Below are 72089 nucleotides of genomic sequence, written 5' to 3'. Positions count from 1 at the left end.
TTGTAAAAGTGATCATGCAGCATGCCTGGAAGGCCCTGGACAATGTAGAACCTGTCCCCCAGAGGCCATACAAAATTTTATCCACCCCTGAAGACCAGCCCAACTGGTCCAAGCAGTTGATAGTTGATTCCATGGTCATGGCATTGGCCATCAAGAGGGAACTAGCAGAAGATAATTCCAATGTTCATCCCCCGAACAGGGAGTCTCGGGCTATGGACAGATTGGGGAAGTGGACCTATGCTTCAGCGACCTTTGCCATTCAATCGCTGAACTATCTGGCACACTTCACTCGCCTTCAAAGAGACCTAATTTCTGAAATGTCTACCTCTTTGGCAGGGGTACTGCCTGATGAGGTGCATGACACTGTCACCTCACAGCTGGCTACCCTGGAATCTAGCTCAAACTCCTCAATGCGCTTGATATTTCACACCACCGAGGGGGCAGCTTGAGCATCCGCATCAGGCATCATCATGAGGTGGCATGCATTTGTGTGATTTTGTAGACCCCTTTAAATCTTCCTTCGTCAATGCACCTGTTGACGAATCTTGCCTCTTTGGTCCCAAAGTAAGAGACATGCTATCACAAAGTGAGAAAGATGGAAAGACCTTGTCTGCTGTAGGCATATGTTTTTCCACCCCTTAGAGATCCTATTCCAGGAACCAGAGGGGAGGAAAATTGTGGTTCAAAAAGTCCCAAGGATCTTTTTGTGACACTCGTGGTGAGCAATCCCCCTGGGGCAGAGGGGGCAACTCATCCAGAAGACACCCCTTTCAGGGAAGAGGGGGTCCGTGTAAGCAGGGCGCTAGAGATTTCTTCTCTGGCCGACCCTACCAGCACTCCTGAACAGTGGCCTGATTGCTCTGAAAGCAATCAGGGGTCGATTTTCTCTGCACCTGCAAGCCTTGCAACTTATCACTACCAATGCATGGGTGCAGAGAATAATATCCAGAGGCTACCATATTCCATTTGATCTTACTCCCAGACCTGTCAAATGAATCCCTGATGTTTCACCCAGTCAGAGGGAGGTAGCAGCCTTAGAGATCGAAAAGCTGCTAAGAAAAAGAGTCATCCAGCCAGTCCCATCAAACCAGGGAGGTTCTGTTTTTTACTCGAGATTCTTTTTAGTGCCAAAAAACACAGGGGACTAGAGGCCAATCCTGGATCTCAGCTTACTGAGCAAATTCATAAAACCTCAAAAATTCCGGATGGTGTCAGTACAGTCCATCCTCCCCTTTCTAGGGAAGGACAACTGGATGTGCTCTATAGATCTCCAGGATGCGTATTATCACATAAAGATGGACCAGCGCTCCCGGAGATTTCTCCGCTTCTGGCTGGGAGCCAATCACTACCAGTTCAGGGTACTGTTATTTGGTCTCTCAACAGCCCTCCCGAGTGTTCACCAAATGTATGGCAGTTGTAGTAGCTCACCTTCGACTACAAGGATTCCAGGTGTTTCTGTATCTAGATGATTGGCTCCTGACCGCCATGACCAGGAATCTTCTCATTCACAGCCTCTCTTACACTCAAGGCCTTGCTCTTCACTTAGGGATTATGATCAACAAGGAAAAATCTCAAATGTCCCCAACAAAAACACTAGAATTTATCGGAGCAATCTTCGACACAACATCCTGTCAGGCTTCCCTTCCTCCTCACAGGCTCTCAAAAATAAGAAGCGAGGTTCAAGTCCTCCTCCAACAGACCTTTGTACCAGCACACCTTGTACTACAACTTCTGGGTTCTATGCCAGCAACCATTATCTTAGTTCCACTGGCGAGGTTGCACATGAGATTAGTACAGTGGCTCTTTTCATCACAATGGTCGATCTTAACCCATCCTCTCGACCACTTGATATGCCTTACAAATCTTTGCAAAAAAGAAATGCTTTGGTGGATGAAGCCAGATTCAAATCTTTGGTGTCAACCATTGTGCCTTCCCCAGCTCAAGGCCACAGTGACCAGGGATGCTTCCCTGCTAGGGTGGGGTGGGCATTTCCAGGGAAAGACAGTCCAAGGCACCTGGTCCCCCTTGGAGGCCAATTTGCACATACATTTCCTGGAATTGAGGGCAGTTCTCTTAGCATTGCAAGCGTTCCATACATCCCTCCCTTCTGGGACCATTGCAATTCAATCGGACAACATGTCAGTCATATGGTATATAAAAAAACAAGGTAGAACCGGGTCTAATCCCCTGTGTCAGGAAGCCATGAGAATTTGGCATTGGGTGATAGCTTCCAACTGCTTTCTTATAGCAACGCACATTCCCGGGAGTTCCAACCCTATTGCAGACAATCTGTGTAGGAACATCCTGATGCCTTACCTGTGGTCTCTCAGTCCTATAATAGCGAATCAGATCTTCCACCATTGGGACAGGCCTTGCTGCGACCTGTTTGCTTCCCCTCTAAATAACAAATGCAGAAGTTACTTTGTCTTGATCCCCTCTCAGGGGGATTTACCGAGGGGTGCTCTGATGCACGATTGGCCCCCGGGTTTGCTGTAAGCCTTTCCCCCATTTCCCATCATCCCGAAATTCTTCCAGAAAGCTCAAAGGTTGAGAAGTAAAGTGATCCTCATTGCCCCTTATTGGCCCCATCAAGTCTGGTTTCCTTTCCTATGGCTTCATCTGATTCACAGCCCATGGATTCTGGATCAATCCCAAGGTCTGCTATCTCAGCCTCAGGGACTGATTCACCCCAATCTCCACAGCCTCAAGCTCACAGCTTGGTTTCTCCACTTCTGATGATTGCCAGGCTACCAGATATTTCATCTCCTAGCCATATTGCACACGGGTGAAAGCGTTCAACTAGTCCTGTGATTTACTTTTGTGTTTTGTATGTCATGTTTCTACATTAAATAAGTGGATTTTACACTTGCATTTTGCTGCTTGCACAATTTTTTTGGGAATACTTTCGGCTTCTCAAGTCTACATAGTGTGGCGTGAGCTAATTTATTTCTTTGAATGGTTCCTTGGTTTTACGATCGCCACATCAGGTTCTTTCATCTCCTATCCATGAGATTCTTCTGGCTTCACAAAAACCTTCCACCAGGAAAATGTATTCTAGTAAGTGGGCTAGGTTCTCTACATGGGCCAAAGATCATGACATAGACCCTTTCTCTATGCCTATTCAGAAGATCCTACAATACCTGACTATGCGTCTTCATGCAGGAGCTTCAGCATCAACAATTACTGTACATTTAGCAGCTATCGCAAATTTTCACAATGGATTTGGTAATTCTTCTGTTATGTCACACCATCTGTGCAAAACCTTCTTGAAAGGAGTGTTACATGTTAAACCCCTGTCAAGCCCCCCATAGAGCCTTGGGACTTGACTTTGGAGCTTCAGTTGTTAACAAGCCCTCCTTTTGAACCTTCTAATTCATGTGATATAAAATTTTTGTCTTGGAAGACTCTACTTCTTGTAGCCCTTACCTCAGCGAGAAGAGTATCTGAGTTATAGGCCTTGAGTGTCAAGAGACCTTACTTGATTTTCCACAGGGAAAGAGTGTCCCTACATACTGACCCATCCTTCTTTCCAAAGGTCATTTCTGGGATTTCAGTTAACCAATCTATTGACCTGCTGTTTTTCTTCCCCCAACATTCGAATAGAGGGTAATATCTTTTGCATACCCTTGATGTTCATAGGCAACTTCATTTTTACTTGGACAGAACTAAATCATTCAGAAAAATGGATCAGTTGTTTGTGGCCTTTGCAGGACCCAGACTGGGTAAACCTGTCTGCAAAGTGACTCTATCTTCCTAGCTTAGAAATGTTATTACTTTTATTTATCATCAGAATAAACTGTCTTTACCTTCCAGAGTAAAGGTTCATTCCACTAGGTTGATGGCTACTTCTGTGGCCTTTCATTCCAGAGTCTCTATGGATGATATCTGCACAGCAGCCACTTGGGCAAGACCTCATACCTTTATCACTCATTACAAATTGGATTTGGCCTTCAGGGGACGAGCATCTTTTGGTTCTATGGTGCTCAGGAATATTCTTCCTTAGGGCCATCCAGGACTCAAGCAGCTGGGGACTCGGTCGTATCAGTAAGGAATGAATAAAGATTTACATCAGATAAAGAAGTTATGTCTTACCATAATGTTACATCTGTGTTGCAGATCTTTATTCATTCATTCATTACTTCCTACCCTCCTTCCCCCTGCCTGGACTCCTGGTGGATTTTAGGATTTCCTAGATAAGGTATTTGCACAGACAGAGCCCCCTACTATCACTATTATTACTCTTATACTATAAAGGTGAGCAAACTTGATCTGAAGAGACTATGAGGGGGGCATTGTGGGTAGGTCTTAGCTGAGAGTTTTTGGCTGGCGCGAGCTTGGAAATGGCCGTGTCAGTTCCGAGGATGGAACCGAAGTCCTATCAGTAATGAATGAATAAAGATCTACTACACAGATGGAACATTATGGTAAGACATAACTTATTTTTTTCAGCACAATACAAAAATACTGTTTTATATCAGAAGTCTTTTTGTCAGTGAAGGTAACCCATCCCACATAGACTTTGAAAAGGGCCATATCCACTGTAATCCTATTTAATATAATCAACTCCAAGCTTACTGCACCTAAGATAAAACCTTTCAATGCCCTTTGGCAGAGTTGCACAAAAGTTCAGCACAATCACATGTATGGTTTAGTGATATCTAGATCATGGGAACATGGGAGACTTATTTATTTATTTATTTTTTTGCAAAATGTGATTTTGCAGAGTAACTGAGTTGTCAGTCTTCAAGATTTAACTGTACAGTAGACACACACATTATACAAGACAGGATCCTAAAGTGAACATGTTAACTATTAAACTTTGTTTGCAAAGCTTTTCCTTAATATTACTTCTGTATGTTCATGAGATTTAGAAATATGAACTCCCTATCTTACCTTTTATTATAAAAAGCTATATTTTCAGTGTGTTAATATTTTTGTAGGGAAATTAGTACATTATAAACTGTGTATTTAAAATGCAAGCAGACTTCAATACACCAAATCTGATTAGGACAAAATAAGCTTTCATCATAAGAGCAAGTTCTAATATAGCAAGGCTTAGCCTTAACATACATTAGAACCAGCTATTAAAAGCTGCTATCAATAACTTTTCTTTTTTAGTGAATCAAGACCCTTGTGATCCGAACATATCAGAAAGAAGACAAAGGCATTACGAAGAACATCAAATCATAAGAACGAGTTCTGATGTATACAGTGTACACAGTACTTGGTGCATTTTTGGTCTCTCTGTGTACTGCTAACAAACTTCCTCCTGCTATATTAAAAAAAAAAAAAAACTTTGATGATACAAACTGTCCTACTGTATTCACTGAAACAGTCAGGCTGTCTGTCTGAATGTTTAGGGAAAAGATACATTGAAACTATATCAGACACAGTATAACTGGATTTGTCTTGTGTGACCTGTGGTACTATATTAAGCTAACTGGTCTTATGACACCACATTATCTTGCAAATCTTTTGTGATTAACTCGTGAGTTTACAAAAGATCACAGTTATTGATAACTTACCATATAAGAAAACAATAGAAACAGTAAAAATAATATTTTGCACTGGATCATGCCCCCAAAACCCTCACAACTGAGAAAGCACACACCTATTCCTTTGCTACTTATATGTACTATAATTATCTGAACAATCTTGATTTTGAAATATAAAGCATTGGAAATGCATATTACCACACATAAAACTGTTGAACAGTAGTGAGTCAGTTTTAAGCCTTAAACCTAGATCTTATAGCCTCACTTTTGCTCTGCACTGCATTAATCTCTGAATCTGACACAACAGAAAATGCAGATCTGAACAAGTCTAAATGATTAAAAATATGAGGGTTAATGTTAGTTTTAAATCATGTTCCCAAGTGCATATGTTAATGGTACTGACAGAAATAACGTTAAACAGACTAATACCAGACAATAGATAATAGAAAAATAGCATCAGCAGCCTTTAGTAAATGAAATATTGCTTGAAATGGTATGCATTAAATGATACTGATTGAAATAATAAACTTAAAAATGACAAAATAACCCTGCACTGTTGAAAAATAACATTAGTAGTATGTAGATAAATAAAGCCATGTGCAAATTGGTGCACATTAAAAGGATCAAAAAATGTAACAATAACAGAATAAGACAGACTTTTCAGCAACAGTGACAAGCAGCCTTTAGTCGTATGGAAAGTAATCATTGATTTTACTCAGAGTCATTGTTAACTGCCAACATGCATTTTCAGTTTAATTGAACATTACGAGCAGCAGATGTGTATCAGACAGTGACAGAACGAAATACCATATAATCTGAATATCAGTGTGAAATTATGCAAAGGTTAATTTGGAATGCTCGTGATTACAATTAGCAAAGTCATCCACATTATCTGAAATAGTGTCAATTTCACTGTTTGTGGGTGTGACCGTTTCTAAGATGGCATCTTTGGATAGCATTGTAGTGGTGAGCAGGACAGTTTCTTCTGTTTCCATATCTAACATGTAAGCCTCAGATATCCCCAGACACATCAGTTCACAGATTCTACTGAAAGTAACAATGACCTCTGCTGCCTATGTATTGGTTACCGTGCATAGTACCAGGCCCTTTTGCTAAATGTTGTGGCTTTACTTGATTACATGCAGCCCTTTTCCTGGCATTGTCATATCCCAGACTAGTATTTCAGGTAAATAGACCACAGCTGACTCTTGTTAAAAATCATATTTTTAATATTAGAGAAAACCCAACGGAGACTGTTTTAAATATTAAGGAATATGAAACTGAAATGGGCAACTGCCTCATGCAAAAAACTTGAAAAGAGTTCAACAGTCAGTAGGTTTTGGGACAAATTGGAAAATTTGGAAGTAGTATTTGCTCATGTTCCTGAAAAAGAAGTGTCTTTGCTTCTTACTGATTTTTGTAAGGTTGCACACAACATATATTGGCAAATGCACACTGATAGAATTAACCATAACACCAGACCATCCAGTAAAGACTGCTTAAAATTACCCAGTTGCATGTATCCTTACAGCTCAAAGCTTTGTCAGCTCAGATCATGAGTGAGATACAGCAGTAGTGCTGGGTGTCTGGTCTTCCATAACAATTAAAAGTTCATTTTCATTCTTTCCAGGAGGGACATAATCCACAAGTAACAGCTTGGATTTATTGATCTTTGCTTTCCATGTTTTCTGAATATGGAAGCTGGGTAGTACCAGTGGAAGTTATCACAATATAGTATAACAACTCCACAAGCACCTTTGTGAATTCTGTATTTCCTGAAAATGCCGTACCCTAGAAATAAGAATATAGTATCCTTGTCAGCAGGTTTCTGAGACAAATATGTCAGGGTTGAATTTTGTTATGCGTGCTTGTGACATTACTGTAGGCCTTGTTTAGCCCATCTATTTTGGAAAATATATAATTTATGAGGTCAGGGTCAGGATATACATTATCAGAGGTAAAGACTATAAATGATCATAATATGAAGTCAGTTAAATTTCCTAAGAATCATCCTTTTTTTTTAGAGATAGCTAGTAAAGGGATACTTAGATATCCATTTATTATATAGTAAACAATCTACAGAGAGGAAAAGCTTACAAGTTCATAACACTCCACAAAGGTGGAGCCACAACAGTCCCTGGGAACTATTGCCCTACAAGCCTGACTAGCTTGGTCTGCAAAGTTATGGAGAACATCATCATGGAATTCATTAACAGAGACATTGGGAACCTCCAAACACTGGACCCTACCCAGTTCGGCTTTGTTAAGGGCAGATCATGCCTCCAAAACCTGGTGGACTTCTTTGAGACAGTTACCAAGGCTATAGATGAGGGAAAGATGGTACGCACAACCTACCTAGACCTCGCAAAGGCCTTTGACACCATTCCCTATTCTGGTATTATAGACAAGCTCACCAAACTGAACATAAACCCCTATGTCACAAGATGGGTTGCCAATTGGCTCACGGACAGAACCCACATGGTTAGAGTTGCGGGAGCTAGGTCTGACTCTAAACCGGTTACAAGTGGCATTCCCCAGGGCTCAGTCCTAGGACCCCTCCTGTTCAGCATATACTTCTCAGAAGTACAGACAAGCACAGGAGGACTATGGCTGACCAAGTTCGCAGACGACTGCAAACTAGGGGTATAATTGACTCACTGGCTGACACAAACATCCTCCAAAAGGGTCTCACTGAGACGGATACCTGGTGTCAAAATCATGGCCTCAAGCTAAATGCCAAAAAGTGCATAGTTATTCCCTTTGGAAATAACAAAATACCCACAAATTACCACATAGGTGGTAGTCCCCTAAATATGGAAAATGTAATAAGGGATCTGGGGACCCAAGTAGATAGTAATCTCTACTTTGATAATCACATTGCCAAAGTGGTTAGAAAATCCTTCTATGAGGCCCACCTAATCACAAAAGGGTTTGCATCCAGATCAAAAGAGGTCATTGTGCCTCTCTACTCATCAGACCCATCATAGAGTACAATGCCCCATTTGGGATATACCTTTCAAGACACCTGCAACAGCTGGAAGGACCACAGAAGTACCTCACCAAGAGGATCACTGACCTCAAACAGATGCCCTATGCAGCTCGACTGAAGAAACTCCAGCTGTACTCGGTTGCATACCACCTGCTCAGAGGTGATCTCTGCCTGACATACAAGGCCATGTCCAGCCCACAACTGATGAACATGCTCCACCTAAAGAAAACCTTATCCCCTCGAGCCACACACTCTACTGATCTAAACGTCATCACAACAATAAATAGGACATGCTGGAGGGATAGATTCCTTTCCCAGAGACTTCCCATGCTTTGGAACAAGATTCCAATCTACATTAGGCAAAGCTCCTCGCTAGCACTCTTCAAGAGAAAGCTTGACGAGTGGATGGGAAACAGAAAGTATACCCCAGGGAGCACTTCAGTGGCTCTGCTGGACAGAGGCACAGGGAACTAATCTAAGGGGGTGGCGAAAGCCAACACATTCTGGCTAAGCTTATAAATGTCATCGGGCAGATAGCCTAGTACCTACCTATAAACCTATAAACAGTATTTAGTGCTGTCTGAGGGATAGCTAAAACTATTAGGGTTTATATAGCTATCAGCCTGGACATGATTCACCTTGCAGGTAGCTGTCAAAAGAATTAAAGCCATCAGAGTAATTTTAGTCCAACATGTTGCCAGGTTAGGTCAGGCAGAATAGCAGATGGATGGGAGGGGCTTTGATACATATATATAAGGCTATATAGGGCTGTTAGGGCTGATATGACCAGGCAAGCCCACATCACATTTTCTAAGCCCCCACTAGGAGGTCTTAACTTCTCCAAATCTTTTATGATTCTAATACCATGAATGGGGATGGACCCCATTCCTAAGTCAAAGCACGGTTAATGTTTAGTGGAAATGAATTGTACAGTTATAGCTGGAAATACAATCAAAGCACAAATCAAAACATTGCTTAACACTCTATAGTAATGATCAACTAAAAATATGGGAGGCAAATACACTATTTCAAAGGGTAGCAACTGTGTGGGACTGTTGGACAAACAATACATATTTTAAAGTGTATCCACACACTGTTAGCCTTCTTAGGCTATGAACTTGTTCAAGCAGGCATCTGTACTATACATACCTGAAAAGGAAGCAAAGGAAAGCTTTCCTATAAACAGAATGCATACAAAAGAGGTCTGGACAGTGGGTTAACTAGTGGAGTGCCAGTGTTAATTAATGAGAGAGTACTTTCTTTTATAACTATGCTTGCATCTCATGCACTACAGATTTCTACTCTCTCCTATGCTATTTGTGCTTCTTATATTCTTGCAGTTAGACAGAAGACAGACTGTGATATCCCCCTCTGGGCCAGTGATAAAGGATCCTCAATCCTCACCACTAACACCGGTAGCAAACGTTCACATAAAAAAATACACACACACAATATTTTCAGATGGAGACCACTGCAACAAGTACAATTTCCCTTAAAAGCACACAGGGAATGTGCTCTCCAGTCTTCGGGCTGGGCTTTCTCTCTTCAGGCCCTAAATAAGATTCCCTTGTCTGTACTTCTGAGAAGTATATGCTGAACAGGACGGGTCCTAGGACTGAGCCCTGGGGAATGCCACTTAATACAATTCCTCACTTACCACTATAGAGCTGAGTCTTAGCCGAGTGTTTTAAGCCAACTCCTCCACTACCCTCCCTATGAAATCAGTGCTCACAGTGTCCCTGTTCAAAGTATCTGTCACACACACTCTCTTTGAGATTTGATTTACACACACACACACACACACACACACACACACACACACACACACACACACACGCACCTGGGAAAGGTTGTCATAGCTTACCTGGTCTGCCACCTCCACCCAGACTATAAGGTAGATTGGCTGCCACCAGAACACCCAAGCCAGCTACTTTAAGGCTTTTACCAGGGTACCGAATTGCCCTTAGTAAACTTAATACTTATACAAATGGTAGTGTATAACTAAGCAATAAGACTTTCAGGAACATGGAGTCAAAGTGCCACTAAGTAAATTAATAACCCTCAAAGATTAAATATTTTCCAAAAGATCATCCACAATAAAGGATTTAGATATATTTAATAATAAATAATAAAAAAATGAAGAAAAGAAAATACTGAATATCTGTTTACAATAAACCCCAGAGTTTGAATCACAGGAAATATATAAAAAAAAAACAACACAGGTGGAAAAACTCAAATGCATACATAAAAAAATACATTCAGATAATGTCACTATATTTTTCTAACTGACTGAAGCATTACTGTTACCCAGTAGTTCCTTACTAAAGCTAGGCAAGATGGATGTGGTTGAATGTCTTCTCAGGTCCAAAAAGAGAGTGCACACCTCACATCTCTCACTTGTATTCAAATACAATTTCAGTACTGGCTAAAGCATGACATCACATCTGGTCACCTGACTGTGGTTCACAAACTACCGTCTGACTAAGAACTAAGCCAGGATCTGGCACTGATGTGCCACAATACAGTAGTACCCAGTAGTTACTTACTAAAGCTAGGCAAGATTGATGTGGTTGAGTGTCTTCTCAGGTCCAAAAAGAGAGTGCACACCTCACATCTCTCACTTGCATTCAAATACAATTTCAGTACTGGCTACAGCATGACATCACATCTGGTCACCTGACTGTGGTTCCCAAACTACCCTCTCACTAAGAACTAAGCCAGGATCTGGCACTGATGTGCCACAATACAAACACAGAACTTTAGCTAAGGTGTATAACACCATCTGGAAACTGTAAAACAATTCCAACACTTCCATCTTCCTGCAGAAACTAACAAGCCATTCTCTGGCACCCCCAGGACACTGTCTCACATCATCACTCAGGCTAATAATTTAACAATGTGCTTTACTCTCTTTTATTGCAGGTGATGCACACAACTAGCTCATAACTCCCAACTTATGGACAGTGAAAACAGGAACAAAAGCCCTTGAAAAATAGGAACATCCAGCTAAAAATCTAGATATCTAATTTTCATAAAATTTGAATACCAAATAGGACACAACTCTTTCCACTTCCAGTAGGAATGTGGGAACTATTCAGAAATACATGTAAAAACAGAGAGTAACAAAACTGATGGGCAAATATAACCATGTTATCAAAGGGACACTGTAAAATCTGTAGACTTTAATGAACTATACCACGAAATTCTACCTACACAAGCTCATTTATTTTTGCTTTAGAAAAAGGGAGTTGTGAAATTGTAAGATGGCTATGGAAATGGGCTTCTGGAAGGGAGAGGAGAGGTTATGTTACTCCTGCAAAGATCGCAGGACATGCCCCACTAGGCTACTATGTTCACTTCTTGCTCACATAGTTAAATTACAGGGATAAGTATAGGGAACTAGTCAAGGAGCAAGAAAAAGGGCTTTCACCGGGATGTTAAATGGGAGAAGGACACGGTATTATATGCTACATCCTGTCTCAGTTGATGCTTGTTAAAAAAAGAGAGATAAGACATTGGTGAGCAGAACATATCCAGGACAGTGAGAAGTTAAAAAGAAAAGCTACAAGATGGATGATACTTGCCATATTAAGGGTACAAAGTTAAAGGAGGACTGCACCCATAGACTCAAAAACATGTTTATTTCATCATGGTTTGGTGTTTCCTACATTTTAACACCACTCTGGGGTATTTATAGGTTTTTAAATATTTGTATGCATAATTTTTGAGTCTGACCACATGGGGTCTAGCATCTTGATGTGATCCTTATTGTTAAGTCAGCATGTAGGTATCCCATAGTGCAGTGCTTGTTTGTAAAATATTACATCACTCGCCCCTTTCTTCCTGAAGCTCCTGTCATTGCATTGATTTTACATGGATACACTGCTGTCTTTCAGTCAGTTTTAAGTAACATTTCATGCCGTTCAATGACTGCTTGAAACACAAACAGTGCAAATGCCACAAAACAGACTTTCAAAGTGCTTTTTACTGCTGTTTCCTTTGTGAAGCCTGAATTGTACTACTTTAACTCATCTGCCATCCCCCTTCACACCTACCTTCCACAGCTGTCAAAGTGCCAAGAGTAATTTGAGCTGTTACCTGACAGCTCACAGCAGGAGACTCGACTCATTTCTTTATCTAGCCTTTACTTTCTGTATGGGTAGGGGAAAGACCAGGGAGCTGTGACATCACAGCATGGGTGGGTTTTTAGGACGGTCATGGTGATGTCAGTTTGGGGATGAAATTGGACAGAAAACTACCTGTATTCATTGGCCTTGATTACATCAATGAGTTGGAGACTGCAGCAAGCTTTCCCATGGTGGGATAAAAGATTTTTGAAAGTGAAACTAACACAGTACAGTAAGGTACTGTTCTAGTGGAGGGAAAGAGTTGATTTAAAATATTTTAAATGCTGTATAGTTGTTTGTTCATTGCAAGGACTGTAAATAAGTAGAAAAAGGTCAGAGAAGTTGAGCATTTAGTAATATTAATAACAGAATCCTGTTGTCCATTAAGTCTACACATTAGAAAGTACTTTTTTAAAGAAAGTATAGAGGATAAATGAACATGTTATCAGAACAGGCAGTGGACTATATGACCTCAGAGTCTTTCAAGAAGGCCAGGGATGAGTGTTGGACCAAGAGAAAGGACATAACAGAGCCAAGTGAAAGCACGAGCTGTACAAATAGGGCAAGGCTGAATGCATGACTTGTCTTTTTCTGTTGTCTTGCCTATATACTATAATTTATTTCTTTGTGGTAATATATAGTAGTATAGCAAAATAGTAAAATAAATTAAATGGAATCAGGAGATGATTGCTTTAGTCTGATACCCAGAATGTATTGTGATTCAGCATAATGCCATTTTAAAGTATACAATGGCAAGGCCTAAAATGGCTTTTTGAATATGATACATTTCCTTTTAAAGCGAACAAGTGTAAATCAATGATCAGTTTTACTACAGCCTTTACTGAAACTCACATGGGCTGCCATGCTTTTCTGACTATCCCTTTTCTAAATTTCGAATTGAAGTAATACTATCTTGGCAGAGCTCTTCACATTAAAGTTCACAGTAAGGCTCTGTGGATAGTCCGCTGAGCTCGCATGGATTTGTGTAGATAGTACCATTAAATGAGATAGGCCTTGAGTTTATTTTATAATTATCTGATATGATATATTCATTTACATGGTAGAGATGTACCTTGCTTAGACTTGAACAATTGCTGATAAATAAATGATGCAGCTATAGAAGATAGTATCAGGACAATGCACATTACCGTTCTCTCTTCTTAGAACTACTGTTTTTTCTTTTCATCTTTTAAGACATTAATAATACCTTCCTGTGGCATTTCTCTACATGGACAGAGACTGTATTACTGATAATGCTGGAAATGTATGCAGAGAGAGGTTTACCTGCTGTGAGAAGGAGGGTCAGTGATCTTGCAGAAACAACCAGGTAGATTTACAAGTAAAGGTGAAAATGTCAGCATTTGGACTAGAACTCTAAAAGACAAACAGAAAGAATTCTGAAAATGAAAAGCTGCTTTTGGTCACCTTTAAGGAACTTGTTCAGCTTTGCAAAATACTTTTGATTGAAACAATGCTAAATGTTATTACATTTTACTTAGATTCAAATGTCAGGATGAACATTTACACATAGAACTAGTCTTACACTGAAGCCTTCCTAAAATTTAGAAAAAAAAATAAAGAGGTATTAACAGATAGAAACCCTGGCTTTTATTTGTACAATAGAAGCTTATTTCAGGTATTATTATTATGACTGCAAAGACAGCTTTAATGTAGAAGTATAATTCAGTAGATGAAGGCTTTGAATTGCCAATGATCTTCATCCTTCAGTTCTGGGTTTGATACCCTCATCTTCAGTTTTTGACCTGTGTGACTGATGAAGACATTTAATTAGACAGTCCTTTGGCATTGCATCCTAAAAAGCGCTTGTGCCTAGGGTTTTACCCAGCGGACAACTTAACAATAAAAAATAAAGCTCCTTTAAAGCCTGGTATTTTTAGCATTTTTTTGGTTTATTATAAGGACTTGCATCAAAATACAGAAAAATTATAGGTCAGAATTAATACCATAACGAAATCTGCCTGTGTTGTCAGTGATGTTACTTTTTCAGTAAAAAGAAAGCTGCATGGCACTGCTAAGCTGTAGGTAAGTATTATAAAATAGGGACCATATATAAGAACTTTACATCAGACAAAGCGTATTATATCCATCCAGACATACACATACCATTCCCCATTTTTGCTTATGAGGTTGGGGTGTCACCTCAACAGTGACAATCATCTAGAGCCAGTGTTCACACTGCTGGATGGCTAGCAGATTATACAATAAAACATTAATTAGTGATAAATACACAAGTTCATCCTGATTCTAAATGACATCATGAGCATTAAAATATGACTCCTACTGCTAAAACAATGTTTTATCAGTTTTCATATTTTCACAACACAGACACCATTACAAATATAACTTGAATCTTTAGTCAGAATGAAAGCTCGATTTAGTGCCTAAAATTATAAATAAACAAACAGTAAATGAAATAAAATAAGCATTATATGTTCACAGGGGTTTACTGGTCTAATGACCAATGACCATAAGGGCCTTTTTAAGCCTAGCCATGTATCAGTCAGTTGGAGATGGTAGGAACGATGGGGCTGCTCATCTGAAGGAAGTCCTGGCACATGCCAGTGAAGGCACATCTCTTAGTGAGCCCTGAAAAAGTTTGAAACTTAAAATGATTGTCAGTCTGGTCATGTGGGTAAGCCAAAGATGCCTTACGGCTAAGGACAGGTAAGCTCTCATAGACCATTCCTTATTTACTGGTCATACCTCCAAGCAGAATGTCAGCACACTGGGATGTAGGGTTAAGGCTTAGAAAAATCTCACTGTGAGTCTCATTATGAAGCTTTCTCTGTAGTCCTATCCTACTATCTCACTTGTAGGTGCATGTTAGAACAAACCAGAAAATCTTACCCAAATGGGCAGTCAAATGCCTCCTGGTGACTAAAGCTGTCCTAAAAGGGAGATCCACCTCCCCATTTTGTAGGGCAATACTGTGGTGCTGTTTCATTGAGGGGGTGTCCAGCAATGCGTCTGTAAGGGCAATGGCCAGTGTCCAGTGATGTATCTGTAAGGGCAATGGCCATAGAGTCTGACTTCAGCAGTACTTGAGTGGACCCAAAAATAATAAGCATTGTTTTTGATTATTAAACTCTTTTTTCACATACAATATATTTGGATAACCAGACGTGGTTCATAGGTTTGTTTATAGCTGATTCATTGCTAATTGTAGGACGGCATCCTTAAAGCTTTAAATCATACTTAATCAAAAGTGTCTTGCCCTTCATGACATTTATATCAACCAAGTCTTATGCTGTTAGAAAGGCCTTTGTTGCTCTGTGTAGAAAATTCTGGGAGTTCATCTTTCCTTTCAGCAGAACCAAGCAAAATTTTAAAAATGTATGCTCCACGGCACATATTCCATAATCAGCATTTTGTTCCCTCAATAAAAAAGAGAAAACGAGTGAATGAAATACCCTGAAATGAAGTCCGAAGTTTACTACTGCTAGCATGAAGGCAGCTTAGCAATTCTGAACAGTTACCATTTGAAATGTCGGGACCCACTTAAGCAAATCCCAAAACATGGAAACCAAATGGCTGAAAAAAAAATGTTTCATATACCAAGTCTGAGATAGCCATTTCTCAGAATATTCCCTTTTCCCCAAAGTATGGTGATCTTGGAGTTGGTATATATTAGTTTCTGGGGTGTGCAGGGCTTGCCCCACTACAAGGGGGTGCTAGAAGGGAGGCGGGACTTGCCACCCTCCAAAACTTTTTAAAGGAGATGAATAATGTTTAAGAATTCCTCTTCTACATTTTCTGTCGTTTTTTATTTTTTTATTTATTTTGGTCTGTTAGCATTTCAACAAGGAGCTGCTCTAAACACTGAGCATATTTTCATTAAAAAAAAAGTTTAATGGAATTTGGATGCAAGTCATCTTTTCCATTTATAAAATGCAACACCCCTTTCAGATGTACCTCACTAGGGATATCAGATAGAAAGACTCTTAGCTGTTACTAATAAGGAAGTCCACAGGCTTAAGAAAAGACTAGAGGTGCTGTCTTATAGGCTCCACAGGGGAGACCTATGCATTGCTTATTGTGTAATCAAGGGAAGCAGTGTTCCAGGGTCTTTTGTATCTTCATAAATCATTCAGTCCTAAAAGTTCCAGAAATATTGCGATCCAAGCTTGTTTTAGTAGATCCATAATAGACATATTAATTTCTAAGTATCCCACCCACCTCTGGAATAGACTCTCCCTCCAGATCAAGCAATGTGATGCATTATCTTCCTTCAAATGGTTTCTAGATAATTGGATGGGTATTCATAAATTTACCTCGGGCTTGACTGCTCTAGCCCTCCTTGAGAGGGGAAGTGCAATCTAAGTTAACTAGTAAGATGTAATAGTCACATGACACAACAGCCTTGAGCTTCACGTTATCGCTATGATTCCTAATAAATTTAACCCTGTTTTCTGTAAAAATTGTTGTTTTAGTGCACCTATCATCTGGTTCTATACACTGTTTATTGTTATACATATGCACGTGACGTGTTATAGTGCTGGTGTATGAGAACAGAATCAACAGCCAAGAAAATATAATTCCATAGTAATGCTGCTAATGAACACTTTACTACAAAGTGAGTGACAATCGTTTGCTGAAATGGATCATGTATGCACAACTTTCCACTATCACAGCTTTTGCATTGTTTCTCAGTGCAATTTCTCCAAGCATGTAATAAAGTATGTATAAAGGGCTCCTTGGTTTATTTTTATTTTCTAACACTTATTTTGACCTTCATTTCTATAGAAGGCGTGTAACTGATGTGAAACTGATTCAAGTGTCAAATGCATTATTAGCATACATTACAGGGTAAGGCGACAGAGATGTTCATAATTTGCAGAAAATGCTGGTAAGTAGTGTATTGGTTTTCTGAGTACTGCAAGATAAAAAAACAATCACACCCAAACAAATACATTTCAAATTAAGCTTTGTATGTTTAAAAGAAAGGGTAAATCTGTATTGTTGTCCGCATGTCATTTGGCAAATGTTTTACACTAGATGCCCTTCCTGACGTAACCCTCCCCTCCCCATTTATCCAGGCTTGGGACTGGCACGAAGAAATGCACTGGCTTGTGCATCCCCAGTGGCCAGATTGTTTAATTAAATCTTGGAAAGTCAGAGGATGCCTGAGGAGTGGAGAAAAAGTGTTTTGGTATGGGTTTTTAAGAATAAGGGTGATATGCAGAGCTGTAGTAACTACAGAGGGATAAAATTGATCAGCCACAGCTTGAAGTTATGGGAAAGAGTAGTGGCAGCTAGGTTAAGAAGGGAGGTGATGATTAGTGATCAGCAGTATGGTGTCATGCCTGGAAAGAGCACCACAGATGCAATCTTTGCTCTGAGAGTCTTGATGAAGAAGTGCAGAGATGACAGGGTACCTATGACAGGGGGCCTAGAGAGGAGTTGTGGTATTGTATGAGGAAGTCAGGAATGGAAGAGAAGTATATAAGAGTGGTACATGATATGTACAAGGGTAGTGTGACAAAGATGAGGTCTGTGGTGGAAGTGTTTCAGATGGAGGTGGGATTACATCAAGAATCAGCTGTGAGCCCTTTCTTATTTGCAGTGGTGATGGACAGGTTGACAGACGAGATCAGACAGGAGGCCCCATGGACTATAATATTTTCAAATGACATTGTGATCTGTAGTGATAGTAGGGAACAGGTTGAGGAGACCCTGGAGAGGTGGAAATATGCTCTAGAGAGGAGATGAATGAAGGTCAGCAGGACTAAGACAGAATATATGTGTGTGAATGACAGGGAGGATAGAGGAATGGTGAGGATGCAGGGAGTAGAGTTGGCGAAGGTGGATGAGTTTAAATACTTGGATCAACAGTTCAGAGTAATAGCGAGTGTGGAAGAGAGGTGAAGAAGAGAGTACAGGCAGGATGGAGTGGGTCAAGAAGAGTGTTAGGAGTGATTTGTGACAGACAGGTGCCAGTAAGAGTGAAAGGGAAGGCCTACAAGAGGGTAGTGAGACTAGCTATGTTATATGGATTGGAGACAGTGGCATTGACAAAAAGGCAGGAGTCAGAGCCGGACATGTCAGAGTTAAAGATGTTAAGATTTGCACGGGGTATGATGAGGGTGGACAGGATCAGGAATAAGTATATTAGAGGGTCAGCCCAGGTTGGAAGGTTTGGAGACAAAGCCAGAGAGGCACGATTACGTTGGTTTGGACATCTGCTGAGGAGGGATGCTGAGTATATTGGGAAAAAGATGCTAAGGATGAAGCTACCAGGTAACAGGAAAAGGGGAAGGCCTAAGATAAGGTTTATGGATGTGGTGAGAGAGGACATGCAGGTGGATGGTGTGACAGAACAAGATGAAGAGAACAGGAAGAAATGGAAACAGATGATCCGCTGTGGTGACCCCTAATGGGAACAGCCGGAAGAAAAAGAAGAAGATGTTTAAAAGAAAGGGTGCTACCAAATGTTACTGTAAATTGCTTACATACTATTTTTAATACATACGTCAAAAATACTTTTTTTCTGTCTCCATACATTAATTTGCTTTTACATATATTTTTGGAAACACTAATGTAAAAAAATGCTGCAAAATATACTAATATATATATATATATATATATATATATATATATATATATATATACTTATAAGAATAATTCCATTTTATAAGCATGTTAAGACATACCAGAATAATACTAGTTGCTGTGTGTGTGTGTGTGTATATGTGTGTGTGGATAAGAAAATGTAAAGTGAGATAGAAGTTGTGTTAACTCTGTGCATTAACTGTTGAGAATCATGCATGTTAGCTGCCACGTAGTGAAAAAATAAAAAAATATCCTTAATGATCCTAAGAGAAAAATTAGAAAAATCAGTAATTAAGTCCTGATAATGCCGTATTGTGCCACAGTGTAGTGCAAGCTACTGATTAAGAGATAACACTAACATTTTACATGTAACAGGTGGAGTTAATAATGTTCAGGATACCTGTTAACTATTAGGTCACCATTTTCAGTGTTAAGAGTTCAATTGTTACTTGCATCCCATACAGTGACTATTAGTTATCTCATATATTTTTTTTTTTAGAAAGCAGAAAGCTCAGACACTATAGCTCTGACTTATGTTTTCATTATGTGTGACCTGAGATACTCCAACTTTTGCTTCTTTAATGGAACAAATGGCAGCCTGTGAAATTTCTGGACTAAACTTGTCACTTTTCAGTATTAACTGTGGACGCAACTAAAATGTATAAGTGACTTTTATTTTCTGTTAAGACTGAGTGTGTTTTTTTTTCATTTGTTTTACTCTCTTTCTCCTGTGTGACTTGGACTGGGTGTAGGTACACACATACACACACACACACACACATATATATATATATATATATATATATATATATATATATATATATATATATATATGTATATATATATGTATGTATATATATATATATATATATATATATATATATATATATGTATGTATATGTGTGTATATGTGTGTGTATATGTATATATATGTATGTATATGTGTGTATATGTGTGTGTATATGTATATATATATATATATATATATATATATATATATATATATATTACAGTAAATATAATATATAGATATACACCAATGAAAAACATTACAAAATCAGTGTATCAGTCAGAAGTTGGAAAAAAACACACACTGTGGTTTTTGCCGTAGAAAATGTCTCATCACTGCAAATTTCATGTATTGTGCAAACAAACTATTAGCTATTTGTAGTGGTAAAAGTATCTGATAACCTCAGAAGTGGGTAAACCACGAAATAAACTAAGCAAACAGGACAGCCTACAGTCAGACCTAGCGATATATGATCATTACACCACCCTATAGAACTGGGGCAGAGCTGTACAGTCATACCTGGTGACATGATCATTACACCACCCTATAGAATTGAGTCTGAGCCGTACAGTCACACCTGGTGACTTATGAGCATTACACCACCCTATAGAACTGGGATTGAGCTGTACAGTCATACCTGGTGACATATGAGCATTACACCACACTATAGAACTGGGACCAAGCTGTACAGTCATTCCTGGTGACTTATGATCATTACACCACCCTATATAACTGGGACTGAACTGTACAGTCATACCTGGTGACTTATGAGCATTACACCACCCTATAGAACTGGGACCAAGCTGTACAGTCATACCTGGTGACTTATGAGCATTACACCACCCTATAAAACTGGGACCGAGCCCTACAGTCATACCTGGTGACATATGCTCATTACACCACCCTATAGAAATGGGACCGAGATGTACAGTCATACCTGGTGACATATGAGCATTACACCATCCTATACAAATGGGACCAAGCTGCACAGTCATACCTGGTGACTTATGATCATTACACCACCCTATAGAACTGGGACTGAGCCCTACAGTCATACCTGGTGACTTATGAGCATTACATCACCCTATAGAACTGGGACCGAGCCCTACAGTCAAACCTGGTGACTTATGAGCATTACATCACCCTATAGAACTGGGGCTGAGCCCTACAGTCATACCTGGTGAGTTATGAGCATTACACCACCCTATAGAACTGGGACCGAGCTGTACAGTCATACCTGGTGACTTTTGATCATTACACCACTCTATAAAACGGGGACCGAGCTCTCCTGTCATACTTGGTGACTTATGAGCATTACATCACCCTATAGAACTGGGACCAAGCTGTACAGTCATACCTGATGACTTATGATCATTACAGCACCCTATAGAACTGGGACCGAGCCCTACAGTCATACCTGGAGACTTATGATCATTACACCACCCTATAGAACTGGGAACGAGCCCTACAGTCATACCTGGTGACTTATGAGCATTACAATACCCTATAGAACTGGGACCAAGCCCTACAGTCATACCTGGAGACTTATGATCATTACACCACCCTATAGAACTGGGAACGAGCCCTACAGTCATACCTGGTGACTTATGAGCATTACAATACCCTATAGAACTGGGACCAAGCCCTACAGTCATACCTGGTGACTTATGAGCATTACACCACCCTATGGAACTGTGACTGAGCCCTACAGTCATACCTGGAGACTTATGATCATTACACCACTCTATAGAACTGGGACTGAACCCTACAGTCATACCTGTTGACATATGAGCATTACACCACCCTATAGAATGGGGACTGAGACGTACAGTCATGCCTGGTGATTTATGAGCATTACACCACCCTATAGAACTGGAACAGAGCCCTACAGTTAGACCTGGTGACTTATGAGCATTACACCACCCTATAGAACTGGGACTGAGCCCTACAGTCATACTTGGTGACATATGATCATTACACCACCCTATAGAACTGGGACCGAGCCATACAGTCATACCTGGTGACTTATGATCATTACACCTCCCTATAGAACTGGGACCAAGCCCTACAGTCATACCTGGTGACTTATGATCATTACATCACCCTATAGAACTGGGACCGAGCCCTACAGTCATACCTGGTGACTTATGATCATTACACCACCCTGTAGAAGTGGGACCAGGCTGTACAGTAAGACCTGGTGACTTATGAGCATTACACCACCCTATAGAACTGGGACCAAGTCATACCTGGTGACTTATGAGCATTACACCACCCTATAGAATGGGGACTGAGATGTACAGTCATACCTGGTGATTTATGAGCATTACACCACCCTATAGAACTGGGACCAAGCCATACAGTCATACCTGGTGCCTTATGATCATTACACCACCCTATAGAACTGCAACAGAGCCCTACAGTCAGACCTGGTGACTTATGATCATTACACCACCCTGTAGAACTGGGACCAGGCTGTACAGTAAGACCTGGTGACTTATGAGCATTACACCACCCTATAGAACTGGGACCAAGCCGTACAGTCATACCTGGTGACTTATGATTATTACACCATCCTATAGAACTGGGACTGTTCCCTACAGTCATACCTGGTGACTTATGAGCATTACATCACTCTATAGAACTGGGAATAAGCTGTAAAGTCATACCTGATGACTTATGAGCATTACACCACCCTATAGAACTGGGACCGAGCTGCACAGTTATACCTGATGACTTATGAGCATTACACCACCATATAGAGCTGGGACTGAACCCTAGAGTCAGACCTGGTGATTTATGATAATTTTCCACCTTATAGAACTGGGACCAAGCCCTACAGTCATACCTGGAGACTTATGATCATTATACCACCCTATAGAACTGGGACTGAGCCCTACACTCATACCTGGAGACATATGATCATTACACCACCCGATAGAACTGGGACTGAGCCCAACAGTCATACATGGTGACTTATGAGCATTACACCACCCTATAGAACTGGGACTGAGCTGTACAGTCATACCTGGCGACTTATGAGCATTACACCACCCTATAGAATGGGGACTGAGATGTACAGTCATACCTGGTGATTTATGAGCATTACACCACCCTATAGAACTGGGACCGAGCCGTACAGTCATACCTGGTGCCTTATGATCATTACACCACCCTATAGAACTGCAACAGAGCCCTACAGTCAGACCTGATGACTTATGAGCATTACACCACCCTATAGAACTGGGACTGAGCCCTACAGTCATACCTGGTGACATATGATCATTACACCATCCTATAGAACTGGGACCAAGCCGTGCAGTCATACCTCGTGACTTATGATCATTACACCACCCTATAGAACTGGGACCGAACCCTACAGTCATACCTGGTGACTTATGATCATTACACCACCCTATAGAACTGGGACCAGGCTGTACAGTCAGACCTGGTGACTTATGATCATTACACCACCCTATACAACTGGGACCGAGCTGTACAGTCATACCTGGTGACTTATGAGCATTACACCACCCTATAGAACTTGGACTGAGCGCTACAGTCATACCTGAAGACTTATGATCATTATACCACACTATAGAACTGGGACCAAGCCCTAAAGTCATACATGGTGACTTATGAGCATTACACCACCCTATAGAACTGGGACTGAGCTGTACAGTCATACCTGGTGACTTACGAGCATTACACCACCCTATAGAATGGGGACTGAGACATGCAGTCATATCTGGTGTTTTATGAGCATTACACCATCCTATAAAACTGGGACAGAGCCGTACAGTCATACCTGGTGCCTTATGATCATTACACCACCCTATAGAACTGGAACAGAGCCCTACAGTCAGACCTGGTGACTTATGAGAATTACACCACCCTATAGAACTGGGACTGAGCCGTACAGTCATACCTGGTGACTTATGATCATTACACCACCCTATATAACTGGGACCGAGCAGTACAGTCATACCTGATGACTTATGAGCATTACACCACCCTATAGAACTGGGACCAAGCTGTACAGTCATATCTGGTGACTTATGAGCATTACACCATCCTATAAAACTGGGACCGAGCCCTACAGTCATACCTAGTGACATATGATCATTACACCACCCTATAGAAATGGGACCGAGATGTACAGTCATACCTGGTGACATATGAGCATTACACCATCCTATACAAATGGGACCAAGCTGTACAATCATACCTGGTGACTTATGATCATTACACCACCCTATAGAACTGGGACTGAGCCCTACAGTCATACCTGGTGACTTATGAGCATTACATCACCCTATAGAACTGGGACCGAGCCCTACAGTCAAACCTGGTGACTTATGAGCATTACACCACCCTATAGAACTGGGACTGAGCCCTACAGTCATACCTGGTGACTTATGAGCATTACACCACCCTATAGAACTGGGGCTGAGCCCTACAGTCATACCTGGTGAGTTATGAACATTACACCACCCTATAGAACTGGGACCGAGCTGTACAGTCATACCTGGTGACTTCTGATCATTACACCACCCTATAGAACTGCAACAGAGCCCTACAGTCAGACCTGGTGACTTATGATCATTACACCACCCTGTAGAACTGGGACCAGGCTGTACAGTAAGACCTGGTGACTTATGAGCATTACACTACTCTATAGAACTGGGACCAAGCCGTACAGTCATACCTGGTGACTTATGATTATTACACCATCCTATAGAACTGGGACTGTTCCCTACAGTCATACCTGGTGACCTGTGAGCATTACATCACTCTATAGAACTGGGACCAAGCTGTAAAGTTATACCTGATGACTTATGAGCATTACACCACCCTATAGAACTGGGACTGAGCTGCACAGTTATACCTGATGACTTATGAGCACTACACCACCATATAGAACTGGGACTGAACCCTAGAGTCAGACCTGGTGATTTATGATAATTTTCCACCTTATAGAACTGGGACCGAGCCCTACAGTCATACCTGGAGACTTATGATCATTATACCACCCTATAGAACTGGGACCGAGCCCTACACTCATACCTGGAGACATATGATCATTACACCACCCGAAAGAACTGGGACTGAGCCCTACAGTCATACATGGTGACTTATGAGCATTACACCACCCTATAGAACTGGGACTGAGCTGTACAGTCATACCTGGTGACTTATGAGCATTACACCACCCTATAGAATGGGGACTGAGACGTACAGTCATACCTGGTGATTTATGAGCATTACACCACCCTATAGAACTGGGACTGAGCCGTACAGTCATACCTGGTGCCTTATGATCATTACACCACCCTATAGAACTGCAACAGAGCCCTACAGTCAGACCTGGTGACTTATGAGCATTACACCACCCTATAGAACTGGGACTGAGCCCTACAGTCATACCTGGTGACATATGATCATTACACCATCCTATAGAACTGGGACCGAGCCGTGCAGTCATACCTCGTGACTTATGATCATTACACCACCCTATAGAACTGGGACCGAACCCTACAGTCATACCTGGTGACTTATGATCATTACACCACCCTATAGAACTGGGACCAGGCTGTACAGTCAGACCTGGTGACTTATGATCATTACACCACCCTATAGAACTGGGACCGAGCTGTACAGTCATACCTGGTGACTTATGAGCATTACACCACCCTATAGAACTTGGACTGAGCGCTACAGTCATACCTGGAGACTTATGATCATTATACCACCCTATAGAACTGGGACCGAGCCCTAAAGTCATACATGGTGACTTATGAGCATTACACCACCCTATAGAACTGGGACTGAGCTGTACAGTCATACCTGGTGACTTATGAGCATTACATCACCCTATAGAACTGGGACCGAGCCCTACAGTCAAACCTGGTGACTTATGAGCATTACACCACCCTATAGAACTGGGACTGAGCCCTACAGTCATACCTGGTGACTTATGAGCATTACACCACCCTATAGAACTGGGGCTGAGCCCTACAGTCATACCTGGTGAGTTATGAACATTACACCACCCTATAGAACTGGGACCGAGCTGTACAGTCATACCTGGTGACTTCTGATCATTACACCACTCTATAAAACGGGGACCGAGCCCTCCTGTCATACTTGCTGACTTATGAGCATTACATCACCCTATAGAACTGGGACCAAGCTGTACAGTCATACCTAATGACTTATGATCATTACAGCACCCTATAGAACTGGGACCAAGCCCTACAGTCATACCTGGAGACTTATGATCATTACACCACCCTATAGAACTGGGACCGAGCCCAACAGTCATACCTGGTGACTTATGAGCATTACAATACCCTATAGAACTGGGACCGAGCTGTACAGTCATACCTGGTGACTTATGAGCATTACACCACCCTATGGAACTGTGACTGAGCCCTACAGTCATACCTGGAGACTTATGATCATTACACCACCGTATAGAACTGGGACCGAGCCCTACAGTCATACCTGTTGAAATATGAGCATTACACCACCCTATAGAACGGGGACTGAGACGTACAGCCATACCTGGTGATTTATGAGCATTACACCACCATATAGAACTGGAACAGAGCCCTACAATTAGACCTGGTGACTTATGAGCATTACACCACCCTATAGAACTGGGACTGAGCCCTACAGTCATACTTGGTGACATATGATCATTACACCACCCTATAGAACTGGGACCGAGCCATACAGTCATACCTGGTGACTTATGATCATTACACCTCCCTATAGAACTGGGACCGAGCCCTACAGTCATACCTGGTGACTTATGATCATTACATCACCCTATAGAACTGGGACCGAGCCCTACAGTCATACCTTTTGACTTATGATCATTACACCACCTGTAGATCTGGGACCAGGCTGTACAGTAAGACCTGGTAACTTATGAGCATTACACCACCCTATAGAACTGGGACCAAGTCATACCTGGTGACTTATGAGCATTACACCACCCTATAGAATGGGGACTGAGATGTATAGTCATACCTGGTGATTTATGAGCATTACACCACCCTATAGAACTGGGACCGAGCCATACAGTCATACCTGGTGCCTTATGATCATTACACCACCCTATAGAACTGCAACAGAACCCTACAGTCAGACCTGGTGACTTATGATCATTACACCACCCTGTAGAACTGGGACCAGGCTGTACAGTAAGACCTGGTGACTTATGAGCATTACACCACCCTATAGAACTGGGACCAAGCCGTACAGTCATACCTGGTGACTTATGATTATTACACCATCCTATAGAACTGGGACTGTGCCCTACAGTCATACCTGGTGACTTATGAGCATTACATCACTCTATAGAACTGGGACCAAGCTGTACAGTCATACCTGATGACTTATGAGCATTACACCACCCTATAGAACTGGGACTGAGCTGCACAGTTATACCTGATGACTTATGAGCATTACACCACCCTATAGAACTGGGACTGAACCCTAGAGTCAGACCTGGTGATTTATGATCATTTTTCACCTTATAGATTTGGGACTGAGCCCTACAGTCATACCTGGTGACTTATGAGCACTACACCACCCTATAGAACTGGGACTGAGCCGTACAGTCATACCTGGTGACTTATGATCATTACATCATCCTATAGAACTGGGACTGAGCTGTACAGTCAAACCTGGTGACATATGAATATTACACTACCCTATAGAAATGGGACTGAGACTTACAGTCTTACCTGGTGACATATGATCATTACACCACCCTATAGATCTGGGACCGTGCCCTACAGTCATACCTGGGGACTTACCAGTATTACACCACCCTATAGATCTGGGACCAAGCCGTACAGTCATACCTGGGGACTTATGAGCATTACACCACCCTATAGTACTGAGACCGAGCCCTATAGTCATACCTGCTGAGTTATGATCATTACACCACCCTGTAGAACTGGGTCCATGCTGTACAGTCATAACTGGTGACTTATGATCATTACACCACCCTGTAGAACTGGGACCGAGCTCTACTGTCATACCTGGTAACTTGTGATCATTACACCTCGCTATAGAACTGGGGCCGAGCTGTACAGTCATACCTGGTCACTTACGAGCCTTACACCACCCGATATTACTGGGACTGGGCTGTACCATCATATCTGGTGATGTATGAGCATTACATCACCCTATAGAACTGGGATCAAGCCATACCATCAGACCTTGTGGCATATGATCATTACGCCACGCTATAGAACTGGGACTGAGCTGTACAGTCAGACTTGGTGATATATGATCATTACACCACCCTATAGAACTGGGACAGAGCCCTACAGTCATAACTGGTGACTTATGAGCATTACACCACCCTACAGAACTGGGACACAGCCCTACAGTCATACCTGGTGACTTATGAGTATTACACCACCATATAGAACTGGGATCAAGCTGTACATTCATACCCGATGATTTATGAGCATTACACCACCATATAGATCTGGGACCAAGCTGTACAGTCATACCTGATGACTTATGAGCATTACAGCACCTTATAGAACTAGGACCAAGCCCTACAGTCATACCTGGTGACTTGTGAGCATTACACCATCTTATAAAAATCGGACCAAACCCTACAGTCATACCTGGTGACTTATGATAATTACACCACCCTATAGAACTGGGACCGAGCCCTGCAGTCATACCTGGTGATTTATGAACATTGCACCACCCTATAGAACTGGTACCGAGCCCTACAGTCATACCTGGTGACTTATGATCATTACACTACCCTATAGAACTGGCACTGAACCCTTCAGTCATACCTGGTGACATATGATGATTATACCACCCTATAGAACTGGGACCAAGCTCTACAGTCATACCTGCTGACATATGATCATTACACGACCCTATAGAACTGTGACCGAGCTGTACAGTCATACCTGGTGACTTATGAGAATTACTCCACCCTATAGAACTGGGACCGAGCCGTACAGTCATACTTGGTGACTTATGAGCATTACTCCACTGTATAAAACAGGGACCGAGCCCTACAGTCATACCTGGTGACTTATGAGCATTACATTACCCTATAGATCTGGGACCAAGCTGTACAGTCATACCTGATGACATATGATCATTACACTACCCTATAGAACTGAGACCAAGCTGTACAGTCATATCTGATGACTTATGAGCATTACTCCACCCTATAGTACCGGGACTAAGCTGTACAGTCATAACTGATGACTTATGATCATTACACCACTGTATAGAACTGGGACCGAGCCCTTCACTCATACCTGGTGACTTATGAGCATTGCAATACCCTATAGTACTGGAACCGAGTTGTGCAGTCATACCTGGTGACTTATGAGCATTACACCACCCTATAGAACTGGGACCAAGTCATACCTGGTGACTTATGATCATTACACCACCCTTTAGAACTGGGACCAGGCTGTACAGTCAGACCTGGTGACTTATGATCATTATGCCACCCTATAGAACTGGGACCGAGCTGTACAGTCATACCTGGTGACTTATGATCATTACACCACTCTATAAAACGGGGACCAAGCCCTACAGTTATACCTGGTGACTTATGAGCATTACATCACCCTATAGAACTGGGACCAAGCTGTACAGTCATACCTGATGACGTATGATCATTACATCACTCTATAGAACTGGGACCGAGCCCTACAGTCATACCTGGTGACTTATGAGCATTACAATACCCTATAGAACTGGGACCCAGCTGTACAGTCATACCTGGTGACTTATGAGCATTACACCACCCTACAGAACTGGTACTGAGTCCTACAGTCATACCTGGAGAGTTATGATCATTACACCACCCTATAGAACAGGGACCGAGCCCTACAGTCATACCTGGTGACTTTTGAACATTACACCACCCTATAGAATGGGGACTTAGATGTGCAGTCATACCTGGTGATTTGTGAGCATTACACCACCCTATAGAACTGGGACCGATCCTAGAACTGCAGCAGAGCCCGACAGTCAAACCTGGTGACTTATGAGCATTACACCACCCTATAGAACTGGGACTGTGCCCTAAAGTCATACCTGCTGACATATGATCATTACACCACCCTATAGAACTGGGACCGAGCTGTACAGTCATACCTGGTGACCTATGATCATTACACCACCCTATAGAACTGGGACTGAGCCCTACAGTCATACCTGATGACTTATGATCATTACACCACCCTATAGAACTGGGACCAGGATGTGCAGTCAGACCTGGTGACTTATGATCATTATGCCACCCTATAGAACTGGGAACAAGCTGTACAGTCATACCTGGTGACTTATGAGCAATACACCACCCTATAGAACTCGGACCAAGCCATACAGTCATACATGGTGACTTATGATCATTACATCACCCTATAGAACTGGGACCGAGCTGCACAGTTATACCTGATGACTTATGAGCATTACACCATCCTATAGAACTGGGACTGAACCCTAGAGTCAGACCTGGTGATTTATGATCATTTCCCACCTTATAGAACTGGGACCGAGCCCTACAGTCACACCTGGAGACTTATGATCATTACACCACCCTATAGAACTGGGACTGAGCCGTACAGTCATACCTGGTGACTTATGATCATTACACCATCCTATAGAACTGGGATTGAGCCGTACAGTCATACCTGGTGACATATGATCATTACACCACCCTATAGAACTCGGACTGAGCCGTACAGTCATACCTAGTGACATATGATAATTACACCACCCTATAGAACTGGGACCGAGCCCTACAGTCATACCTGGTGACTTATGAGCATTACACCACCCTATAGAACTGGGACCAAGCCGTACAGTCATTCCTGGTGACTTCTGAGCATTACACCACCCTATAGTACTGAGACTGAGCCCTACAGTCATAGCTGGTGACTTATGAGCATTACACCACCCTATATAACTGGAACTGAGCCTTATAGTCATACCTGCTGACTTATGATCATTAGAACACCCTGTAGAACTGGGTCCGAGCTGTACAGTCATACCTGGTGACTTATGATCTCTATACCACCCTATAGACCTGGGACCGAGCTGTACTGTCATATCTGGTAACTTGTGATCATTACACCTCCTTATAGAACTGGGACTGAGCTGTACAGTCATTCCTGGTGACTTATGAGCATTACACCACCCTATAGAACTGGGAATGGGCTGTACAGTCATATCTGGTGACGTATGAGCATTTCACCACCCTATAGAACTGGGACCGAGCCATACAGTCAGACCCTGTGACATATGATCATTACTCCACCCTATAGATCTGGGACCAAGCTGTACAGTCAGACTTGGTGATATATGATCATTACACCACCCTATAGAACTGGGACTGAGCCCTACAGTCATAACTGGTGACTTATGAGCATTACACCACCATATAGACCTGGGACCGAGCTGTACAGTCATACCTGGTGACTTATGAGTATTACGCCACCCTATAGAACTGGGACCGAACCGTACAGTCATACCTGGTGACCTATGATCATTACACCACCCTATAGAATTGGGTCTGAGCCCTACAGTCATACCTGGTGACTTATGATAATTACACCACCCTATAGAACTGGGACCAGGATATGCAGTCAGACCTGGTGACTTATGATCATTATGCCACCCTATAGAACTGGGAACAAGCTGTACAGTCATACCTGGTGACTTATGAGCATTACACCACCCTATAGAACTCGGACCAAGCCATACAGTCATACCTGGTGACTTATGCTCATTACACCACCCTATAGAACTGGGACAGAGCCCTAGAGTAATACCTGGTGACTTATGAGCATTACATAACCCTATAGAACTGGGACCGAGCTGCACAGTTATACCTGATGACTTATGAGCATTACACCATCCTATAGAACTGGGACTGAACCCTAGAGTCAGACCTGGTGATTTATGATCATTTTCCACCTTATAGAACTGGGACCGAGCCCTACAGTCATACCTGGAGACTTATGATCATTACACCACCCTATAGAACTGGGACTGAGCCGTACAGTCATACCTGGTGACTTATGATCATTACACCATCCTATAGAACTGGGACTGAGCCGTACAGTCATACCTGGTGACATATGATCATTACACCACTCTATAGAACTGGGACTGAGCTGTACAGTCATACCTAGTGACATATGATAATTACACCACCCTATAAAACTGGGACCGAGCCCTACAGTCATACCTGGTGACTTACAAAGATTACACCACCCTATAGAACTGGGACAAAGCCGTACAGTCATTCCTGGTGACTTATGAGCATTACACCACCCTATAGTACTGAGACTGAGCCCTACAGTCATAGCTGGTGACTTATGAGCATTACACCACCCTATATAACTGGAACTGAGCCTTATAGTCATACCTGCTGACTTATGATCATTACAACACTCTGTAGAACTGGGTCCGAGCTGTACAGTCATACCTGGTGACTTATGATCATTATACCACCCTATAGACCTGGGACCGAGCTGTACTGTCATATCTGGTAACTTGTGATCATTACACCTCCTTATAGAACTGGGACTGAGCTGTACAGTCATTCCTGGTGACTTATGAGCATTACACCACCCTATAGAACTGGGACTGGGCTGTACAGTCATATCTGGTGACGTATGAGCATTTCACCACCCTATAGAACTGGGACCGAGCCATACAGTCAGACCCTGTGACGTATGATCATTACTCCACCCTATAGAACTGGGACTGAGCCCTACAGTCATAACTGGTGACTTATGAGCATTATACCACCATATAGAACTTGGATCAAGCTGTACATTCATACCTGATGACCTATGAGCATTACACCACCCTATAGAACTGGGACTGAGCTGTACAGTCATACTTGGTGACTTATGAGTATTACACCACCCTATAGAACTGGGACCGAACTGTACAGTCATACCTGATGACTTATGAGCATTACACCACCTTATAGAAATAGGACCGAGCCCTACAGTCATACCTGGTGACTTATGAGCATTACACAACCTTATAGAACTAGGACTGAGCCCTACAGTCATACCTGGTGACTTATGATAATTACACCACTTTATAGAAATGGAAGCGAGCCCTAAATTCATACCTGGTGATTTATGAGCATTGCACCACCACATAGAACTGGAACTGAGCCCTCCAGTCATACCTGGTGACTTATGATCATTACACCACCCTATAGAACTGGCACTGAACCCTTTAGTTATACCTGGTGACATTTGATCATTACACCACCCTATAGAACTGGGACCAAGCCCTACAGTCATACTTGGTGACATATGATCATTACACGACCCTATAGAACTGTGACCGAGCTGTACAGTCATACCTGGTGACCTATGAGCATTACACCACCATATAAAACTGGGACTGAGCCTTACAGTCAGACCTGGTGACTTATGAGCATTACACCACCGTATAGAATTGGGACCAAGCTGTACAGTCATACCTGATGACTTATGAGTATTACACCACCCTATAGAACTGGGACCAAGCTGTACAGTCATACCTGGTGACTTATGATCATTACACCACCCTATAGAACTGTGGCCAAGCTGTACAGTCATACCTGGTTACTTATGAGCATTACACCACCCTATAGAACTGGCACTGATTTCGACAATCATACCTGGTGGCATATAATCATTACACCACCCTATAGAACTGGGACTGAGCCGTACAGTCATACCGGTGACATATGATCATTACACCACCCTATAGAACTGGAACGGAACCCTACAGTCATACTAGGTGACTTATGTGCATTACACCACTGTATAGAACTGGGACTGAGGTGTCCAGTCATACCTGGTGATGTATGATCATTACACTACCCTATAGAACTGGGACCAGGCTGTACTGTCATATCTGGTGACATATGAGCATTACACCACCCTATAGAACTGGGACCAAGCCGTACAGTCAGACTTGGTGACATATAATCATTACACCACCATATAAAACTGGGACTGAGCCTTACAGTCAGACCTGGTGACTTATGAGCATTACACCACCCTATAGAACTGGGACCAAGCTGTACAGTCATACCTGGTGACTTATGATCATTACACCACCCTATAGAACAGTGACCGGGCTGTACAGTCATATCTGGTTACTTATGAGCATTACACCACCCTATAGAACTGGCACTGAGTTCGACAATCATACCTGGTGGCATATGATCATTACACCACTCTATAGAACTGGGACCGAGCCGTACAGTCATACCTGGTGACATATGATCATTACACCACCCTATAGAACTGGGACGGAGTCCTACAGTCATACCTGGTGACTTATGAGCATTACACCACCATATAGAACTTGGATCAAGATGTACATTCATACCTGATGACTTATGAGCATTACACCACCCTGTAGACCTGGGACCAAGCTGTACAGTCATACCTGGTGACTTATGAGTATTACACCACCCTATAGAACTGGGACCTTGCTGTACAGTCATACCTGATGACTTTTGAGCATTACACCACCTTTTAGAACTGGGACTGAGCCCTACAGTCATACCTGGTGACTTATGATAATTACACCACCTTATAGTACTGGAACCGAGCCCTACAGTCATACCTGGTGACTTATGATCATTACACCACCCTATAGAACTGGCACTGAACCCTTTAGTCATACCTGGTGACGTGATCATTACACCACCCTATAGAAATGGGACCAAGCCCTACAGTCATACTTGGTGACATATGGTCATTGCACAACCCTATAGAACTGTGACCTAGCTGTACAGTCATACCTGGTGACTTATGAGCGTTACACCACCCTATAAAACAGGGACTGAGCCGTACAGTCATGCTGGTGACTTATGAGCATTACACCACCCTACAGAACTGGAACTGAGCCCTATAGTCATATCTGGTGACTTATGATCATTACACCACCCTGTAGAACTGGGACCATGCTGTAAAGTCATACCTGGTAATTTGTGATCATTACACCTCTCTATAGAACTGGGACTGAGCTGTACAGTCATACCTGTTAACTTATGAGCATTACACCACCCTATAGAACTGGGACCAGGCTGTACAGTCATATCTGGTGACGTATGAGCATTACACCACCCTATAGAACTGGGACCAAGCCGTACAGTCAGACTTGGTGACATATGATCATTACACCACCATATAAAACTGGGACTGAACCTTACAGTCAGACCTGGTGACTTATGAGCATTACACCACTGTATAGAACTTGGACCAAGCATATAATCATTACACCACCCTATAGAACTGGGACGGAGCCGTACAGTCATACCTGGTGACTTATGTGCATTACACCACTGTATAGAACTGGGACTGAGGTGTCCAGTCATACCTGGTGATGTATGATCATTACACTACCCTATAGAACTGGGACCAAGACCTACAGTTATACCAGGTGACATGATCATTACACCACCCTATAGAACTGGGACTGAGCCCTACAGTCATACTTGGTGACTTATAAGCATTACGTCACCCTATAGAACTGGGACCGAGCTCTACAGTCATACCTGGTAACTTGTGATCATTACACCTCGCTATAGAACTGGGGCCGAGCTGTACAGTCATACCTGGTCACTTACGTGCCTTACACCACCCGATATTACTGGGACTGGGCTGTACCATCATATCTGGTGATGTATGAGCATTACACCACCCTATAGAACTGGGATTGAGCCATACTGTCAGACCTTGTGACATATGATCATTACGCCACGCTATAGAACTGGGACTGAGCTGTACAGTCAGACTTGGTGATATATGATCATTACACCACCCTATAGAACTGGGACAGAGCCCTACAGCCATAACTGGTGACTTATGAGCATTACACCACCCTACAGAACTGGGACACAGCCCTACAGTCATACCTGGTGACTTATGAGTATTACACCACCATATAGAACTGGGATCAAGCTGTACATTCATACCCGATGATTTATGAGCATTACACCACCATATAGATCTGGGACCAAGCTGTACAGTCATACCTGATGACTTATGAGCATTACACCACATTATAGAACTAGGACCAAGCCCTACAGTCATACCTGGTGACTTGTGAGCATTACACCATCTTATAAAAATTGGACCAAACCCTGCAGTCATACCTGGTGACTTATGATAATTACACCACCCTATAGAACTGGGACCGAGCCCTGCAGTCATACCTGGTGATTTATGAGCATTGCACCACCCTATAGAACTGGTACCGAGCCCTACAGTCATACCTGGTGACTTATGATCATTACACTACCCTATAGAACTGGCACTGAACCCTTCAGTCATACCTGGTGACATATGATGATTATACCACCCTATAGAACTGGGACCAAGATCTACAGTCATACCTGCTGACATATGATCATTACACGACCCTATAGAACTGTGACCAAGCTGTACAGTCATACTTGGTGACTTATGATCATTACACCACCCTATATATCTGGGACCAGCCATATAGTCATACCTGGTGACGTATGGGAATTACATCACCTATAGAACTGGGACCAAGCCATACAGTCATACCTGGTAATTTGTGATCATTACACCTTTCTATAGATCTGGGACTGAGCTGTACAGTCATACCTTTTAACCTATGAGCATTACAGCACCCTATAGAACTGGGACCAGGCTGTACTGTCATATCTGGTGACGTATGAGCATTACAGCACCCTATAGAACTGGGACTGAGCTGTACAGTCATACCTGGTGACTTATGAGCGTTACACCACCCTATAGAACTGGGGCCGAGCCGTACAGTCATGCCTGGTGACTTATGAGCATTACACAACCCTATAGAACTGGGACCAAGCCCTACAGTCAATGCTGGTGACTTATGAGCATTACACCACCCTACAGAACTGGAACTGAGCCCTATAGTCATATCTGATGACTTATGATCATTACACCACCCTGTAGAACTGGGACCATGCTGTAAAGTCATACCTGGTAATTTGTGATCATTACACCTCTCTATAGATCTGGGACTGAGCTGTACAGTCATACCTGTTAACTTATGAGCATTACACCACCCTATAGAACTGGGACCAGGCTGTACTGTCATATCTGGTGACGTATGAGCATTACACCACCCTATAGAACTGGGACCAAGCCGTACAGTCAGACTTGGTGACATATGATCATTACACCACCATATAAAACTGGGACTGAGCCTTACAGTCAGACCTGGTGACTTATGAGCATTACACCACTGTATAGAACTGGGACCAAGCATATAATCATTACACCACCCTATAGAACTGGGACGGAGCCGTACAGTCATACCTGGTGACTTATGTGCATTACACCACTGTATAGAACTGGGACTGTGGTGTCCAGTCATACCTGGTGACGTATGATCATTACACTACCCTATAGAACTGGCACTGAACCCTTCAGTCATACCTGGTGACATATGATGATTATACCACCCTATAGAACTGGGATCAAGATCTACAGTCATACCTGCTGACATATGATCATTACACGACCCTATAGAACTGTGACCGAGCTGTACAGTCATACTTGATGACTTATGATCATTACACCACCCTATATATCTGGGACCAGCCATATAGTCATACCTGGTGACGTATGGGAATTACACCACCTATAGAACTGGGACCAAGCCATACAGTCATACCTGGTAATTTATGATCATTACACCTTTCTATAGATCTGGGACTGAGCTGTACAGTCATACCTTTTAACCTATGAGCATTACAGCACCCTATAGAACTGGGACCAGGCTGTACTGTCATATCTGGTGACGTATGAGCATTACACCACCCTATAGAACTGGGACCGAGCTGTACAGTCATACCTGGTGACTTATGAGCGTTACACCACCCTATAGAACTGGGGCCGAGCCGTACAGTCATGCCTGGTGACTTATGAGCATTACACAACCCTATAGAACTGGGACCAAGCCCTACAGTCAATGCTGGTGACTTACAAGCATTACACCACCCTACAGAACTGGAACTGAGTCCTATAGTCATATCTGGTGACTTATGATCATTACACCACCCTGTAGAACTGGGACCATGCTGTAAAGTCATACCTGGTAATTTGTGATCATTACACCTCTCTATAGATCTGGGACTGAGCTGTACAGTCATACCTGTTAACTTATGAGCATTACACCACCCTATAGAACTGGGACCAGGCTGTACTGTCATATCTGGTGACGTATGAGCATTACACCACCTTATAGAACTGGGACCAAGCCGTACAGTCAGACTTGGTGACATATGATCATTACACCACCATATAAAACTGGGACTGAGCCTTACAGTCAGACCTGGTGACTTATGAGCATTACACCACTGTATAGAACTGGGACCAAGCATATAATCATTACACCACCCTATAGAACTGGGACGAAGCCGTACAGTCATACCTGGTGACTTATGTGCATTACACCACTGTATAGAACTGGGACTGAGGTGTCCAGTCATACCTGGTGACGTATGATCATTACACTACCCTATAGAACTGGGACCGAGCCCTACAGTTATACCTGGTGACTTATGATCATTACACCACCCTATAGAACTGGGACTGAGCCCTACAGTCATACTTGGTGACTTATGAGCATTACGTCACCCTATAGAACTGGGACCAAGCTCTACAGTCATATCTGGTGTCTTATGATCATTACACCACCTTATAGAATTGGGACCGAGCTCTACAGTCATACCTGGTGACTTATGATCATTACACCCCCCTATGGAGCTGGGACTGAGCCCTAAAGTCATATCTGGTGTCTTATGATCATTACACCACCTTATAGAACTGGGACCGAGCTCTACAGTCATACCTGGTGACTTATGATCATTACACCACCCTATAAACTAGAACTAAGCCCTAATTTGTGATCATTATACCTCTCTATAGAAATGGGACTGAGCTGTACAGTCATACCTGTTAACTTATGAGCATTACACCACCCTATAGAACTGGGACCAGGCTGTAATGTCATATCTGGTGACGTATGAGCATTACACCACCCTATAGAACTGGGACCAAGCCATACAGTCAGACATGGTGACATATGATCATTACACCACCATATAAAACTGGGACTGAGCCTTACAGTCAGACCTGGTGAGTTATGAGCATTACAACACTGTATAGAACTGGGACCAAGCTGTACAGTCATACCTGGTGATTTATGATCATTACACTACCCTATAGAACTGTGACCGAGCTGTACAGTCATACCTGGTGACTTATGATCATTACACCACCCTATAAACTAGAACTAAGCCCTACAGTCATATCTGGTGTCTTGTGATCATTACACTACCCTATAGAACTTGGACCGAGCCCTACAGTCATACCTCGTGACTTATGATCATTACACCCCCCTATAGAACTGGGACTGAGCCCTACAGTCATACCTGGTGACTTATGAGGATTACATCACCCTATAGAACTGGGACTGAGCCCTACAGTCATACCTGGTGACGTATGATCATTACACCACCCTGTATAACTGTGACCAAGCTGTACAGTCATACCTGGTGACCTATGATCATTACACCATCATATAGAACTGGGACCTAGCTCTACAGTCTTACCTGGTGACATATGAGCATTACACTACCCTATAGTACCGGGACCGAGCAGACTGATCAAAATTCCTGACATCCCTGCTGGTAAGAGAGGCAATAAAACACATATAAACATGAAAGGGATGGAGTATGCAGAATAAGGTGAAGAAATGACTTTTGCTTACTGCTAGGATACACTTTAAGATAGAATTCATAACTGCAAGACTTAAAACATATTTAATGCTATGGCTAGGACTTTGTATCCCCAGTAAATTGGACATTTTAGAAATTCTAGCAGTAGGCAGATTAAGAAGAGATTTGTCAATTAATGTAAGAAAATGGATCTTGCAAAGTGGTCCCAAGAATTTGGATAAGTTAGTAGCTTTAGTGGAATTATTATTAGTTAATAATGCAGTGTTTAAGTCTGAATTGCTTGCTTCTAAGCCTAAAGTTGCAGTATGCAATGTTGGACAATCTAATTCAAATGCTATGTGGGACAATGAATGATCAGTACAATTTTCTACAACTTGTATTTCCTGCAAATAATAATAACAACCAACCTCATCCTCTGAATGCCAGGGTGTTAATATTTTCAACACAACCAGGATTTTCTCTTTGGTGACCTGTCCTTGGGGGAACAATCAGTCCCTGGGCTCCAATAATAATGGTGATTTTACTGTTTACAATTACACAACCATAAATATCCAGCAGGACATTGTAGACTTTTTAGCAAAGGCTTTAGCTTTGTCCCTGGAAATCACATGGACAATTGGTAAAACAATTATAGATCTAAAAAGTTTTATAAAAAATTAAACCTGAATCATTTTGATGGTAATGATTCATCTACAGTTAAATTACTTAGTAGCTTAGTTCTTATAACCCACCTTTACATCCCACCTGCCATGAAACCAGATAAAGGGGGCAAGGTAGCATGAGCCATGGACCACAAGCATGTTGAATATATGCTTGAACATCTAGACTCAACAGCTTACAAACTGGTCACTAAAATTGATAGCATTCTAAAACCCTTCTTCAAAAAAAAGCAAGCACATCTGTAAGGATCATGGTTCTTTTGGGAGAATATCACAAAACTCATTTATAATGAGCATGTCCTGTTTTTGACAATAGATGTCAAAGAATACATGGTGGCCAAAACAGGATGACTTATATATTTAACTGAGACCCTCTTAGAACTAATTTGGCTAACAACTTTTCACCTTGTGTCGATACATTCATTGTAAATGCAGTCATGGCTTATTGGGAGTCCAAGGAGTCCACAATTCTGTTATGTTTTCTAATTATTTTCAACATGTCATACCAGGGCTGACATCTTTATTATCTATCTTGTAAAGAAGATGGCAAGAAGGATATTTATCCGCTATTTTAAATATCGCCAACTGACTTTTTAGAGTTCACACATAGTATAAGTGACACTGAGATCAACTACTTGGATATTTTGCTTATTAAAGACAGGACCAACAAGAGATTTAAAAGTTGTATATATAGAAAACCAACTTATTCCAACTCACTCTTACATTTCACACAAGCAATCATCCATCACCAAAAGAAGGCTGTTATCAAAGGACAGATAGTAAAGAGCTGCACGTATGACAACAGACATACAAGACTTTGTCACAGGCCACTTCCTTCCTTTACTTTCAGGATTAGGGTGGTCTCAACAGGAAAGGGCAAAGTTTACAACTAGTTTTTGCATACTTATTCCTAGATTTCTATACAATAAAGGGAAATAGTCATAAAAACTGGGACATCATTAAAATGATAGAAGCCTATGCTTCCTTTTAGGGGAACCCAAAAATCACATAGGCAGGACGAAAAACAAGAAGTCTTCTCTCTAGAAAAAGTTAAACAGTGTAAACACATTAAAGTCACTAGTAGCTGTAACATTAATGACAAACACTATAAAATCACAGGACGCTTCATTTGTGAAACTAAATCTGTAGTGAAACATAGAATATATGAACATCAACGCGCTATAAAGACGATTCCAACAAATGCTTAGCCAGGCATTGTATGGAATTTAGCGGTCATAGCTTTAACTACTTAATTTTGCAACACAGGGTACATGATTAGAGGGGGGGTCGGCGCAAACGCTTTGGAAATAGACGACGCTTGTGGCAGATCCAAGACGAGAGCTCACCTGTTTCAATAACATCAAGCTGATTTCTCTGGTCAACTGTACTACAGTTTCATATTTAAACGGTTATTATACCTAGATGAACTTAGTAGCTGGGTTGTCTGTATAACATTCAACAAGGTATGCAAGTAAGTAGGAGGCCTTTTTTTAGACGACTCATCAGATTTGTCAGTATTGAAAAATTATGACATATGTTTAATAACTGTAACAAAATTCAAAATGTGATTGTGTGTTTTTTTACATAGGGTGTATATTTATTTATTAGCAACATCACTACTGTTTGTTTGTCTGATGAAGGCGAAGTTAGTTATTTTAACTTGCAGCCTAACGATATTGAAAAACTTGTGGAATTATCAGCCTCTCTTATCGTGTTTCAATCGCCTCAGCATTTTTCAGTGGTTTGTGGAAAGTTTTGTCTTATCTGCAGTATGCAATGTGCCATTTTCTGTGAAACAAAAAGAAGCAAATAATGGGGTAACTTGTTTCAAATGGGGGGGGGTCACACTAGCAGAAATATGAAAACTGAATTGCATGTTCCAAATGAAGTTGTTCCTTTGAAGCATGACAAAACTATAGCTAGAATAACGGAGAAGGCATTATGTTATTTTGCTGCAATTAAGTTGGTAAAGTGCTGTAATTCTGGAAGCAGTAAAAGTTCAGGATCTCTTAGATTCCAGGAGCATAACCTCCGTTGCCTTGGGTCCCCTAGTATGTAAGCATAGAATTATTAATCAAAAAGCTGAGATAATACAAAGTTGTAGGGATGGAAAGGAATATTCCTCCACATGTAAAAATGTAAACATTTCTGGAATAAACTATTATATCATCTGGATATTACTGTCATGTAGTTCACATGTGGAACACTTAATCTGCATAAAGTGATTGTAAGTGTCCTAATCTTCTAAAATCAGAAGCTAGAAGAAGAATAGCCCTAAATGTTATTTTCTGACTAGAATATTGTTTTTGCTCAAACCTTAAATCACAATAACATGGTGCTGCATAAAACAATTACCACAGTGTTTAGATTGATTGATTTATCTCTAAACATGAACATTTTTGTTCTACCATACAAATGGTTAAATGTCTCCCCATCAGATTTAGATCTTACTTCCTTTTTAATACCCTAACATTCAAACTGTGACATAAACCCTATTGCACAAAAAAGTTACTGCAAACACAAACCAAGTAAGAAAACAAACAACAGCAAAAAAAAAAAAAACCCTATTGCCCTTCCACTGGGTTGTAAATTAAAAATTCACCACACCAACACTCAGAAACAACAATGACCTCCTCCGGGCCCATTTTCATTCATAGAGGGGATGGCCTATTTTTCTAAATCAGCATGTTTTACCTGCAGCCAAAGACATCAGGCAAATTACTGATAAAATTTTATCAATCAAGTAATTTAAAAAATGATCTCAAAAAAGAAGGAAAATGAACTTGCTTTATTAGTTACAGCTGATGCTTGATGACACTTAAATGTCCCACTCCTTGCAGGTCCCGCTTCAATAATTTTCTTAACTAAGATAAACCTACTGTTCATACCTTGCAAATGAGTTTGTTACTGAGTGTCATTACTAATTTTACTTCTTTATAATTAATCATTTCCAGAAGTCAGAGCTATTTTATTTGTTAGTTCTAATTATTTTTGCTTATTTAGTGAATTTACTATATGTCAATTACTTGTTATGGATTTTTTGTTCTTATGTTTGCTTATACCAAAACTGTAAAAGATTCTAGTCCAGAGAATGAGGATGAACTGATAGAAAACTCAGAAATAACAATCATTACAAAAAAGTCTGTACAGAGACTTAAAATAACAGAGAGGCTAAAACTTGAAGAATTGGGATACTTAAGTGAGGACCCACAGAGCAAACTGAGAACTAAATGTAAGATTTAGCTTTGTAGGTTTGGTTATATTATATTGTATAATACAGCAAAGGAAATGCCAAAATTTATTAGAAAGATTACTTAAAGAGAATTTTGTTAACAGAGTATTTTCATTTAATAATGCAATGAGATATAGGGACTTCCAGTTGGAATTATAATTTGGATCAATCCAGTTTATAAAATCTTTAAATAATGAAGCTCTGATGTATGTGTCAGTGTCTGGGAACTTTATACCACCTTAGTCCCATGGCCTAATATGATGTAGATAACCAATTCTGTTCTTATTAGGATACCATAAAACGTTTATTAATAATTTATTTATATATGTAATGAATTTATTTCCAGGAGAAATATTAAGAGCTATATCAATGTATAGAATCTTTGGCAAAAGAGTATTTTTTATCAACTGTAACTTATCTTCAAAAGAAATGAACACACTATTTCATTTACTTGTATGATTATTTATTAAATATATAGGATCATAGGAGATTACTAGGCTAATGGCTCTGGGGCCCTTACAAGCCTAGCCAAGAGTTTCCCCCGGATTTACCAATCTTCCGTGCAGAACTAGCTTAGTCCTGCATGGAAGCGGACGTTTAGGAGCAGGATGGCAGCGTGCCATGCATATTAATGAAGTCGCACTGCCTGAGCTCCTAATCTTACACGGAGTGTGTAAGACTGCAGAGGGCATGTCTGACAGCATTGCCCCATGCATATTAATGAAGTCGTACTGCCTGAGCTCCTAATCTTACACAGACCGTGTAAGAGTGCAGGGGGCATGTCTGAGAGCAGAGCTTCCAGAATATTCACGCCCCTGCAAAGAAGAACAGAAGAAATCTCCAAAAAGAATGAGCGAGACTGTTCATAGGTGTCCGCATACCACCAGCGATGTTTCCCAATGTGTAGAACAGCAACAGTAAACACAAGCAATATAAAGATCCTTTTTTTTATGAAACAGATTAAATTTAACCGTAGGTGCATGGGTTTGCCCAACGCTTAGCTACGGGTAATGCAGCTTAAATGGCAGAAGAGGATAAAAAGGAAGATATATGCAAATGAAGCAATATAGCAATAGTGTAGTGGGCAGAGCATTCAGCTTATGAGCAGTCATTCCTGGTTCGAGTCCCACTACAGCACATTTCATTTTCCATGTCAAATCACATCATGACCAATAATTTTAGTTGCATAACCTACTAAATAACATATATTTGTGAACTGGAGTACTGCATTAAATGCAGATGTGAAGTGTCAGTGTCATTATGTTACAAAGTCCACAGATAATCACATGTGCCCCATACAGTATATGTACACAGGAATCAGGGATACAAATGGAAGGTAAAATGTGTAATGAATGATAACCCCATACAGCTTCCAAATCCCCCACCTTCCCAAGAACCATCACACATTACTCTCTAAATTAGTGCAGTGGTAAGCAGGAGTAAGCACTAGTAAGCAAGTGTAAGCATATGTAAGCACTAGTAAGCGGGTTTAAGCCCGTTTGTGTGGGGGTAAGCAATGCGCACACAGGTTAAGCAATATTGAAGCTAACTCTCTGTAAGCATCATTAACCGGAGGTTAATAGTGTTTACCCTCGCGCAAACCCGCACAAACCCACTTCCAACTGCTTAAAAGTGCCTTAATCACTCTGTATCCAACAGCCCTTGTTCTGCCCAGCAACAAAATAAACAGCCTTGAAGGTCTTGAACCCAGGACAGTATACACTATAGTCACAGTAGTTAACCACCAAGCCATTACAGCAGTACATAAGAATGAGGTATCACCAAACAAATCCTCATGATAGTAAAATCAAACTAAACATGTGAAAGGAATCAGTATACAGTCATATGTTCTATAACCTACTACATAACATAAATATGTGAACTGGAGTACAGAAGTAAGCCCAGATGTGAGGTGTAATTGTAAAAGAGTGTTGAAGTCCCCTATTACACACAAGAACCCCATACAGTGTATGTACACATGAATCATGGATACCAGACATATATATAAAATGTAATGAATACTAAATCAATGCCAAAAAGCAAATATAATGCTAAGTAAATATTAAGCAATGCTAAGCATTGCACAGGCCAGCTTAGTTGGTGTAAGCAATGTGTAGGCCATCTAACTCAATTTACCCAGTGGTATACCCCTTTAAACAATGCCAACCTTAGGTAAGCAGGTTTGCACCTAGCTTAGCCTTTTCAAAACTGGCCAATCATGACAAAGTGCAGGAATTCGGCCCTACTTAAACCCAAAAGCTAGGAATACATTTTATAACTGGTTGTAGCTTCACCTTGCAGGCACCATGGCAGAAAGGGGAGAGGGAGTGTGCTTTCAGGTGCACTGCTGGGGCATCCAGAAGTTCAGAGTCATGGCAGGACTCCTTGTCAAAGACCATGAGCAGAGACTGCTGCAGGGCCAGTACCAGGGTTCCCAATATAAGGCGGAAGCCTGGGACAGTCTCGCCCGTGACCTCACCAGTGCCACTGGCATACATCAAACTGGTGAGCAGGTCAGGCATCACTATGCCGACCTGAAGTGGTGTAAGGGGGATCTCTTGGATCAGTGGATCCAAGAGGCTAGGACAGCAGGGGTTGTCCCAGCCGTGTGTAAGTATCACTCCACTACCTGTTTAATAATTGTATATTATGGATAGGTATGGCTAAATATTCCTCTTATGTCCTTCACAGTGGCAAGTGAGTGGGCCATGAACCAGGAGGCCCATGGATGTTGCCTGCAGAGGTTGTGATGTGAGGTAGGTTAGTAATACTCTTGTATGTACTGTCATAAGAAATAAATCTAAAAGCATTAGTAAGTTAATTGCAAGTATAAAACCTGTATTGTTTAAGGCAAGTACTGCATACACCGGAGAATATGGCAGGAAGAGTCTCATATAGTTTGTATGTAAATAAAAGCATAATAGCCTGACAATAAAGGTCTAACTGCTGGACTGCATGTGTATACTCTGGTATCATATGGTAATGTAGATTTGCAATCACTTCATAGTACTGTTGTATTAAGCACTGTTACCCACACTATGCAACATAAATAGAATGTGTAGGAGTGTATGTATATGACTGGTGTAATCCCCAGAGGTAATTTACTACAACTGAGAGAGACATAGACAGAAAACAGTTAAAAGACAGACAACAAAATCTGAATAGCACATGCAACTGAGATGTGAACTGTTGTATTTTTTAGCACACATAGCCAAGGGTCGAATCCTGGGAGTGGTAGTAGTCTGCATACAGAATCATACCCCACAACTGTACAGATATGTCTGGAATGTCCAGTAAATTGGCCCATATCTGCTGCCTGTCACTCTGTCTCCTGGGGAATCAGTGGGATGATCCCAGATGTGTAGGCAGCAAACAAGAAATACAACTGATTGTCACACATCTACAAGAACAAACCTGTTACTCTAGCAACTCCCCAAACTGTTATGAGAGTAATAAGCCAAGTATGTCCTGTCTACACCCCCATGTTGTCAAGCTGTGACCAGAGTGTGTACAGCAACAGAATGAGATGTATATGCATAATACTAATGTGAAATCTGGTATTTTGTGTGGCAACATTCAGGTAGTGCTAACAAACATTGCTCCCACAGGTACATCGGATACAAACATTGTGCCGAGAAATAAAAGCTTGATACCCTATACTGGTACTGTTTACTCTGGTATTGTATGGAATGGTGAGTGTTGCATGATAAGGTATCACTGAGCACTGTCACCCACACTGTGCTACATAATATAACTGTGTAGTAAATCCTGTATAAGAGTGTTGTAAGTCATTAAAGGTTGAAGTGGGCAATAGTCTACATATGTTCCGGTTCACCTGCATGTGGTCAAAACATGTCCAGAGTCCGTGCAAAAAGAGATGGATAGGTATGTGCATAACATCAACCTGGAATCTGGGAGTATGTGTAGAAACAGTTAGTGTTAACAAACAATTCCTCCACAGGTATACCAAGTAAGAGGTGTATACTGCAGGTAAAACCAGTTCATGTATAAATATGTCGACAGCCATATCACTGTCCAAACTAAAACAATAGGGTAGTGCAGTAAGACTTGTAAGGTACAGATAACAGCACTGACTAGGAAAGTAATGTGAACTACAGGAATATACTAGCTGTTAATTGACATCTTTCTCTCCCCCCCACCATATCTCCAACAATACACTAAATACCCACCTCAACTGGTACGTGATGATGCCACTATGTTGGGACATATGTTCTATTGGTCGATAATTATTTAAATCTGTTTCTATGCATGTGCTATGTTTAAATACTCCAACATTGATGACATGGTGCCATCAATGTACCTGCATGCTGTTGTTATTACACTGAGGTCCCATATATGCATGTGTCCCATTTTCTATGCAACTGTTCTGTATCTGGTGTCTCTGTTAATGGGAATATCTATGCATGCTGTTATACCTAACCCTGGAATGTGTTGACTATTACTAACCCACATATGTTGATACACCATAAACACCATAGCAAGTATGGGAATGCGGGTCCCAGTGGACCCACCTGTCCCACCTCAGCTGGCCGTGGCACTGGGCACCAGCACGTCTGGGGCTCAATCCGGGACCTACTCATCCGTTGGTCCTGCACCACCTTCTGGTGGAACCACCTCAGGGGATGGTGCTCACCCCCCCCCCGGAAGTGGGTGCGGACATGAAGCTGTCACCCTTCACCAGGTATGGGTCATGGTGCGTAGACAGCTCAATCAGCAGATTGGAGATCTTTATGCCAGCTCGAAGGCCATGCATTGTGACTTGAGGGTCAGCCTGGCTCTCCAACTCAGCCCCCAGCACAGCCACCTTCGGGGCTGTGAAGGTGTAGTGGTGACTGCCCATGGGTGGGGATCTCAGTCCCACTGTTTCCACTAGGGGGCTCATGGGCTTCCAATTTCCCATCACCCCTCCCCATCAAGGTGTTTACCCCCCGCATGTGTCATATACCACCCCTGTATGCATCTTGTTTGTCTCGTCTGTTAACCTACCCAACCTACCTCCCCAAATATACCTACTATCCCTCCCCAACATCCCACTCTCACCTGAAAAAAAAATTAAAGGGCAATCTGTTCCCCCTAAAAAACTCTTTCCCCATACATAGCTGTCCATTTCATACATGTGTCCACTGGACACATGTAATCTGGTCTAATTGGCATCACAACACATTATTGTTGTCCGCACCCCTCTCTCAGGGGTTTGAGTGTCCAAATCTATCTCCAGAGTCAGTGTATATGCACAGCTGTTTCTGTAGAAGAAATGGGCAGCTACGGACCTTCCCTACTCCCTCCTGAACATCCCTAGCTAATTTCTCCACTGTCTTTCTCTCTTTGTGCCTTTTTTTCACCACTTTCCTATCAACCCATTTTTCTTTTCTTTTAAAGAAATTAGCACGGACGTAAGCGGGATTAAGCACTTTTAAGCAGCAGTAAGCAGGTTTAAGCTTGTTTGCACAGGGGTAAGCAATGCCTACACAGGTTAAGCAATTTAGAAGCTAACTGAGTATAAGAAACTGTAACCGGAAGTTAGCAGTGCTTACCTCCACGCAAACCCACGCAAACCTGCTTACAACTGCTTAAAAGTGCCTTAGTCACTCTGTATCCAATGGCCCTTGTTCTGCCCAGCAACAAAATAAACAGCCTTTGCAATGCTCGAACCCAGGACCCTGCACACCATAGCAAAAGTGATTTACCACTAATCCATGTCAGATACACATAACCCTGATGTTTTCACAAACATATCATCCAGCCCAGTCATTCACCAGTACAGGAAATGTATTTCAACATGTAGAATGATGTATGTGTGTGTGTGTGTGTGTGTGTGTGTGTATATATATATATATATATATATATATATATATATATATATATATATATATTTATTATCTAAATAGATATATCTATATATGTGTGTGTGTATATATATATATATATATATATATATATATATATATATAAAAACATTTATACATACATATGCATACATCTATAGATATATATGTCTACAGCTATATGTCTATATATATGTAAGCATAAATATATATCTATATAGGTATATACAGACATACATCTGTAGATAGAAATTGTAATATAAAAACATATATGTCCACATGCACCGTTATTGGGGTTGAGGGGGCCCAAACAACATACATCTTGTACGTATAGATATTAACCCCCCACAGCCAAACATGTCTGCCCTGCAATGCAATACCAGCTGTTGCAGATCCCATAACCAGGACCTGACACAACATAGGCACAAGATGTTAACAGTACTCCATCCCACCTGTATGATGTCAGGCTGGTAACAGTAACATATCATGCAGTACAGTCTGGCTACCATAGGGAATGTACAGTGTGGAAGCAATCAGCATTCCTATGATACATATACACAGACACATATATGCAGATACAGATATATATATATATATATATATATATATATATATATATGTGTGTGTGTAACTACACATACACACTCAGGGATATGTATAGGAAGATACATATGTAGAAGATGCACACAATACAGAACAGCCACTATGCCTACAGTTGCCACCTTACCAACTGGACACTGTATGAGCCACCCATACAAATGACAATTGTTGCCTGCAACATATACCCACAGAGAGGTCAAAGGATATAACACCACACAGAGGTTTGCATACATGGGAACGTTTTATCTGTGTACTATTACAGTTGTATATGCCTTGTCATATAGCTGTTTAGTCACTGACATACATATAAACAGAGTAATGCAACTGTGAAACAGTTATATTAATACAGTAGTCTGGAAAGGTTTACATATGTTTTTGTCCAGGCCGAAGCCTTCAAGTAGCACAATAGTAAAGACAGACTGGGCCACAGGATACCAATCAACAGTAAGTAATGCAGATGAATAGTCCAGCAGCCTCTGTCTGCACTATGTACACAATCCCTAGGGGGTAAAGACATTGGTTGACACAATGGGATGTATCTGTTACATAACAAGGCATAACTGACACCATCACAATCACACTGACAAACAGAACAGTCTGTATTGGAGGTGGCAGTAGGCCTGCATTTACCCAAGGTGAATTGTATGTTAAAGTATATACAGATACCTTAAGGCAGCTTACCCCTCTTATCCCCACATGTTGTGACAGCCTAGGTTAGTTATGGTGCATCCTCCCTAGACTCAATAATACAGGGCCATACTCCACTGTTACATAAACTGGCCTATGGAGTGCATAAGGGCACACATGTATTGTGTAGGTGAAGCCCACACATATATGGACCCAACCCCACAGTATGTGTGGGGGCCACAACAGCAGTGGACTGATGGCAGGAATGGCAGTATGACATACTCACAGCCCATTACAGAACAACCCCTGACAGCATGTCATATGTACAAAGCCTGGTATGTAGGTGGAGGACAGAGGCTGGAACACAGGCCCATACATCTAAAACTATTGTCATACACTAAGCAAGTTGCTGGTGTTACAGGATAGTCTGCAATATACCCTTAGTCAAGAATATGAAGTTAGAAACAGAAATGGATGTAGCCATGTACTGATAGCACTCGACACACACACTGCCAGTGATATATCTGACATGTGTGGTGGACACACAAAACATAATAGGCACACCTCTGGCCATCAAGTGGATAGACCCACAGTTGAGATATATGCAGACAGACTGCATTCCAAGTTAAACTAGTATGTACACACAAAACCCTGTAACACCAATGCTATACAATGCATACAACAACACTACTCACACTCTGTCTGTAGTTCTGGAACCTCCTACAAATATGTAGCTGGCCTGAGTGTGCAGGTTCTCCTGTAAGAGGTATTGCTACCTGTTGTCTGTAATACTGCTGCCCACACACAGGAAGGATGTCTGTCATACAGGAAAGGTAAAGGGACCACACTCACATGATGTAGGGATTTATAGTAGGTGGTTGCCATGACAGTGGTAATTGGAAGTACTACACAGCATGCTGCATGCAGGTAGCAAGTGGAGGGCACTGATTGGTGCAGAGGCCATCACGTGATCATGCACATCACCTACAAATTACATGCAGCAATCTATGCAAAGCAGATCATTCCATTTACTTTAGAGAGACTGAGAGTGAGTTAGAGAGAGTGTGTATATAAGGCACAAAAAAATAAAAAACAAGCAAACCATCCAGAAGAGACTGCATTCCCAGAACAGGTATGTGAAGTATATATGTTTGTAACTGACAGTAGTACTTAGTGTATAATGATGAGATAGATGATGTGGAATGATTTATATGTGCCTTCAGGTGTTGTTGTACTGATGTTCAGCTGAACAACTGCTAAGGATAATAGAGTCTGTCCCTGTGGGTAGTGAGACATACCCCTCAACCGTGCAGAGCAGCACTGACTGATAAGATATAAGCCATCATAGTGTGTGTTGTGTAATGGGAAGTATGTATATTACGTTGCCAGTAGCTGGTGGTGGAAGTAATGCCATAATGATGGACACGTGGGTTCCACAGCCCACCTCTTGCAGGATACTCAGGTTAACCTGTATTGTAGCATGCAGGAATGCCATTGGTGTGTAATAGGGTTACCTGCAATCTGGCCCTACATATACCTCCCTAATGTCAGGCTGTGTCTATATGTGGCACCTGTCTGTGTTGTAGCAAGGCAGAACAGTGCAGCTTTGCAGGAAGGTGTTGTGAGATTGTGAACCTGATGTCTGAATGTATCCCACATATAGGTATGCATATGTGTACATATATATATATATATATATATATATATATATATATATATATATATATAGATAGATAGATATCTACATGTATGTTCACAAATATACAGATACCCATGTGTAGACATATATATGAGCACATAAATACATCATATATATCTACACATATATAGATATATACCTATATGCATGTCTACATATATACAAACACACACACAAACATATATGTATGTAAATACATGTCCCCTATATTACTACCACAGTGCTGCATGCTATGTGTGAGGAAACATCACACATAGCAATACACACAGATATCTACAGCTGTCAGTGTGTGCAACATGGATGGGTATGTCACATGTGAACCCCTTGTTGGGACCACATTGCCCTTGTCTGTGATGTATGGAATGGGAATATGGGGAAGTATGGCAAGTATAGTTGTGGAGGTGGTCAGGGTTGGTAGATATAGAAGACACCCTACAGGGGTAGTATGTGACACATGTGGTGAGTAAACACCCTGGATGGTGTGTGTGTGGTTTGTAATGTGGACACCTCATGGGCCCCAATATGGACACAATGGGAAAAAGTCTCCCACCCACTGCTACTCACAACAGCAGTCCATGTCCCAAAGGTGCCTGGTCTGGATGCTGAGCAGGAGGAGCATGTGTACCCTGTGAATGTGTAATGAGTGCCACAAGGTGATGTAGCACATCCCACATGTGTCTGTCGAGCCCGTTATGGAACAGACCCTGGATCTGACCTCAGGGGACAGGAACATGTCTGTGTGTGTGTGTGTGTGTGTGTGTGTGTGTGTGTGTGTGTGTGTGTGTATGTGCCCCTGTGGGGGACAACATCCCCTGAGTTGGTTCCACCTGACGGTATTGCTGGACCAGTACATGAGGAGGCCCCAGGGTGGGTCACACGTGATGTGGCCTGATAACATGGGCAGATGAGTTTGGAGAGTTAGTTCTGTTGGTCAATAGTACAGATACATGCTATTGTGTCACTGTTCTAGAACATATGTCAGTAGTAATAGTCTACATAATCCCGGAACATGTCCAGCAGCATGCATAGATAACCCCTATAACACAGAATGTCAGATGTGCAGCAAACACATAGCAAGCATACTGCAGGCATATATGGAACCATTGTGGCCCTGACAATGGCATACAGGTGAATAGTCTGTAACAGGCCAGCAATGATAGTGTCCATACAGGGAACATGGCCACAAACACATTGCACAATGCCTGGTACAGTACAATATCTACCCCACTGGTAGGTATGCTGTAGCCATACCTATTGAGTTGTGTGTACAGTTTGTTGTCGCTAATATGGTGGGGGGGTGACAGTGATGTATATCAAGAACTGTGGTAACCTTGCTGCATGACCTGCTCACACCTGTGTCCATCTTTATGTCTTTTAGGCACGATGTCTCATGGAAGGCTGCCAGCGTACACAGCAGCTGAAAATGAAATTCTGCTGAATGACCTCATACAGCACTACGCAGTCTTGTTTGGCTGGCTGGGACACCCATGATCAGCAGGACTGGAATGGCCTGTGGAATGACCTAGTCCACAAGGTCAATGATGTCGGACTGCACAACCGCAGTTATGAGCAGGTCCGGCATCATTGTTCTGACCTGCTTTGCAATGCCCGTCGGCATGTTGTCGCAGTTTGGGGGGATCACCTTGCCACAGGGGGGCCATGCCATCCATCTCCCCCTGACATGTGTGGAGGAGCTCTTAGCCAGCTTCATGGCACCTGCCCATCCGTACAGCCACCAACCACCGGACACCTTTGTGGAGGTGGGTGCCACCCACACACTAGCCAATGAGCGTGCAGGTAAGGCCACAGGGCACATCAGCAGACCACTGTTGCGTATACATCCACATTGGTACAGGGAGATCATGTATATCTGACTTGTCATAGCTATATTTTGTTGCTGCATTGTAGTGATAAACAGATGTGCATATGTGGTAGTATTGTGGGCATGTACTGTTCATGTATTGTAATGCTGCACCCACCCTGTAGCAATGCCACAGGTGTGGCCACTGACTTTGCATCTCTCATCCTCTATGTAGGTCCCTCTAGGATACCACCAAGGCAACAGCCTGTAGCTGGTGTGTATGGTTTATGTAGATGCTTGCCAATACACCGGGCATGTAATGGTGATGGTATATTCCATGCACACATTTAACACACCTACCCAGAATGCATGATGTACATGTGCACGTATTGTTGCTGTTAAATGCATGGCATCACAGGGGTGACCATGATGGGGCATTGGAAGGGTATGTCAGACACCTGCATGATAACTAACATCTTGTCATTGCGGAATGTGTCCACAGGGTGTAACATGATGGTGGGAGACATGGCCTACAGTAGGGACATGTTTGGAACAGCACCCATATACAGTGCAATACCAGTGTATATACCTGTAGGACAGTGGCAACTGCTGCAGAGATACACTATGGCATAAGGCATTACTGTGGTCCACATTATCAGTTGGGACTAGGTTGTAACATGTGGTGTTCAGTGTATGGGACACTGCAAAGTGACACACATGTGTAGGGCTTACTTGTCATGCATCTGCAAAAAGGCTGAAGTGGGGTGTCAGCATGACACACCAGTGCACTGTAGCAGGGATCCTAAGGATGCTAAGAATGGCTGTATCTTCACATAGGTTCAGAAACTGCGGCAGACATAACAGCAATAGTGACGGCAGTGTGTGAACACCAAGGGGTGTGCACATGAGTAGACCTTGCAGTCATGCAGATTGGGGGACATGTGTAGGGAAGACTGAACATACACTGGCAAATGAAGATGGCCCATGTTAGTATACCCCTGCCAGAAGTAGTGACTGCTGTAGTACACATAAGAGGTGCGACAAACCATCAAGAGAAGGGTGTGCACACATATGCCCACACGGAGTGTATGCATCGAGGTCAGCATACGCACACCTAACAAATTCAGTAGACACTGCATGTGAAAGTACACGGCATATGTCACATATCGGGCTCATGTACTGTTAAGATATGCAGTGATGTGGTCCTATAGCAGATCAAGGATGGGTACATCATATCAATAAGGGTGTGTACACCCCCCATAGCAATGGTATGCTCTGATGGTTGTCAGTATAAGAGTACTGGATTGGTCATACAAGGTCCGCTGATGTTGAGAGCTGTAAATCAGACATCAGGCATTCTCAAATGACATCTGTCCACCTATCATCCCAGGTATGTGTTGCTGAAAAACATAGGAGCTGTGAGCATTAAAGCTGACATAACTGATATAGCAGTACACATTCAGCAATGGGTTGTACACATGTGAGATTTGGTGCACAGTACATGGCAGGGTGCAGAACAGGTGCACAGCAATACTGTGTACATGGGTGCAGTGGTATCCAGAGGAAGGGGCATCACCGAGTGATACAGCACATGCATCACACACATGTATACTGTTGCTAGAATGAATTGGCTATAGCTGCACTGCATGCTGTTGTGTACCCTATGTTATGTATGTTGACAGATGGGTTATAGGAGGACTGTGTGTACTATCATTGTGCAACCTCACCTGTTTGTGTGTGTGTGCGGCCTGGTGGGTAGTTAGTTTGTAGGGTCACTCTGGTGAAGTGGAGGAAGGTTGATGCATGTAGGATTCATGTGTACATGTGTGTGTGTTTGTGTGGGTGGCCATGTATGCACATATGTGATTGTGGGGTGTTCATACACGAGTACCTCCCTTTGGGATTGTGCAGTACATGGGCATGGACTGCTACATTACACACCAGGAATACTTGTCATGTATGTAAGCAAAGGACAGCTGATAGTGTAATAAGGTCTGTAGCATGGAACGGGCATTGAGAGGGAATGTAGACACCAGGTATACCCTTAATATCGTATTCAGCAGAGAGGTGACCTACAACCCATGTATGCAGCACTACAGATGCATTGGGGAAGTACTAGTCAACACCAGGGAGTGTATCCATATATTACAGTTGTCACATGATAGGCTGATTGAGCAGCATATCTGGCATGTACTGAGCAATACATAAACATAACACACCAGTGTGTGATATTATGGAGTGAACATAGCTCACACATATAGAGGCTATGTTCATGATGTCCGGACATACACAGGGTGAACACTGAATGACAGCAGTGAGGTCATCTAAAACCACTACACACAGGACAGGCAGGTAATGTAGTAACAGGTCTTGTGTTGTGATCGCTTGTCTAGGCATTTAGAGGACTGATATGTTAATGAGTGGTATCAATCTGTATATGTTACCAAGTGTGATGCAGGATGGGGAACACATGGAAATATACATGGGACTGTCTGTAAAGTCACAGACAGGTAGGTATTACAGTGGTGTGTATGTGTATGTGTGTGTGTGTGTGTGTGTGTGTGTGTGTGTGTGTGTGTGTGTGTGTGTGTGTGTGTGTGTGTGTGTGTACTGTTAGGCAATGCTGTACAGGTTTTAAAGTGCATTTACTGTTTTCCCCCACAGGTGGCGAGGTGGGTCAGGGTCCTCCCTGCATGCAATCTGATGGTGTCCATACAGACACCGAAGATGATGATAGTACTGTTGAGGCACAGGTGGGATTGTCAGGGGCCGAAACAGCACCATCATTTGACATCCCCCTTTTAGCCACCCTAACCCCCTACACAGTTTCAGTGCCTGTACATACCCCCATCACCAGAGGCCATAGCGGAGAGACAGCTGGCGTTTGGTGGCAGTGCACAGGAAAGTGTGGTAACCATGCCTACTGTGTCTGGTTACAGCAGGCATAGCCAGATGTCTGACAGGGCACCACATAGGCAGTGTCCCAGGGTGCTCGAGGTAGGGCCACTTTACATCATGCCCCTGGCAGAGGCGACATAGCTGGTACCAGCAGGTGCATGTTTCAGGCTGTCATGGCAGTGCAGGCACATATGGAATGTTACACCACACAGGGCCTGAGGCTGCAGAGAGCTGCTCTCACATCTGCAAGCGACAACTTCTGTGAACTGTCTGGTGCCATCCATGCTTATACCGAGCTCATGGATAGATGGTCTGGTGAGATGATGGCCCTCATCGACCGTGGTATGTCCATGGTTGAACGTGTGGTGGGGGTGCGGCGATGGCCACTTGGATGTAGGCCAGCAACACCAACAGCTGGCAGTCAATGTGGATGTGCTAGGACACCAAAGGGCTCCCGTAGTGGCAGTACTAGCCTCAGCAGTGTGGGGGGGTGCTGTCCACACCACACCACAGCAGGCCATGAACACTTGGTCCTGGCCAGTCCCAGGAGGGACCTGGTACCAGCGGACATTTGTCATCATCAGGTGAAAGTAGCACATCAAGGCCTGTACCTGTGCCCATGGAACCCCTGGCAGGCACAGTCCACGTGTCCTTAGCTGGAGGCAGTGAACTGCACACCCTGCCGGGTATGGTCTGCAGCTGTCCATAAACACCTGTGTAGGGCAGCCACATGGCAGAACTGTGTGCATATATACCCACACACTATACAAACACACCTAGGGCAACCCCATACCTACACACACCACATCACCACACTCAGTTCACCTCAGTACACTCCTCACCCACACAGATGGTGTCAAATGTATGGCCCAACCTCGGCCTCCGGCAAACCAACAAAACACCCTGTGCATAGGATGATACCTGTGCCATATCCCTGTCATCCATACCATCAATGCAGGAACAGGCTAATATGGTTCTGATGCACACAGTGACTGTACTACAGTGTACCACAGTACGGCAGTGTAACATGTTCTAAGGAGTAAAGTGTAATGCATATATGTCAGGTAGTGTAGCTGTCCATCAATGATGCATTATAGCTGTTAGTAACACTGGTTGATTGTGGTCTCTGTAATGTTATTCATTTGTGTTGTAGGTGTACATGTGTCAGCACGAGGATGGTCTGCAGTCATATTCCATAACAGGGTATGGCACTGTGGTGACACCATGGCTGTGACATATCTGGGGTACAGTTGAACACATGTCACAGGTTAGTGTAATAGTTATTGCCTGTGCCACATGGACAGGTGACCCGTTGGGGCATGTATAATCTGCAACCTGATGTAGACCCATCCACATAACACATATTATTACTTAGCAACACTGGGACTAGACCCCTACCTAAGTATGTAGTGATACCGAAGTGTGTGGCTTCCATTGCACACACCACACAGCATTTAGGGTGAGGTGTGTCCCAGGTTACATGTTACATGCAGAACATTCCCAGACATGCACAGTATGCTAATGGGGGATGTAATGGTTGTATATGGACACTGCATAGTGTGACATACCTTCATATACACATTAACAGACACATAACAGGCAGCACACATCTGAGAGACCAGGCTCTATCACTGCTAACTAACTTGACCATGTGTCCAATGTGTTACAGGTAGGCTGCACACAGCACATGCATAACTGGCCTGGAATGTGGTATCAGTTACCTGTATGGTTGGTGATAGTGGTAACCATAACATGGAACATGGGACATATACCAGGTGTACCTTAGTGTAATGACAGGTTATAAAGCACCCTCATCCCTCAGTGGATAGTGTACTCCCTGAAACCCATGATGACACTCTGATATACCCACCATCACACATTGGCCATGACTGCGATACAACCCATTGTAGATTGCAATAGTGGTACTACAGGGATATGCATTTAATGCACATGCCACATGCATAACAGGGTGTTGCATTGTCATGGCTCATTGATGGGCAGCAACAACATTATTTATACTACCGTGTGGCAATGGGTATTGTAATAGGAGTATGTGGCCTCGGAAAGCTGTACCCTATAGATAAACAGACATGCACACATACACACAATTGCCAAAACACAATGGGTATCCCATGGCTATCAACCCATTTGCACAACACTGTTGTGATGGTACTGCAAGGCTTATGTAGCCGGTATGGAGAGGAGCTTAACAGGGTACATATAATGTCTCATACAGCAGCAGCCACAACTGGTTATGGAAATGGGTGTTGTGATTGTGAAGGCCCTCATGGAATTCCCATGTACATGTGTGCTAACACACAGACACTGCTATACTCAGTCATTCACACGTACACATTTGTCAGTACTGGGGTGCATCTCTGCAGGTGGTCATAGCTGTGTACCTAGCTATTGTCCAAGGAGAGATGGGTTGTGTAGGGGTTGTGTGTACAGTGGTATTTTGCCACCTGCCATGTGGCAGCAGGCAAGCCATCAACAGACATTACTGTGGTGACCCTCAGGGTGGAAGTGACAGGCATCAGCTATTCCGCCAGGTGCTTTCTGCACATGGACACTGAGGTGATCAAGTTGACATGCATGCAACATGCATTACAACACATGGTTAATGTCTGTGATGGAGATCTGTACCCAAGCATGTTCAATTGACTGTGGTAGTGTAGTGGAGGTACCTGTGGCATGTGGTGCATACAGGGTGTTATCTCCAATATGTGCTGGTTCTTACACATCTGGGCAGACATGTCAGTGTCAATCAAGCTTAGGATGCCTGTACATATCCCAGAGGGATACCTGCCATCTGCACATCTGTACAGGGCCTGACAGTCATCTGCTTGGCAAGTAGCTATGCCGTAGGATGAATGTGTTGACAGATAGACATTTGACAACAACATGTATGCCATACCTACATGTCAGGAGCCCTCACTATCATGTGCTGTACAGACGGTAGTCTACAGTTACATTCCACATGTTGGATCATTACCCAGTAGGGGTTATATACTGTAACACAGCTCACACACCAGGGATACAACAGGGAGGCCTCAGAGTCCAACTATGCCTGCAGGTATGCCTGTTGTCAGTACTACATTTAGCACTCTACTCTTACATGGGTAGGCACTGTCAACAGTAGTACCACCATCATACACTACATGCCAGTGTTACAGCATGTACCCTGGGCTACTACCCCTGTATGTAACAAGGTCACATGGATAACAGTGCTGTACAGGCCTCATATACGTCTGTGTCCCAGACATGACACTCACACCCCTTGCTACAGTAATGACAGCACATAGGCACATGTATTGTACATGGCATTACATACACTTATTACAGATGTCATTACCCTGCTATGTTATCAGACTGGGTGGTGTGAACTGGTTACCAGGGCTAAGCCATGCTTAGCAGGTATCAACATTGCTCCAGTGTAACAGCTAAGCTGATCTGCACACAGGTAAGTGAAGCTTACACTTTGTAAGTGCCCATACATTTACCTGTAGCTTAGCACTGCTTAGCTTCGCACAAACCTGGGCAAATGTGCTGTATCCAACAGCCCTTGTTCTGCCCAGCAACAAAATGAACAGCCCTTGCAGGTCTTGAACCCAGGACCCTGTACACTAAATTCACAACACTTAACCACTACGCCATGACCACTGTGAAGACAACTGTTTTTTCCAATATATCTGTCAATACACATATTGATTAGTATTGAACAATTGCCTTTACTACCACAATTGTACTTGTTATTAATATGACTGTTGCATCACATATGTTGTTTTAACATAATGTACACATAGCAAATACATACGGTGAGATACAACTGGGAGAGTATACACAACCATGAGGTTTACATATGACAGGAATATGTATACATATAATAGGTTGATATATGTCTACATGTACACACTCATGTTTATTCATGCATATGTCTGTATACACATCTGTATAGTGCAACATATATATGGCCATGTGTACATCTCTTCGTATGTACACATATATATATATATATATATATATATATATATATATATATATATATATACATATATATATATATATGTGTGTGTGTATATATATATATATATATATATATATATATATATATATATATATATATATATGCACATCCTATGTGCACATATATGCCTATTTACATAGATTTATATGTGGATATCTATAACTATATGTGCATACATATCTAGTCTGATATACCTATTACTGTCAATATATATATGTAGATATCTATAAGTATATGTGCATATGTATCTCTATCTGTATATGTGTAGGCATATATTGCTGTGTATATGTATATATCTGAGTGTTTATATGTATATATATATATATATATATATATATATATATATATATATATACATATGCATATCCATCTATGTATGTCGATATGTATATGTGTGTATATAGCTATATAGATATATGGATAATTATATATACATATATGTCCAACATATGTTCTGAACATGGAGTGGAGCCCTACCTCAGCCCCAATAGTCACAATCTCTTAGTGCAAGGGTATGTCAGGTATGTAGTGCAGGTATATATGTAGACTATTGCTACTGTGATAGGGGTTGTCTTCATAGACATGTCGTGTGTGGGAGGTCACATCTGTTTTAACATGTGCGCCATTGGCTACTGAATGACATCCTAAAGACATCATAGTACAGTACCACTGCTAGCACAGTAATGATCCTGTGAAGTATAGCAGATATATGGCCAATAAATGTGGACAGTCTGACACATTCTGGTCAGTCCAGCGGTATACACAGAACCCCTTAGTGCAAGACATGTGGACCAAGCCTGACAATGTGGATGTTATGAGCCATGTAGATGGGTATAACACGTAAATACTGGTATACAGTTGCCCTCATAGGTTATGCATTCACACACCCCTGTCTGTCCTGATACATAATAACCGCTGGTACAGAGGTGGCATGGCCACATACTACCCACTAGTTAGTGACATACATCTGTACAGCATACCACTGCTTTGTCTGACATACATGACTGTTATACATACATGCCAGATGTACTGCTGCCAGGCCACCATAGGTTCATAGGTAGGTATTAGGTATATAGGTAGGTATTATATATAAGCCTAGCAAAGGGTTAAGGCTTTGCCTTGCAAGAAGAAAATTATTATTTTGTGCCACTGTCAAGCAGAGCCCAGAAAGTGATCCCCGGGGTGAATTTCCTATCTCCCATCCAATCATCAAGATTTTTCTTGAAGAGTGCTAATGAGGAGCTTTGTTTGATATAGATAGGTAGTTTGGTCCAGAGTATGAGATGTCCTGTCCCAGAGACTTCCCATACTCTGGAACAAACTACCTATCTGTATCAAACAAAGGTCCTCATTAGCACTCTTCAAGAAAAATCTTGATGATTGGATGGGAGATAGGAAATTCACCCTGGGGATCACTTCTGTGGCTTTGCTCGACAGTGGCACAGGAAAATAATTTTCTTGGGTGGTGAAAGCCAGGGTAACTTTTGGCTAGGCTTATATAGACCCTAGGGCCAATAGCCTAGTAGCTACCTATGAACCTATGAACCTATGGTGGACTGGCAGCAGTACATCTGGCAAGTATCTGGACATAACATCATACTGGGTAAGTACACTAAGCTGCTAGGCATGTAACAAAGCATTGTGCAGGCTACAGGCAGACTGCCACAACACTGGCCTACATTTCTTATGGGGGAATACACATGTACTTGCATATATAGCAGGCTCTACAGGCATGTCACAGCACAGAGTAACAGACATCTGTGTGAAAGTGCATAACCACAACCAATGTGAACACAGCCAGAGCCACACATGGTAGCTAGCGTAATATTACAGTATATGGGCTATCTGATCAACTCCATCCTCATATTTGCCACTCGCACACTAACCCTACATATACTGGGCCACTACACAGTGTGGTCCAATGTCTGTCTGTGGTATGGGACATGTGTGTGTTTGGCCCTACAAACATGTAAGCTGATAGGGTAACATACAGTGGAGCAGCATGTAACATCAGCTAGAACAGGACCAAGAACAATGACATCTACCACAGTCTGTACACAGGCCAAGGTACATATTCACAATGCGCACACTATCAACAATCACCATAAGCACACAGACCTCAATACTGTACATAGAACCACAGTCTGCCCAGGTTATGTCCTCAAAGAGAACCCCTACAATACATAACATATATCGCAGTCTGATATCCCCCGGCTTATCAGATATGATGTCAATAAAGTATGGTGTACAGGATATATGCACCTCTTACTGCATGACATATATACACAGGTTGACAGAGTTGTGGCTGGAGGCACAAACACAGGGCCAATATTGACATGTTGCTGTGATAACCTTATACATTTACTGTTGTAATAGGGTTTGTTGTGACATATGTCCTATGAGGGATATGAGGTCAGTAACTCGAATGTCTGTCACCATGTACTGTCTGCAATCCTCACACTATGCTTCTGCCATTCACAGATAGGTGGTCTGTGGGTAACACAAGAAACAAAAGGCACCACACATTGCCCAGTCTGCAGATGACCCAACAGATGGGTATTTCCTCAGAAACATAGCACTGTCATGACAGGTATTAAAACATGAAGGTAAAACAGCCATATCTACACACACCCTGTTAAACCAACATTAATTCAAATACAGAATAGCAACACTTGCATTCTGTAGTCATGTCAGGCACATCCCCCTCCTGTGTGTTGGCCTGTTTCCATGGTGTATGTTGTTAGAGGTAAATCCCCGATCCATCTGTGATGCTATTTGCCAAACAACAAATCTAGGTCCTGTTCACAGTGAATGAAAAGGCCCAAAACCAACATGATGTTCCTAGATATTGGAGTGTGTTTCCGTGCAACTGGCTATGGGAATGTTACCACATCTGTTCCACATGCAATCAGCTAGAGGAGGGATGCAGTCCGTGCAGAGGCCATCAGCTGATCATGAGCATCACTTACAAAACACATGCTGCTGCCTAAACAAAGCAGGTGTAAATCTCCACATCCACCAGAGAGGGAGTGAGAGAGGCAGACAGAGGCACAGATAAGTCAGGGAGGCATGGGAGAGTAAAACTTAAGCATGTTTGTGCCACACACCTACCAGTACAGGGTATCAAACCCCTGACTGACTATGTGTTGCTATCACATGTCTATGCAGTTATTGGATGCACCACATAGGATACATGTTGAGGAGCTCTCCAAATGTATATGTGATGGTGAATGACATCTGCAACAGTTATATGGTAGCTATATGTTAGGTGTTGTACACGTGCCTTTCGGCATGAACATGTGTCAGCATCAACACAGCCACACTCTCTCAGGGACCCACACAGATTGACACACTTGACAGGGTCAAGAATACAACTCATCCCTAGTTAGTTTGCCACAATACAGTACTATGCAGGTATCACATGCACCACAGGGATTATCTGGAGGTTATATGGGCAAAGGGTATGTGGAGGTGTTTGACATCAGACAGCATGCTTCAGTATGCCAGTGGGGTTGTAGTGAGTGTGAATGTGGTCATAGGCATCATACACCACACACAGACACAGGGTGCCAGTACTGACATGCATGGGTGCATTGCTTCATGGGTGTGTAGTGGTTGACTGTGCCAAATGGCTATACAATGCTAGGTGATAGGTATACCTTGGCATCAGGTCACATGACAATGGTATGCAGTGTGGCTCAGGGGTTTAGTGCCTGGATTGGCCCACAGAGGTGGGTATTGTATTCACCATCCAGTCATCTGGGTAACTATTGTGTGTGGCCATTGCTGTATATTGCTTACCATGTATGTGTTCTTTAGTCCATGACATGGACGGTGTCTGGGATGTGCACATGTCCCACGTGCATGTACAGTGACATGTGGAACTGTACCTGGGATGTCTGGCCCATGTTATGTACACAGATTGTTATCATCAGATGTGCCAGTCCTGGCCTCATGTGGCGGTAACTGATAATGGACAGCAGGCTGACCCTGCACCTACATTGATAGCATGATACAGGTATTCCCTGGAGTCAGTGGCATCTGTCCATACAGGGCATGTGTTTAAGGTATGGTATGTCCTTTGTTGCTCACATTTGATGCCACCATAGGTGTTGCAGGTGTCCGGTGGGGAACATAGTGAAGGTACACTGTCTGCATGTACGTGCCTATTGGACTGATGGACAGGGTGCCATGCCCTCTGTAGTCCACTGCAATCATACCATGGTTACTATCTGTGGGCAATATGCAGGATACTACCAACATAGCGGTTGTTGCCTAGGCAGGTGTGTTTCTGTATGAGACATGGGTTGAGAGTGTTTTCTGGGTAATACAAGAGTTACTAACTTTGTTCACCAGGCCTTGATGTCACATGTAGGGGTATGGATTTTCACCCCAGACTCTCGGCTATTTCACATCTATTATCCCTGTAAGGTGGACATTGCGACATACACTAGGGCCACCATATAAGAAATTTGCAAAACCCGCTCCACAATGAGTCCAATTGTTACACACTCACAGCCACCTCCACACAGGATACGAATGACAAACACAGACACACACACACCTGCCATGTCTGGGATTAGTATGCCTACCTAACTAGTTTATTACACTATAGCACTACACAGTTATAGTATGCACCACAGAGATTACTGGATTACTCCTTCCCCAAAGGTGTATTTCAAAGTGAATGACATCAGCAGGCTTGCCAAAGTAGGGCATTTGAATTGTGATGAGTGTGACTAGCCTAAAAAGCATTGCTCCCTACACAGACATAGAAACACACACACACACATCCACACTTTCTATGTGTGGAATAGAACCCCTACCAGGGTACTATATCACACTACAGCATTACATTGTTATAGGACACCCCATGGAGATTACTGGGCTACACCTTTTCCAAAGGTGTATTTCACAGTGAATGACATCAGCAGCCTTGCCAAAGTAGGGCATGTGATCTGTACTGAGTGTGACTAGCCTAAAAAGAATTGCTCCCTACACACACACAAACATCCACACCTTCCATATGGGGGAATAGAACCCCTACCAGAGTAATATATCACACTACAGGATTACGCTGTTATAGGACATGCCATGGAGATTACTGGGATACACCTTTCCCAAAGTAGTATTTCACAGTGAATGACATCAGCAGCCTTGCCAAAGTAGGGCATTTGAATTGTAGTGTGCGTAACTTGCCTAAAAAGCATTGCCTCCTGCACAGACAGAGACACACACACATACACACACACACACACACACACACACACACACACACACACACACACACACACAGTTGCCATGTCCGGGATTAGTCCAAAAACAGCCAGCCAGCACAATTAGAAGAATCCAGGACTTTATTCCGAAATAAGAATAAAAGGCAGACTGGTTTCAGCCTAAAGAAGCCTTTTTCAATACCAAAAATTCACCATATAACAAGGTGCCCTTTATATATATATATATATATATATATATATATATATATATATATATATATATATATATATTGTTAACGTGTTCACTGATCCAAATCAAGGACCATACCAATATTGTCAAATGCTACAAATGTATAAAATAAAAAACACATTTATAATAATAGAAATTAATACATTTGATAATATTCTTGATAATAAGAACAAAAGATATACCCAACCACAATATAAATAATAATAAATGTGTTAAAGATGTTCATTCAACCCTGGTGGGAAAAGGCCCCCCAATCTGATAATCCATGACCTTTCTTTATCATTAAGAAGTTCATGCCATTTGTTCTTAGAAAATTTTTGCCCTCTCACCCAATCAATGACAGCAAAATGAAAGCAGACTAATTTATTAACTATAGTATGTTTATGCAATGCATTAGTGACAACCCTGTTTTTTATTATGTTGTTTAAATTCTCTGAAATATGCAACTTAAAAGATCTGGAAATTTGTCCAATGTAAAATGCAGAGCACTGACACTCAGCCAAATAGATGACCCACTTGCTACTGCAATTTGAAAATGTCAAAATTTCAAAGACCCGTGTTGTCTAGGATTAGATCTCCTACCTAACTAGTTTATCACACTACAGCATTATGCAGTTTTAGGACATGCCACAGAAATTACTGGGCTACTCCATTCCCAAAGGAGTATTTCAGAGTGGATGACATCAGCATGCTTGTCATAGTAGGGCTATGGAGAGGGCAGTGTGTGTGCATGGGCCATAACCCATTCATCTAGAGGTTGACACACCACATGTAGGCACACGCAGTGTTATATTCCACAGGTACATATATACAGCTGCTAGATGATGACTGCCTTGTACAGTCATGTTGCGCAGCTAGCACTTGCACCACATAGTCAGTAATGCTAAGGGATACCAATGGCTAATTTCTACAGTGAGTGACATTTACACATCCTGTGGTTATAGTCATTTGGCTGTGTGCTGGGTGGGACAGGCCTCATGATGGATGGCTCTTTGTCACTGTCACTCTCTTCCACACATCTATGTATGTGTACGTTTGGCATATTATAGTGTGTTGTCCTTGGATATATGTCTGTATTCCTATCCAATGTGTGTGCAAAGCATGACTGGTGCAGACTGAGGAGTGTATGCACTAACATCTGCGACTGTCAGATATGTATGGTCCACTGTTGTTTGCAGACATGGGCTTCATTTGTTTGTGTGTGAGCATACCCAGTATGCCCTTCTGTATTGAATGTGTGAATCAATTCCAGGTAGTTTTTATTCCAGTGCAGACCTTTGTGTTGTACACCTACAAGTAGCAAACTGTTTCTGCAGGGTATCTGTAGATCATTTGGCAATATGGGGGCAAAGTATGCAGGAGATAGTATGTACTGTAGGTGATTGTGTCTGTGCTGCTTCTGCTACATGATACTGGTGTTAGCAGAGATATTCAGACATGTGTACTGTTATACACTGTGATATTTTATGTCCTCAAGTACTGTCAGGTGGACATTCCTGCTCACAGTGATATCCTTGGGAACAAGGGTGAATGCAGCTCTGTCCAGTATTGTGGGCAGACACCTACATATTCATGGTAAGTTATGCCATTCTGGAGGGGGAGCCACAGACACTTGCTGCTGGGTCTGTGTATCCGGTTCAGCACCTTGGTACAGTGCTGGCAGAGGATCCCATACTTGTACATCCATCAACATGACAGTATGGCCTTATCTTGCTGTGGCAATACCTCACAGCTGTACAGATTCACACAGGTTACCCAGAGGCAGGGGCCATGAGTCAGGACATTACCCCTATTGTGGTGTATGGGCAGGTTTGTAGCCACCCATTTATGTGTTTGCAGCCAGGGATAGTGTGTGCACACAGCTGTGTGTCGGACCTTGCACATTCCATGCTGCCCATGCTCCCACCCCCCTCTATTATTCTATCCTCTGCCATACATTATACATACATTCTCTGATACTTTCCCTAAGGTTATCACCTCATCACAGCTGCGTTTTGGCTTTGGTCCACAGTTCATGCAGTGGGACATGGTGGACATGTTACTGTGGTTTGTCCACATGGCCTTGCATGTGGCTTATGTGGAGTGTGTTGTTATTTGAGTGTCCATGACTTAACATGCATTGACAGTACGTGTGAGACACAGGCCTTTGGCAGAAGCCTGTGGGCCATTTGGTGGTGATGCAGGCCAGCTGTGGCAGGCTGTTGCATTCTGTCAGTCCTACAGTCCCAGACCGCCATACAGTATATTCCCCTGGGGTGAAAGGGTAGGTGTGCTAGGTGTTCATGCCAATACTTTCTATCAGTATTGATTAGGTGGTGTGGATGCTGCATTCTTTCGCTATTGCCATATACAGGTGGGGGTCATATTGTACCCATTCCCAACAGCAGGGATACAACCAGAGAGGTATCTGTGGGTGGAGTTTGGGTGAGCTGGGTACATGTGCGCTATGGACACTACTTGCATCTGATGCACAGATATGCATGGGGCTTTCCAGTTATGCTGGCATGTGCGGGCACATCAGCTGTTTTCCAGTACATCAGTCAAACCACCTTTGTGATCTGCAAGTGTTCGGGCGGATGACACCGGCATACCCTACTACAGGCCCAGATAATGTGATGCATACCTGTATGTACAATTCCAAGGCTGTGTCCATTTCACAGTTACACATTATATACTGTATATCTGGGGTACTTTCCCCTGTGTACTTCTTATATATCTAGCCCAACAGTCATACCATGTCAGTCTTTCAGATGGTGACACATATTACCACCATACATTTACAATGGCTTACTGCTAGTATGTGTTATACTGGTGGGAATTGTCTTTGGCACTGCAGTTGTGAGAACTTGGCCCTGTCATCAGCAGTACTGGGCAATGGCCACCAGGTCATACCTCAACATGCATACATACTGACTACTCTCACACAATATGAAACACACCAACCTAACACAGACATACCTGCATATTGTACAAATACTACAATCTATCCTGCTACCTTGACCACCTCTGGGCATCTGTGCTCCACTGGTATTATAAGTACACATACATGTTGCTACATTTCTACATAGGATTTGGGGGGAACACCTGACTGTTACGACATGTGTACATTGGATTGGGGGGCACACCAGACAATTACTACATTTCTAAATAGGATTGAGGGGGCACACCTGACTGTTACTACATTTCTAAGTAGGGCTGGGGGGGCACACCTGACTGTTTCTACATTTCTACACAGGATTGGGGGAGGGCACACCTGAATGTTACTACATTTCTATGCAGGATTGGGGGAGGGGGCATACCTGACTGCCTCTACATTTCTACACAGAATTGGGGGGCACACCTGACTGTTTCTACATTTCTACATAGGATGGGCCAAAGACAATTTCCACCACCGCCCTTGATCTATCCAAAGCATTTGATACCATCTCCCATACCCACCTTCTGAATCATCTCTCTAACCTTAATCTCTCTCAAAATTGCCTTAACTGGTTCCACAGTTATCTCTCTAACAGATCCCAGGCTGTGAAATGGCAAACCGGTATCTCTACTTTCCTTCTACCCCCACCGGGGTTCCCCAGGGGTCCATACTAGGACCTATGCTCTTTAATATATTTGTCAATGACTTTCACACTGCCATTCCTAACACTAAAATAGTGCAATATGCAGATGACTCCACTTTAGTCTGCTCTGCTCCTAGCCTCACTGAGCTCCAGACAAAAACCCAATTGGCCTTTACAACTACCGAGCACTGGATGCTTCAAAACCATCTCTCACTTAATGCCAATAAATCCAAAATCCTTCTCTTCTCTCCCTCAAAAACTGTCACACTTGACAAGCAATCCTTCAATATCTCCAGCCATGCCAACTCCTCTATAGAAGTTGTCCCCTTTGCTAAACTTCTTGGGTCACTATCGATGAACACCTGAAATTCGATACACACGTCCAACTTAACATAAAAAAAAAAAAACATCAGAAGCTAGGTATGTTATATAGAAATGCTCACTTTCTCTCTCTGTCTACAAGGCAAACTCTAGCTTCTACTTATTTACTCCCTTCACTATTGTACAGTACTCCACTTCTAACCAATCTTTCTATTACCATCTCCTCAAAACTAGAAAGCTGCTACAACAAAATTGCTAAATTTGCTACTAAATCTAAACACTCCTCCCATCATTGCACCTCCCTCAATATGCTAAAGTGGCTTGAGCTTCCTAACCACCTTGCCTACCTACAGCTTACTACAGCCCACAAAATAATCTTTAAACCTACTGCATGCCCCGCTCTTACTAATATTTTACAATTCTACACTCCAAACAGACCCCTTAGATCTGCCCAACAAAATCTTCTTTCTGTATATAAACCAAAACGTCCCCCTGGCCAGTTTCTCTTTCCTATTCTCTAGCCAAAAAATGGAACTCCCTCCCTCCCTTGCTAAGAATCACTTCAAGCTTAGAACTCTTCAAATCCCTGCTCCACTCCCACCTCTCCCAAAACTGGAAATGCAATTGCATTCTTCCTACCTAACTCCTTCTAATATCACTTATACATTCACTCTCTCATGCACATGCTATTTGTTTTCTTTTCTTTCCCTACACCTGCCTTGGTCAGAAATCTAAAGAATGTCTAGACGTAAATACTGTACATAGCTCTCTCTCCCTTCTTTCTGTTATTTTTTCTCCCTTTCTTTGTGCTCCCCTTCAAATTGGTACAACACCATATATAATTATACTTTCTTTTCTAAAACATTTTATAATTGTATGTATAATTACATAAATGTATGTTTGTTTTAACTGTATGTAATAAGGAGCTTTTCTATTCAGACCTAAATGTAAACCTCTATATTTGTTCTAATTCTATGTAATACAGAGCTTTTCTCCCCGGGCCTCCACTGAAAATGGGCCCTCTGGGCCCAGTGGACCTCCCCGGTTATCAAACTGGAAATAAATAAATAAATAAAGGGGGCACACCTGACTGTTTCTACATTTCTACACAGGCTTGGGGGCACACCTGACTGTTACTACATTTCTACATAGGATGGGGGGGGGCACACCTGACACTTGTACACATTCGCTATGATTGTACTGGTATGTCAGGTACTCCATTTCTTTCTGTATTCTAAACTATCATGCTGACTAGAGGCATATCAGTATAGTACAGGTCTTAGGTTTGATTGACCTACATATTAGTTTCTGACTTCCTACCCTTCAGAACTAACATCCCACTGCCTGACCTGATGTTGTCTTACTGTGTAGGCCTGGGGGATATCCATAGCCATCATTCAGAGACCTTAGCATGGCCTTTGTTTGTGTTTCTCTACACCTGTCCTGCTGGCTGAGACTGTTGCTAGGTATGTGAGCCACCCTGACTGGCATGTGTGAGTCATATGGATACACATGTGGCCCAACACATTTTCTGCAGTGGGTTTTATTGCCATGTATAGTACTGGCTACTATGGTGACACC

This window comes from Protopterus annectens, chromosome 7.part0, assembly GCF_019279795.1.
Source record: "Protopterus annectens isolate FY-2018-M chromosome 7.part0, PAN1.0, whole genome shotgun sequence".
Taxonomy (NCBI): Eukaryota; Metazoa; Chordata; order Ceratodontiformes; family Protopteridae; genus Protopterus; species Protopterus annectens.
The sequence above is the reverse complement of the archived record's forward strand: the minus strand, read 5'-3'. Positions refer to the sequence as shown.